Source organism: Mesoplodon densirostris, chromosome 2 (genome assembly GCF_025265405.1).
Source record: "Mesoplodon densirostris isolate mMesDen1 chromosome 2, mMesDen1 primary haplotype, whole genome shotgun sequence".
Classification (NCBI taxonomy): domain Eukaryota; kingdom Metazoa; phylum Chordata; class Mammalia; order Artiodactyla; family Ziphiidae; genus Mesoplodon; species Mesoplodon densirostris.
In genome coordinates, this window is record NC_082662.1 from 145,018,757 (window position 1) to 145,089,498 (window position 70,742).

At 48.4% G+C, this 70,742-nt stretch overlaps 2 protein-coding genes and 1 long non-coding RNA gene across 3 annotated transcripts; 2 read left to right on the forward strand and 1 right to left on the reverse strand.

Annotated features, from left to right (window-relative positions):
* Positions 1–7,460: 7,460 nt before the first annotated feature.
* FMOD (fibromodulin) lies at positions 7,461–17,778 on the forward strand. The gene is made up of 3 exons (XM_060091097.1): positions 7,461–7,666; positions 10,364–11,351; positions 15,860–17,778. The coding sequence occupies exons 2-3, from the start codon at positions 10,373–10,375 to the stop codon at positions 16,009–16,011; spliced, it is 1,131 nt and encodes a 376-aa protein (XP_059947080.1). The 5' UTR covers positions 7,461–7,666; positions 10,364–10,372; the 3' UTR covers positions 16,012–17,778.
* A 20,094-nt stretch (positions 17,779–37,872) lies between these two features.
* Positions 37,873–42,349, reverse strand: BTG2 (BTG anti-proliferation factor 2). Its single transcript, XM_060091098.1, has 2 exons — positions 42,027–42,349; positions 37,873–40,672 (listed from the first exon to the last, which is right to left on the reverse strand). Exons 1-2 carry the CDS (start codon positions 42,178–42,180, stop codon positions 40,338–40,340), a joined length of 489 nt encoding a protein of 162 aa, XP_059947081.1. The 5' UTR covers positions 42,181–42,349; the 3' UTR covers positions 37,873–40,337.
* LOC132484500 (uncharacterized) lies at positions 41,436–46,442 on the forward strand. The gene is made up of 3 exons (XR_009531208.1): positions 41,436–41,664; positions 42,611–42,792; positions 46,343–46,442. It is a non-coding gene; the product is annotated as an uncharacterized LOC132484500 (long non-coding RNA).
* Positions 46,443–70,742: the final 24,300 nt, after the last annotated feature.

Sequence of the window (70,742 nt, forward strand, 5' to 3'; positions counted from 1 at the left end):
GCAGTTTCTCTAGCAAGAAAGTTGTGGAAGAAGCAACAGTGCCCCCTCCTCAGGCTACAGCAACAGACATAGGGATCTGGGCCTGTCAGTTCCTGCTCTGGGTGACCCCACAGCCAGCATGATGCACAGGGGCAACCCCCCGCCCAGCTGTCCCTCCAGTGGCCGAGGAGCTCATCAGCCAAGGTGAATGACCTAAAATTATGCTGTTCAGTTGGGGATTCCTGGGATTCATGATGCCCTGGAGAAACATGGCATATCTGGGGCACCATTTTTACTAAAGGAGATTTTTTTTTTGGGGGGAGGGGTAATTTCTATTGAAATAAACATGAATGCTTTATGGAACAAAATTCAAAATTCAGATGATATTTTTACATCAAATGTGAGATTTCAGTTTGAATGAGCTGCTTTGGATTATGTTCCTTGATCACATTCATTCTCTCCTTTTCTGGGTACTTCATAAAGAAAAGTTTGAAAAGCCCTTCTTTTTGGAGCTAGATGTTAGGATGACCTCTATCTTATAAGTCATCATGATCATCCCCCTGCCTCCGGATAGCACTCTCAAACCTGGTTTCACACTAAAATCATCAATCAGTCCACAAAAAGATGTCAGGCTCCAACTGCAGAAATTCTATTCCACTTGTCTGGAGTGGGGCCTGGGCCTGGGTGTGTTCCAAAGCCACCCCAGTGGCTCCCATGTGCAGCCGGGGCTGAGAACCACTCCTAAATGGAGGGCTGTATTGTCAGACTCCTAGACCCTTTGGGCCTGCTAACCCCCATTTCTGTTTTTTCTTACAAGTGTCAGGTATTTAGTCTGTTCTCTTTCCAGGCTGTCACCAGCTACAGTCCTACTAAAATTGTCTTCCCTCTGGCCTTCCCATAGATTAGGATATAAGGTCCTATTTTTAACCAGTTCCTGGACAAACACGCAAGGTGAGGAAAGGAAATGACATTTTCTAAATGTCTCCCATGTGCCAGGTGCTGTGCTAGATACTTACAATTGTTTTAAAACCACCCAAAGAGCTAGGTGTTAACATCCTCATGCTACAGATAAGGAACCTGAAGGAGAACCAAGGAAATTAAGGAAACCAAGGAAATTAAGGGGCATGCTCTAGATTCTGGGATTCAAAGCCATTCTGTCTGACTCAAAATCCCTGTCCTTTCCAAGACAATGACAATATATTGCCCTTCCTCTTTTTGTTTTTAAGGAATTTTTCTTATTTGTTTTTTTATTTAATTGTTAAACTATTGTTTCATTTCAGGGACCACAGAAGGAACTAGAGTTCTAGATATCTCACACCATACTAAGGATCATTATTCCTGGTCTTTGCAGACCTAACTGAACTAGATCCAAGTCCACAGACCTTTGGATGGGCTCATGGGACCTGTTCCTAATTCTTGCTTTGAGGACTCAGCCTCATCCATCTCCAGGTAGGAGTTAACCACTCTCCTCAGCCTGAGGGTATTCGGAGTGGTGCTACCAGTTAGGTGGTATTCTCTCCCCAGCCCAAACCTGATTCTTACACTCCTGTCTGGGAAGGAGCTGAGGCATCTCCTCTTGTGGGCTGCTCTGTATATGGCTCTTGAATCCTGACCTTTCCATGACCCCCCCAGATAAGTAAGATATTTCCCTATCTATCCCCCAAAGATATTTGTACATGTCTGTGGAGGGTTCTACACTGACCTTATAGTCACCTTTCTTGCCCTTCCTTGGGGCAGTTCGATAATTCTAGCCCTGAAAGTCCCACCTCTACCCTTGGCTAGCTTCTCTCCGATTGGTTTAAGTTACCAAAGTATGTTTACTACCCTTTAGTAAAATCCAGCTTCTTCACCTTTCATTTATTCATAATGCTTAGAAAAGGGCTAATACATGCCAGGCACTTGGCCAAGCATTGTGCTAATGGGAGGCACAACGACATTGCCTCATTCCTCAGGGAGCTGGCAATCTACTAAAATAACCAAAGGATGCTACCATTTATTGAAGGTCCACGTGTGGCAGGCTCCCTACTAGGACCCTATGTCCTTTATGTCATTTAGTCCTCCCAACATCTCATGAGGGTAAGGTTATTGCCCCCATTTTACAAATGAGAACGTTGTCTCACTGATGTTTAAGCAATTAGCCCAAAGTCACAGAGACTACTTTAATAAGTGGTAGAGCTGGAATGTGAACATATATCTGTGTTCCCAATCCATGCTTTTTCCTTTACTCTGGAGATTCTATATAGCATACTGGTTAGGAACTCAGACTCTAGAGGTGGACAGACTTAAGTTTAGAATCCAAGCCCTGCTGCTTTTAATTGCTATATGACCTTGAACAAATTAATTAGTCTTTCTGAACTTCAGTTTCCTCATCTGTAAAAGTAAGATATGAAAATACCTGTCTCATAGGGTTGTGGTGAGAATTCAGAAATGGTACGTGGTATTTTAGAGCTAATATCCAGACCTGGTCTCACCTACAGCCAGGTAACATCCGTGACAGGTACCAGCATCCTGGGAACTGGTCTATCCTACACCTGTTCTCTCCAACAGCCCCAAGCACAGTCTGAGGGGAACCATTAGCTCATTTGCAGAACAAAGAGGGATATCACATACTGAGTCACTGAATGACCAAACCCTCCAGGTTTCAAATTTCAGGTTGTCTCCTCTGCCTCCTTCCTCATTTAGGTATCGCTCCCTGAACCAACAACCTCCCTTTCCTGACTCAGATACACTCATATTTTCCAGAAGGTGATCTCCTGGAATCCATCATATATGTCCTCATCATGTTAATAACAGCAAGCATGCAGTAAATATACAGTAAAAATAAGAGATGCTATCCATTACATAAGAAAGGTTGTTCTCTGTCTTATTTTTAAAGAGCTTATTAAAAGGAAATTCTGAAGCCCTCAATGCATTTCCCAGAACTTGGAACTTGAGGTTCCAAGTTCCTATTCTCCTATTGCATTTGAAAGAAAACAAGTCTTTCTCCCAGCTCCAACATCTTTGTTTCTTCCTCTGGAGAGAGGAGACTATCCATGATGAGGACTTCTAATGCCCACTCAGTGCCAAGGGAATAAGGGGAAACATCTCCCTTGGAAACTCTGAGACACCACTGTTGGGCACCAGTATAGCCAGGACTTGCCATCAAAACCTCAGACTAGTAAACAGTCCCTCTCTGGCATCAAGAGTTTTCAGGATGGGCAAGCAGCAGGGCCTGGATTGTATCACCACGATCATCTTTCTACTGACCTCTTTATATCCAACTCAATAATTCTGTCTGGGTGGATTTCAGGCTTACCCCTCATCTCTTGGTTGTTTGGGATCAGAGGCTGTTTTATAAAAACAGTGGCTTTTGGGTTCTGTGAAGGTTGAAGAGGAAGGGTTTGGCGGCCACAGGTGCATAACTCTCTTTGCGGGTAGGAAGTTGAATCAGAAGGCACTTTGTCTCTTCCAGACAGGGTGGGTCCAAACATCAAAGGCAATCAGCTTTGCCTAGTGGTTGTGGCTTAACCTGTACTTTTCTGGGTGGGAAGGAAATAGCAAAGACATGAACCCCTGGAAAGTCTAACTGGTCTGAAGGCCTAAGGGTTTTCCTGGCCTGGTTGGTGGTGGCTGTTCTACCAAACGTTGGGTTCTGGAGACAGGCCGGCTCTGTAGGGAGCCAAAAATACAGTTCACTTTATAATACTTTACCAATTACCTACTAAACGCCAAGCACTATATGCCCAGCTGGATAGGGGCTACAGAAATGAATAACATAGCCTCTTTCTTTAGTTTGCTTGCAGTCTAGTAACTAGGTAGTGCTGGCTTGACCCCTCTCAGAAAGCACCAGGGTCCCAAATGAACTTTCTTCACGTGCGGATTCCTTTGGCAATCTGAGAGACATCAGGATCCCCTACTTGGTTTCCTACCTTGAAATCAAGCTCTGAGGGCCTAGACCCAGGACCCAGGGAAACCGAGAGGCAGTGGTCAAAGTGGAGGTTAGAATCCATTGACAACGGAATGTTTGAACAGTGAATGGTTCCCTGAAACTCTTCCTCCTGACCTGACCTCAACCATCCCCTACCTCTTTTCTTCCTCCCAAGCTACCTTGAAACAGAATAGATGACTAAAGACCTAGTGCAAATCCACATGGGGATCCTGTGTTTTTTGGTAGATCTTAGTTGGAAAGAATCCCAATCAATGTTTGGCCCCCAGACTCTACTGACTTTCATTGTTACTAAGTGAAGTATTATTCGGTATGCTGGAATTTTAAAAAATTAACATCTGTACCTAATGGATGTATTGGTCCAGGCTATCTAGATCCAGCTAAGGAGTGTCTCTCAGGCCCAGTTGCCAGAACTAGTGTTTTCCATTGAAAAGTGACTGCTTTCTAGACTCAAAAATGATGGGAAAGTTATCTGTGCATTCTTTTTTTTTTTTTTTTTTTTTTTTTGCAGTACGCGGGCCTCTTACTGTTGTGGCCTCTCCCTCCATTGCGGGGCACAGGCTCCGGATGCGCAGGCTCAGCGGCCATGGCTCACGGGCCCAGCTGCTTGCAGCATGTGGGATCTTCCCAGACCGAGGAACGAACCCGTGTCCCCTGCATCAGCAGGTGGACTCTCAACCACTGCACCACCAGGGAAGCCCATCTGTGCATTCTTTATAACCATCTTCACATTAAGGCCACTCTGCCTCCGTCATGAGATCAGAGTTTGCTGCTTATACATCTGCTTTATTTTGAGCAGGTATTCTATCAAAACCTTCTTTGTGTCCCAAACACTTAAGAGCATGCCAGGCCCAGAGTAAATGTTCATATGCATTAAATTGAAATGAAATATGTGTGGGGTCAGGAAGAGAAACCCTGTATCCCAGCCCCCTCTCATCTTTACAATCCCCTGTCCCCAAATTCAAGCAGATTGGGCCACTGTAATTAGCTGCACTCCATATTAATTGAGTTCAGCCCTGACAGCAGGGTGGTCATTACCCCCTACACTCCACCAGTCCTCTGGTCTTGTGTTGTGAGAAAGGTCTCTGGAGTCATGCAGGTCAAGGTTCAAATTCTTGTTTTACCACTATCCAATCACTTTATATCTGTGATCCCCTATTTCCAACACAAAATATCTAGTGTAATTATTAACGAGATAACATAAGTAAACCATCTAGTTTATAGTAGGTAGTCAGCAAAGGCCCATTCATTATATTTAATCTTTTAAAAAACTCTTGGAAGTTCCTGAGGAGACTGGGTCGCTAGTAAGGACGTTTCATATTATGTCAACAGCTCAACCCTATTGGAGCAACCAAAAGTGCCATTCTTTAAAATTCAAATTCTAAATTCTTCAAATTCAAATCTGAGGCTTTCTCAATTGGTACTTTTAAAAAATAAGGAGTGGGCTTCCCTGGTGGCGCAGTGGTTGAGAGTCCACCTGCTGATACAGGGGACACGTGTTCGTGCCCCGGTCCGGGAAGATCCCACATGCTGCGGAGCGGCTAGGCCCGTGAGCCATGGCCACTGAGCCTGCGCATCTGGAGCCTGTGCTCCACAACGGGAGAGGCCACAACAGTGAGAGGCCTGTGTACCACACACACACAAAAAGGAGCGATTCAAATTCACACCCTTGTGCATTGTTGGTGGATATGTAAAATGGTGTATCCACTATGAAAAACAATATGGCAGTTCCTCAAAAAGGCTAAAAATAGATTACCATATGATCCAACAATTCCACTTCTGAACATATAACCAATATAATTAAAAGCAGGATCTCAAAGAGATATTTGTACACCCATGTTCATAGCGGCATTATTCACAATAGCTAAGAAGTGTAAGCAACTCAAATGTCCATTGACAGATAAATGGATAAACAAAATGTGGTATATGCATACAGTAATTACTCAGCCTTTAAAAGGAAGGAAATTCTGACACACACTACAACATGGATGAACCTTGAGAACATTATGCTAAGTGAAATAAGCCAGTCACAAAAAGACAAATACTGTATGATTCCATTTATATGAGTCATGCAGAGTAGTCAAATTCATAGAGGTGGAAAGTAGTTCTTTCTACTCTGGTGGTTGCCAGGGGCTGAGGGAGGGTGAAATGGGGCATTTTTGTTTAATGAATATAAAGTTTCAGCTTTGAAAGATGAAAAAGTTCTAGAGACTGGCTGCACAGCAATACTTAACACTTCTCAACTGCGCACTTAAAATTTGTTAAGATAGTAAATTTTATGTTATGAGTTAGTTACCACAATTTAAAAAAATTTAAAGGGGTGTTTCCTGGATGTTAGCATGAGGCAGTTAGTTGAGGAAAGAGCATTCAGGATGCATGGGTTCATCTGAGCTACTGAGATTCTAGGTAATCCAAATTCTTCTAGTCCCTGAACTTCCGGTTCAGACTCGTATATCTAACTGCCTGCATGCATCTCCACTGGAGTGCCTACCAGGCATCTCTAACTTAGACCCTGTCCCTCCCCATCTTTCTAATGTCAGGAAATGGTGCTACCACCCAACCAGTTGCTCAAACTCAAAATCAAGGACTCATCCTTGACTTCCTCTAACTCCCTATCTGGTCCATTTTCAAGACTCCTTATCTAAAAATACATTGTTCCCTCTTCCATTGCACTAGCCCAATCTGCCATTATCTCTCAACGAAGGTGGGCTAGAGCTCCTGCTTCCACGCTTTCCTGCTTTTTGCCACACAACAGTCTCTCCCATGTGCTTTTAAAAATGTAGCTGAGATCTTTTCACTTCCTCTGCTTAAAACAGGTTGCTTTTTGAACATTCAGAATAAAAGTTAAATCCATTCCATGGCCTAAAAGTCCCTTCATGGTCTAGCTGCTGCCTACTTCTCTGACCTCATCTTCCCCTTGCTCAGGGTCTCTACATCTGTAAAATGGGCACAATAACAATCATGTCTGGGCCAGGGGCCTCACACAAATTACCTCACAGAGTCCTTGCTACAACTCAACAAGGTACTTGTTGCTAACCCCAAGATCATCACGAGACAGGCGAAAGTGCATGAGGCTAGTGAACAGTAAGTGATCAACAAATATGAGAGTCCCTTTCTTCCCTTTTATCACAGTGGGGAGAGAGAAACTCTACAGCCCAGACAGGTCTACACTGGTCAGGGATGGAACTGGAGCCAGAGCCAGCTGTCCTGTGTCCTCTCCTTTGTCCATTAGCCTAACCACCTGCCCGTAGAGGGCGCCGGAGCCCAGAAAGGTGAGCACTAGCTCTCCGGTGGGACCCGTGGGTTGCTGAAAGAGTTAAGATGCCTCTTCCCAAATCCTGGCCCTCCCCATCCCTGCCTCTGCCCTTGTGGGTTTAATGAGAAATCCAGGCGCTTCCTAAGAGACTGTACAAATAACTTCTAGGGCGCCACTAACTCATTCAGCAGAAAGAGACCCTGAGCTGCCAATGCTTTAGGGCAGATGAGTGGAAAGAAGGTGGTTTTTATAGCGTCAGGCGGACAGCAGGATTTTGTGAGGTTGAGTGTGAGCTCCGCCCCCGCAGCAGAGCCGAAAGAGCCAGGATCCGGCCTCCTCAACCCCTCTCTTCACAACATTTGATTAGGAATTTGGGGGCGGGCCCTGGCCTGGCACAGACACACACACTCTCAGTAGACACCCTCACTCCTCTCCCTCTCACACGCTCTCCAACCAAGGAGGCCAGACAGAGAGACGTGGTCATTCTCTGAAAGGTTCAACTCGAGGTAAGTCAGTCATTTTACTTCAGGTTTTGTCCCTGGTAGTTCCATAAAGGAACAAGAGCAAGGAGGCTGGGGAGCGGGGAAAGGGCCGGGCGGAAGGAGTCATTCGTCCTTCTCCCATCTGGGCTGTGGCCCAGGATGCTGGAGCGGGGAAAGGGGAGTAGAAGGAAGGGTTTCCAACATGCTACCTTTGTCCTACAGTTTCTTTCTGTTGTTGGGGGACATCCAATTCTCAGGCATGAAAAAGTGAAGGGCCAGGTATCTAGCATAGCCAGCTCTGCCCTACTCTGCTCAGAAAGCCCACCATCCTAGCCCTGTGTCCCTGCAGTCTCTCTTCAGAAGGGTTGTGGTAACTAAATTCTGTTATGAGAGCGGAGAGGGAGTTTTGCGTGCACACGCGTGCTTGTGTGTTGCTGGGGTGAAAGGGAAAGAATACACAGAAATGTTGAGACTTGACCAGGTCCAAGGAGCTGTGAAATGGGGATCCAATTCAGGTGAGGAAATAGCTCTGGCTTGACCTCCTGGACTCTGACAGAAGGGAGAAATGGTTCTCTAGAATGGAGAAATGAAAGAACAGCAGTAACTCCCGAGTAAGCCTCCCCCAACTCAGAGAGTGCCAGTCCTAGAAACTCTCCACCTTACAAAGCTCTGAGCACAGGAGGGTCTCTATCATTGGGGGTGGGGGGTGAGGATTTAAGAGTATAAACCCTGGAGCAACATTGCTAAGAGATGGGAGTAGGGTAAAGAGAGGAATAAGGTGCCACCAAACCCTTTTAGAGGTCATGATTCCAAAGGAGAGTCAAGTGGGCAGGATGCACAGCCCTGGAAGGCTGGGTCTTGAAGAGGAAGATGGCTCTTGTCTGCCACGGTGCCTAGTCTGGAAGGAGAAATGGAGACAGAGGCTGACTGTGCCAGCCTCCAGACAGCCACCGTGATCCTGCAGCAGCCCAGAGCTGAGCACGGAAAAATGTGCTACTGGTAATGGGCCATTCCGTCCGTCTTCCCCTGGCCAGTGCCAAGGCCCAGCCAGCATGCCCAGGCAGTGGGTGGCTGGGTTGGCCCCTCAGAAACACTGTGGGTTCTTTGTCTGAGGCTGCCTGAGGATGAGCCAGGGGCCTCGCCTCTGCAACCCAGAGGCTAATGGAATAAAGTGGGCCTAAGGGAATTGCTTTCAGGGGACAGAGAGGTCTGACAGAGATGGTGGCCAGAAGGTGACTAGACTGTCACCATTAGGGTCCTTCTCATTGGTTCATTGGATTTGATGTTGGCTTTTAGACTCCTTTCTTTCTCCTGTCCACGGTTGCCAACCACAGCAAGGGCCAATAGCAACGTGAATGGCATACGTGACTATTCCCAGACCAAGAAAGGTTCTAAGGTTTTCTGCCCAAGGGTGACAATCACCCCGCTGGAAGGTACCCATTGCTCACAGGGGTTATGCAGTGCTTTGGCTATAGGTATTCAGAGTAAGACATCCAGCCTGATATGCCACCCCATGACCCCTCATCTTCCAGTCCTTCAGCTTCCCTCTCAGGTGACACCAAACCCACACTTCTCTCTAAGCCTACCCAGCTCTGATCTCGCTAGCATAACAAGCTCGAAGGCAATGGGCTGCCAGGAAATGTGGGGGCCTAGATATGGAGCCTGGTAATCCAGAGGTGGCTTGGGATGGGAGAGGAGGATGCCAGAATCCCATTCTAAAGCCATGTTCCCTTGGGCATACTCAAGAGTCTTCAATTCCTGTTCCATTGTTTGATGTTCCTCATTCATTCTCTTGGTCCCATCTGCCTCTTGCATAATGTCCATGGGGGAGTGTGAGAAGTAGTAACACTTTACTGGACAAGTGCACTAAGACTTGCATGCACTCAGTGCCCACTCTAGAAGACAAGTGCCATACCTGGGTGGCAGTGGCCCCAGTCTGGGGGGAAATCTGTAACTGTTACATGAAGACCCTGTGCCAGCCGAGCTGCATGTGTAGCCACAAACTGCCAACCGGAGAGTTTCCTCACCAGCAGACTGTTATAGGTGCTGGCACTGTTACAGATGCTGGCACCGTTACAGATGCTGGCACCACGAGCCCAAGCCTTGTGGTGGCTGCAGGGGGACCACAACCTTCCCCACAGACTCAAAACAGAAACCCTCTGCCTTGCCAAGTAGTTCAGATCTTCCCCTTTGAGATCTCAAGCCACTTCTGGATGTCTCCCAGAGATATGGAAAGAGCCAGAGGGCTTTTTCCCTGGACTCTTGGGAAACATTATGTCCTCGGGAGTCCAAACTGGATGTGAATTCAGGCCTAAAGAGCACCCACCACTACTGCCACTCCCATGGGAATTGCTGTGGCCTTTCTAGCTCCCCCAACAGTACTTTCAGGTTGCTAGAGGTTCCTATGGACCTGCCCTCCCCAAAAAATGCAGCACCTCCATCCAAGGTCCTTCTAATCTCAAAGGCTATGTTTCTGTGACTCTATGACCAGAGGAAAAGGCACCTAGCTCCCCCCAGACAGCCACGTTTCCGCTGGACCAAGTGTGCAGAGGCGGCGCTGGGAGGGGGCCCAGAGGCAGTGACAGCGAGGCTCCTGCTCACAGCTGTTTGCTGCTCAAGTCAGGTCTGCAGAGCTCCAGGACTAAGGCTCACCTGTTCTGCCTCCCTGCCTCCCTAGTCTCACTCACGCCTGCTTACTCTGTTCTCTCCCCCTTTTTGCAGAGAGACAACATGCAGTGGGCTTCCCTCCTGCTGCTGGCAGGGTTCTGCTCCCTTTCCCGGGCCCAGTATGAGGACGACTCCCACTGGTGGTTCCACTACCTCCGCAACCAGCAGTCCACCTACTACGACCCCTATGACCCTTACCCTTATGAGCCCTATGAGCCTTACCCCTACGGGGGAGAGGAAGGTCCCGCCTACGCCTATGGCTCTCCATCCCCACCAGAGCCCCGCGACTGCCCCCAAGAGTGCGACTGCCCCCCCAACTTCCCCACAGCCATGTACTGTGACAACCGCAACCTCAAGTACCTACCCTTCGTCCCCTCCCGCATGAAGTACGTCTACTTCCAGAACAATCAGATCTCTTCCATCCAGGAGAGCGTTTTCGACAACGCCACTGGGCTGCTCTGGATTGCTCTCCATGGCAACCAGATCACCAGTGATAAGGTGGGCAGGAAGGTCTTCTCCAAGCTGAGGCACCTGGAGAGGCTGTACCTGGACCACAACAACCTGACCCGGATGCCTGGCCCACTGCCTCGATCCCTGAGGGAGCTCCATCTCGAGCACAACCAGATCTCGAGGGTCCCCAACAATGCGCTGGAGGGGCTGGAGAACCTCACGGCCTTGTACCTCCAACACAACGAGATCCAGGAGGTGGGCGGTTCGATGAAAGGCCTCCGGTCACTGATCTTGCTGGACCTGAGTTACAACCACCTTCGGAAGGTGCCTGATGGACTGCCCTCAGCCCTTGAGCAGCTGTACCTAGAGCACAACAATGTCTACTCGGTCCCCGACAGCTACTTCCGGGGGTCGCCCAAGCTGCTGTATGTGCGGCTGTCCCACAACAGTCTCACCAACAGTGGCCTGGCCTCTAACACCTTCAATTCCAGCAGCCTCCTTGAGCTCGACCTCTCCTACAACCAGCTGCAGAAGATTCCCCCAGTGAACACCAACCTGGAGAATCTTTACCTCCAAGGCAATAGGATCAATGGTGAGACTCTGGCAAAGGGGAGTGGGGAGGGCCGTCTGCTGCATTGCAAAGACCCAATTCTGAGTGCTGGGGGCAATACAGAAGAAATAGAAGTAGGGGAACCAAAGAGTACCAATGAAGTAAGCTGAAAACCCTGCCATACCCCTGTACAAAATGGTACATAGTGGCATACTCTTATACTACACAGCAGTGCTAGGAAAAGCCAGTGGGAGAGTGGGTTGGTATGGAAGAAGACTTCTCAGAAGAGGTAAGTCTCAACCTAGGTCTTGAGAGATAAGCGGGCATGGGCTGGAGGAACACAGGACTGAGCCCTTCTGAGAAATGCAATTGCCACAAACAAAGGGACCAGTCATTTAACAGGCCACCTGGACGGGGGCAGCCAGGAAATTCCTGTGTCTAAGAGGAAGGGGTCATGTGTTAAGCAGTGAGAGAGGAGTTTGGAGAGGTTTGGGAGGGGGCAGTTCATAGACAGGGGGATTTAAGTTGAACTTCTATGGTCCGTCTCAGGAGGAAAGTGTGCTGTTAAGAAACCTTGGTATCTGTACTTTCTCACTGACCCAGAAGAGGATGAGCTCTCTGTTTCCACCTGATCTACTCATGCCTCGACAGCCTGGTCTTGTGTTTGGATGTTTATTTGCTTTTTAAACATAACAACTGGTGGACAAGAATTTGTAGCCTCTCAGAGATGAATGCGGCACTTGCTCTGGTTGGTTCTCCCTGGAGTACTAAGAGCTCCTGGTGGCGGGGCAGAGGCCCCCTAGGGTAACATGAGCCTGACCACCGCAAAACCCTGGGGTGGTGGACAAAGACAAGGGCTTCTTGTTTTCCAAGCTCTTCCCAGAAAAGGCCTAAAGTGCTGCCTCTCTGTCTCCAAGAACTCAAATCTTCATTTCAGATTGGATTATCTAGTTGATTTTCAGCTCCCTCTCGGGATCTTGTGTTCACAATGTGCTTACATTACCCCAGGGCCTCTGATACCTTAATCCAGCTGGAAGGTAGAGCCAGATTTTAACCGCTCTTCCTCTGCAGCAAAGTACCCCTCTCCCTGGGGAATGAAGGACTCATTAATGACCATCAGCAAAGGGCTTTGAAGTAGAGCCTGCTGAGAGCAAACAGTACCATCAAAGCATGGATAGGGACTGAGTCCACAACCTCTCCCATCAATACTTTCTCTCCCTGTGCTCAGGGAAAAGATCAGTCGTTTGGCAAGATGTTAACGAGCTAGACAGCCCTCTGAGTGAGAGGCACCAGTCCCAGAGGTTGACTGTGAGGCGGGCAAGGTGAAGAGGTGCCTGGTTCTCTAGTTGGAAGTGCAAGACACCAACCATCAAGCATAGGGCAAACTGTTTTGTATTTAAAGTCTCTCTTTCTTTGGGGGGGGGGGTGGGGGGGTGCGGGTCTTCCTATTCCCAAGGCAGGGTTCTCTGGTCTCTAAGATGTTGCATGCTGCAAAGGGTTTGACATTTGCTTGTAGCTGTCCATCACCCCACCCAGAAGTCACCACTACTTATCTGCCGCCCATTCTAAATACAGGAGGATCGTCACAACAGAAATGTCATAGTGTATACTGTGCTTTATCAGAGTTTGACCTTGAAAATGTGACAACAAAGAGCAGCTGTCATGGGAGAGAAGCCGTTAGATATCGCCTAACTGTACAGTCAGTGAAACTTGGGGTGGGAGAGTCTCCGTTGCAGCATCTTGTTACCCTGCCTTCTTGCAGAACCACATCTGCCGCTCAAATACAAGGCGGTTCACCCCTTCCCTTCCAAAAGCTCTGCCAAAGATAAAATCACTTTAGTCGAGTGTCTCAAGGTCTTGCAAGAAAGTTGTCCCTTAAGTCAAACCTAAAAATGTCCAGTGTCTACCCCAAATCCCTTCTTGTGCAATTTAAGCCAAAGCCCCTTTGTCTGGTTATCTCCCTCTTAGTCTTCTTTTGGCAAAATAACACCAACTCCTTACTTTTCTTAATTAGTGGATTAATACATGTAAAGTGCTCGGTTCGCCTGGCACATAATTGAAAAAGCGATACATAGTAACTATATTATAAGCTTTTCTTCTCACTGCCACTTTGAAATTGCCAGGTACAGTTTTGTTCTGTTTTATTTTTTTCATCGCAAAGATGGGGAAACTGAGACACAGAGAAGGAAAGACAATCTCTTTAGGTCACCTAGATCTTGTAGCATAGCCTCTACCGTCAACATCAAAGGACTGAAAGCCAGGCTTCTCTAGCTGAGAATGGAAGGAGTATCTCTCTGATTCAGACCACCAGCAGGAAAGACAGTTCTCCAAGCTCAGACCCTCGCCTGGGCAGATGTGAAGGAGGTCACCCTGCACAGCTGGTCAGGGACCCAGAGCAGGGGTGGGTGGTGAAGGTGGGATATTGAAGCAACCCTCTGAGAGGGGAGCTAAAAGGACAGGAGCTGAAGGGTGTGCAGTAGAATTAGGCCCAGCCCTCTCCCTCCCCCTTCCTTCTTCCATTAGCATCTCCCTCAGTTTTTCCAGCCTGGCAATAGCAGGAAACACAGCTCAGAATGTTATTCAGTAGCTCTGAGATCCAGGGATCAGGGCGGGTATACCAGGAGGAATTTGGAAAGACTTTTGTCAGAATTTAATCTGGGATGGAAAGTGTCCTCCAGAGTCTCCAAGCAGAAGCCCCTGTCCTATTCATGAGCTTAGGGAAGATCCACAGGGGGGCTCACGGTGCTCAGCCTGTGGATAGAATCTATACACGCTGTGTGTTGAGCAGCCCCTAAGTGCTCAACAGTTGGGATCCAGGACTTTAGCAGGCAGTCTGAAGGCCCCAGGATGGTGTAGAGAGTCTCTGGAGGGACCTCTAAGTGCAGTCCCCCGACAGGGTTGGAGGTGATATTTAAGCTGGGCCACTTTACTTCTCCCCAGCCCAACTCACTCCACCTGTTCCACACAGACACCATAGACCTGGCCCCTGGCCTTGGCTCTGCCCCCAACCTGTCCACCTGGAGGCCACTTGATCTATTCCCTGGGACCAGAAAGGAAACATCCAAAAGCATTCCAGGTCTCCACCCCCTCCTCTGAGTGCTCTCCAAAGAAGGGCATTCCCTGTTCTTCTCATTATTCTTTGGGGCTGGGTTTTCTATCTTATATTTGCAGTACAAGTTAACTGGCTGCATGCAGCCTCACCCCATCTCCTCTCTGTCAGTCTTGACAGAGACTGAAAACAATTGCTAGTGCTAATTTAAAAAACAACTTCTTCATCTATCTAAGCTCTCCATACTGTCTTCCTTGCAACCTTCACGTTCATACCCATAATCTCTCCATCCACAATGCCCTCGAAGGTCACCTCTAGGAAGAGAGTCAGGAAAGCCTTCCTCCCATTCCTCCTGCCCAGCTCCAGGCTGACACACAGCTCCTGACCACTGTGGCAAGCAGAGGAATGCCTCTGGTTGAAGCGAAAGCAAGCCCAGCTCTGGGTCTGCCTAAGTGTTACAGCCTACGGAGACCCGACAGGTAACCTCACCCAAAGCCCCTTGGACGTGAGCCGCCTTCCTGACGCTCTCACACACCACGTTGAAGGCAGCCTCTAGGGGCTTCAGCAGCTTCTCAGTGGTGACTCTGGCTGTCCTTGCTGGAGTTTTAGCTGAGTTCTTGGTTTTTATCCTTCAAGTTCCTGACCCAGTAGGCTAGAGACAGAGGTGGTTGATTTGTCCAAGACGACAACCAGAGGGAGAACAAGGTGAATGGTAGCAGAAGGATTTGCGTTTAAATCAAACAGAACTACTGTATCAATTAGGATTGCGTGGTTGGGAGGGAAAATCTTCAAAAAAGGGTACTTCTTTTGAGATTACAAAAAAGGAGGCTAAACCACATCATATTAAATGCGGGATGCAAGGGAATTATTTATTTGACTTTTGAGCTCCATAGAAGCCCTGTTCATCTCTCAGTTTGCATCTCCTTAAACCTCAGGGCCTTGCTCACTCCTTTGCCTTTACTCAGAATGTACACGGACAACGCCCTCAAAGCTCTGCACGCACAGACACTTGTCTCTCAGTCTAGATTTTCTCTCTTTAATTTTCTGCCACTTTCTCTATCTGCAAAGTGTTAGGAAATATTCCAGATTTAAGTCCCTGCATTTCCCCAGTCTTCCTTCTCAAAGCTATTCGGAAACACCCTCCTCTCCAAAAGCAATCAAACCTGCTAGGGTTCGTCTTTGACTGCCTTCTGCTGCCACCTGCTGCCCACAGATGGGAAAAGATCAAGGCCTGGCTGGAAGGACATTCCCGGACATTCCAGGGTCTACAGAGAGGGATGGGTATGAGGTGGAGCTACGCAGGCAGAGACCCCACTCTGTCTCTGGTTCTGCCCACTAACTGGTGCAAGTATGACTCCGATCCTGGAAAGTGCCTGCCCCACCCAGCCGAGTTCCACCTCTCACATTAGAAAAGCTTCACAGAGGCTGTCTGGCCTCACTGTGGACCCAGGTCCCTGATCTGGGCTTCTCCGACCCACCCCCGCCCCTCTTGTTCCCACAGAGTTCTCCATCAGCAGCTTCTGCACCGTGGTGGACGTCATGAATTTCTCCAAGCTGCAGGTGCTGCGCCTGGACGGGAACGAGATCAAGCGCAGCGCCATGCCGCCCGATGCGCCCCTCTGCCTGCGCCTCGCCAGCCTCATCGAGATCTGAGCGGCCCACACACTGGGCACAGGGCCAGAGCCCCCATGCCCCTTTGCATTTGGCTTGATGGTTTGGTTTGGCTTTTGCTGGAAGGTCTGGGACAGACCATGTGACAGAAGTCCACGGGCTCCCTCTACAGTCTTCTTCCCTGTAGGCAAGTTTAGGTGGAATCAGGGGACAGGCAGCCTTCTTCTGAGGGACGTGAAACTCTCCTTTCCAGGACAGAAGTGGTGGCAGAGGGAGTAACCCCTGAAGTCCCAACCCCAGAAATCTCATTATCCATTCTTCACAATGATCTGGTGCCGTGAACCCTAAAATTCGCTTGAGCAATAGTACATAACCTTACTTTTTAAACAATCACTGATTCTGTCTGTGAGCAGCGCTTGACAGCTCTCCCATGCGCTGGGCTAGTTGTGCAGATACTCTGGGCTCCCACTCGCTGCTTCTCAGTATATATCTCTCTGGCCAACTGCCTCCTCCTACGTCCACCTCATCCACTCAACACTGCCCCACAGACACCTCTTCTCTGCCTTGGGCAGAGGCAGGAGACCCCAAGGCATATGCTCATCTGCCCAGTGCCTGTGCAGAGAACTCACACTCGTGTCTGAGGTTGGAAGGACACCAAGAGTCACCTCTACACCAGAGGTCACCAGTATGATGACCATGTTCTTGGCTTGATGTGGGAGGAGAAAACCAACCTCAGGCTTAGCTAAATGTATGGGGCTATACTTTAGCAGCTAAGCAATTCTTTGAAGGTGGATCAGACTTCAAAAGAGGAAAGGCCGTGGACTCAGCTGGAGACAAGTTTGGGCCTGACCAGAAAAAAAAAAAAAAAAAAAAAAAGAGGAAAGGCCAGATTCTGCTTATCATCAGCATCCATAATGGAGGCAAACACACCTCGAATTGGCTGAATTGAGGAAGCAGCTCCAGTAGTTTCATTCTTAGCCAGCACTCTCTGCATTCCCAGCAGGTCCCTACTTGGGTCTTTATCTTCAAAGGCAGAGTCCATGCGGATCTCAAAGCATGAGAGAGGTAATTTGTCCTCTCCTTTTATGCAAGCAGAAAGGTCTATATCCTGATGGGAGAGACAGACTCCAACCGGCCCTGGATTTGCCAAAGGAGGAGGCTGTGGTATTGATTGTTTTGGTGTCTGAACTAATTGTTTTGTCCTAAGGCCACAGTTAATAGTACCAGCTCTGGCTGGAGATGCTCATTGGGTCAGTGAAGCCCAGGCCAGGCAGCCAAATCTTGCCTGTACTGAGCACAGAACCCTCTGCTTTCACATCTCTGAGCTACACTCTCATTACTGAAGATGGCTGTTGCTTTATAGCTTGGATGGAGAGCAATTAATTCTTCCCATTTCTGAAAGTAGTGTTGTCTGGGGACCTAACCCTCCTGCTCTTTGGGGTACCACTGGGATGGAGCCATCCAGGCAGCCATGGCCAGGGACTGCTTGAGGACAGCTAGCCCTAATCTGCTCCTTGCCCAGATGCCATTGTGTCCCTGATACAGTGTATGCTTTGAAGCAGTTTCCCTGAAAAGGGAAGGGGGGGATACTTGGACTGCTTCTTGACTCCAGACCCTGAAATCCACAAAAGCCAAACCAGCTCATTTCAACAAAGGAGCTCTGAGGTGAGGGGCAAGGCTGCCCCTTGCCCCAGGGCTCTTCAGGAAGTATCTGCATGTGAACACCATCATGCCTCTATAAAGGATCCTTATTACAGGAAAAGCATGAGTGGTGGCTAACCCAACTAATAAAGTTATTTTACAATTGCATCTGCAAGAATGGAGTCAATTAAGGCAGACACAGAAGGGTTACTTTAAGGGGGGGGGGTCACATAAGCCTCAGACTGGAGGAGCCCACTTTCTCATCTATTCTGCTTGGGTAGATACAGCTAAGAGGTTTTTAAGAAGTCACCTGTATAAAATCTCTAGTTAGCAAACTCTGTGCTCTGGAATTTCTTCTTTAAGTCTAACTTCAATCTCACTAGCTCCATATTTCCTTCCATTTGGCCCCCAAGAGATAAAGAAAAAAAAATTTTTTTTCAATCATTCTATCATTTTTCTCCTTCAACCATCCTCCCTTGTTTACCCAGTAATTATGGCGCTGGTGGGTCCAGAGTATTGTTGTCTTAACCGCGCCTGCCCTCTAGTGGCAACTATGTAGAACTGAGGGCAGTCAAGTACTGCAAAGCCAAGTTGGGCCTGGAAGAGGAAAATAAGCATTCAGTAGCCCATCTGCTCTTTCATTCAACTTCTCAATGCACATTTCTTGAAAGCCTTTAAGAGCTAGGCTTGTGCTTTTAGGACAATTCACTATTTTCTAATAGAGAAATAACCACAACTGATATTTACTGAGCTGAATATATTATTTACTGAAGATATTCACTAATATATTCCATGAAATTGTTTCTAAATCCAGTGCTTCTCAAGAGGGTAGCAGGAGTGGATTATCCATCAGGCTCTGATGGATAAAAGTTGTCTGTTTTCCTTTAAGCTACCATTTGATCAGTACTTATGTGTTAGGTGTTTTATTTATGTGGCTTCATTAGCATTCCTAAACATTCTGTGCCAGAGGTCCTATTATTTTCACTATTTTATATAGATGGAGAGACTGAGGCACAAAGAGGCCGAGGTCACCCAGGAAGGAAGCATCAAGGCCAGGATCTGACCCCAGGCCATCTCTCTCTCCAGCCTGTCAGTTTTGCTATACTGTTTCTACTGTGCTAGCCTGAAGATCTCTGTGTTACTGGTGTATGCAGAACTGCTAGGAGTGTGGGGGACGCTTGGTGGTAGATGGGGTCTCACAAGTCGGGGGAGGCCATCCGACTTTATTTTTTGTGGACCTAAATCCATTCTGCTAGCATTCACAGTCCCTTTATGAATTTTCCAATTAAAATTCACTCTTCATCAATAAATATTTACCACAAGCCCTTGGTCAGGCACTGGGGATACTGCAGACAATAAAAGCAAGCCTTCCTTGCCATTGGGGGATTTATAATCTGGTGCAGTGACAAGCAGTGAACTAAAGAGTCACCCCAAGGACCACATAGTTACAAACTGAGAAAGGGCTGTGAAGGAGATGAGGATGGGTCTACGTGAGGATTATCAAGGAGCCTGACCTAGTCTGGAGGATCAGGGGCAGATAATCAGATACGGAGGGAAAGTGTACTTACCTAGATGAAGAGATGGGAGGAGAGTCCAGCAAAGATAACACCATGTATAGACCTCCTAATACAGGAGGAAGCTTCCTGGACACTGAAAGACAGCAAACATGGCTGGGGGCACAGTGGCAAGGAGCAACGAGGCTGGAGCTGTAGGCAGGGGTAAAATCATCTACTGCCTTTATTCTCTTATTTCAGACACAAGTACCAAAAAACTTTACCAACATTCCAAAGCCCCGGCTCCATCTCACAGTTCTGTCTTCCAGCAACTAGTGGGCAGATCTCACTTCGCACCATCAGAGCCTTTTCTGAAACTTTTGAAGGCAGCAATCCATGCCCACTTTCTCCCATTCGGCTCTGATCAGTACCGAGCCCCAATGGACACTTAACCAATAATCAAAGCATCAGAAGGTATGGTGTAACCAGGGAGTCTTGACATTTGTGGACCCCTTTGGCAGCCTGCCAAAGCCTATGGACCTCTTCTCAAGTGTTTTTGAAGGTATAAAATAAAATCCATTGGATTCCAAAGGAAACCAATTACAATGAAGTACAGTTATCAAAATGTATATTTTAGATCATATATATATAAATGTTTGTTTATTAATGTCATAAATAACGAGATCCAGCAACAAGTCTAAATAACTACAGTCATTTCAAAGTGCTAATGAGCATGAATGTATGTATTTTCAATAACTGTAATGTGATACGAAAATATCTGTAATTTCAGTTGGTGACAAAGCTTCAGGTTGCTAATACTGCAGTGACTTGTTACCTTCATAATTGAAGGGAATGCTAAATTTCAGTTAGCAGTGTGAAAAATGAAGATTCAGTGTTTTCTCATCCAAGTTCTGGGACCTTCTCTAAATTAAGCCATGCAAAGACAGGCAGAAAGGCAGATCATAGAGGAAAGGCAAGAGGAGAAGGCAAATCATGGTCTTGTCTCTCTATGAGCACAGCTCAATCATTCAACAAATTTTTTTCTGTATGCAAAATCCTGAGCCAGATAATGTCAATAGTTGGTGCATTTAGTGTATGAAAGAATGAATGTAAAGGTCTCCAGGTACTTGCCATGGAACTTGGTGGAGACAAAAATAACTAACTTGCATTACATCCACAGGGGAAGTAGAGAGTTGTTTGTGTCTTTAAACTTTACAGAGTAGCACTTTCTGTATTACTCTGCTTCTTTCAGTGAACATTAGGTATTCAAGATTTATCCATATTGATTCTTGTAGTTCCAGTTCATTCATTCTAACCATTGTATGAAAACACCTAAATTCATTTCTCTATTCTCCTTTTGAGGGACATTTAGATTACTTTCAATACTATAATGTTAGAAACAAATAATGCAGTGAACATCCTTTTATCTGTCTTTTTTTTTTTTTTTTTTTTTTTTTTTGCGGTACGCAGGCCTCTCACTGCTGCGGCGTCTCCCGTTGCGGAGCACAGGCTCCATGGCCATGGCTCACGGGCCCAGCCGCTCTGCGGCATGTGGGATCCTCCCGGACCGGGGCACGAACCCGTGTCCCCTGCATCGGCAGGCGGACTCCCAACCACTGCGCCACCAGGGAAGCCCCTTTTATCTGTCTCTTTGAGATTGCATTTGAGAGTCTCTCTAGAGTTTACATCAGGATTTCTTAACAGTGCACTACTGGCATCTGGCTCTGGATAATTCTTTGTTGGGCAAGAGATGGGGGGACAGAGTGGACTGCCTGTAGGATGTTTAGCAGCATCCCTGGCCTCTATCCACTAGATGCCATTAGCATCTGTCCCCTCCCCAGTCCAAATCAAAAATATCTCCAAAGTTGCCAAATGTTCCCTGGGGGGGTCAAAACCACCACCAGTTAAAAACTACTGGTATATATGCCCAGGAGGGAACTGCTAAGTCGTGAAATATGAACAATTTACCTCTACTAGATTCTGTCAAACTGCTCTCCAAAGGGGTTGTACCAATGTGCACTCACACCAGTTGTACCTGAGCCTCCATTTCCCCACATCCCCGTGACGCCAAATACTGCTTCAGACTTTAGTAATTTGGACAGTCTGATGGATGAGACTTGGTATTGATATTTATTTTAATTTGCATGCCCATCTTTTTTTTTCAGAGATGATAGCAATTACACTGATCTATTCCTTCTTAGAAGCTATGCTGAGCCTTTGTTGACAGTCTCCAAAAAGGAAAGGAGCTAAATCTGCTGGTCCAGCACAGAGAATCTGGAGCTGGAATCTGCCTGCTGAGCATGCAGCAACAGAACTGGTCCTCCACCCCATCCCAGACTAGCTCCCAACACCAAGAAGGCTGGGGGGAGCCCCAAATGGGACACAGCCCTCTGTGCTGTGGGGAAATGTGAGCAACTTGCATCTTTTCTAGTCTACCTGGCCATGGGAGCAAATACAGAGATTCGAAGGGATAGGGAGGTGGTCTCTCTTGCCGGGTACAGGGGGCTGGGAATAATAGTACCCTCAGTGTCCCACCCAAAGCCCACCCCACAGGAGCTGCTGTAGCTACAATGGCTGGGATGGCATCTGTAAGCATTGGCAGTGGGCAGGTGCAGATGAGAAAGCGTCAGGAACAGGTAACTACATGAACGGAGAGTGAAGGGCAGCATCAAAGGTGAGCATCTCCCCAAGCTCAGGTCACAAGGCATCAGGCCATGACTCATGAGCACTGGCAAAGGCAGCAGTGAGGATGGCTTGTAAGACCCCACACCCCACCAAGGATAGAAGAGAGAGGTAAGAGGCAAGCCGTTGTGCTAGCTGCAGTAAGGCACGTCCACCTATTGGCTCCATTGTCACCCCATCAGATCATCCTTTACTTGTAAGATAGAAGAGGATATGTGGGGGGCCCACAGTCAATACGACACATCATTTCATGTGTTAGTTGAGCAACCTGGTTAGACTGTAAATTCTTTAAAGGTAGAGATCGTGTCATATGATCCCTCCATATACCTCACAACAGTTAGCACAAAGCTGGGTTCATAAGTTTTTAATAACAACTGTTGGATCGTATTTCTGGGAGCCAAATGGAAATAGGAGCATAAAATGGATTTAATAGCCTGTTGCACACACCCACACCCACACAAACACACCCCTTTTAATTTCCAAAAAATATGAAGTGCTTTCAACAGTATGACCCCAGTTATTTTCCCAAAATATCTATAAAGTAAGGAGACAGGTCTGATTCACCCACTTTACAGATAGGGTAATTGAGACCTAACACTTTTTATTGACTTGCCCCTAATGGCATATACTCAACACTGAAACCCAGGTCTGCTGGCTTCCCATTGAACTACACCCCAGTGCTGGGTGCCCCTTGCATCCTCCCTGTCCCCGGCATCTGGCACCACTGAGGTGCCCCAGACACATCATTGCTTTTGTTCTTAATAATGCAAAACATCAACAAAGGCCACTTCTGATATCAACAGGGTATGGCAGGTGATAGAACATGGCAGGATGACCACTAGGGGTCTGTGAGCACTGAATTGCCAGCCTCCGTGTTTACTGAAGAAAATCTATGGACCAGTGTGTAGCATTTGGGGGAGAGGCAAAGACTGCAGAAAAGATGAGTCTCTGAGCAACAAGAAAGGACTTCAGTGAAGAGTTTTGGGAAAAACTTAACAATCACACCTTGGTGTTAATATAAGTATATGGAGAGGTCAGGTAGGGCACTCCATGAGTCCGTGAAAAAAAAAAGGAGAATGTTAAATCCTATTAAAATGGGATTATTGTAAATCCTCAGATGCTGCTGTTCTAAAATTTTTGAGAGGGAGGAATTTGAAGAAAAGTCCTTGACTCTGAGCTTCCACTGCAGGGGCACAGGTTCGATTCCTGGTTGGGGAATCCCGCATGCTGAATGCAGTCAAAAAAAAAAAAAAAACCTTGTTAAGAGAAGTCCTTGAGGAAAAAAGAATCCTATCTTGCCAACAGATCTCTCCCTTCGTAAAATCTATGAGCTAAAACAGGACCTATGTGAAGGCTGGGGGCTGTGAGACTGTGCTAAGTTTTATTCTGAGTCCTAAATTGCTTTACTGATAGTAATTTTAAATGTCCCTAGAATCTAGTTGTTATCCCTAGCACCTAAACCAAGAATGGGGGGCTGAGATTAACTGTGGGGAAGTAATACTCATTCCTTCTTTATTAATATCTAAAATAATATTATTTATTAGGCATTATTTGTCAGGCATTTTGTCATAATAATGCAAGGACGTAGGTGCTATTATCATTAGCATTTTTCATTGGTAAAAACTGAGGTTCAGAGAGGTGAAGTATCTGCTCAAGGTCACACAGCCAGTAGCAGTGGCAGAGCTGGAATTGTACCCTGTCACGGTCTCTAGAGTCTTAATCTTGATGCTACTGTGCTAGGTTCTTTGAATATGTATGTGTGTATGTTTGTGTGCATTGAGGTGGGGGAACAAAGTTATTCAAAATGCTTTCTCTTACAAAGCTTACAATGTATGTCCTCAGAAATGTATACTGTACTAAGTCTAGGAGGTTGGTGCCAATAGGTACAGTGTAATAAAGCGGATGATTAATTTGGTTTTAGAGGATGGGTGACTGGTAACACGGCCCTAGGAGGGCTTGCGCACACACAGATATACAAGAAGAAAACGAAGAGGGCCCGAGTAACAAACTTGGGAAAATAAACGCCCCAATAGAGAGGGACTTTGGAGAGAGGACCGAGGAGGTTTCAGAAACCCGGAACCTCCAAAACTGCTCAAGAAAGGCTGCACCAGCCCTGCAGTCGGTCAGACTGTGAGGAAGGCCTGAGAAATGGGGGAAAGACCTAAGCTTTAGGGACTCGAGACGCTCTAGCAGCAGGTGGCGGGAGGGAGGGGGTCCCGGCACAGAGGCCGCCACTCCTCGGCCCCTCCCCCGCCTGCCCTTTCCTGGTGAAAGGCCCGATTCTCCGCTACCTACCCGCGTAGCACCTCCATTCCGAAAACGCGTAGTGTCCCGCCTCCCCCACCCCCCGCCCCTTTTAACTCCTCTCTGCCAAACCTCGACATCAAGGAGGGCTTTGACTGGTCCGCTGTGCCCCACGGCCAGCCAATCAGCAGCTTGTTACCAAGGTGGGGGCTTCCCAGAGGGGGCGGAGGCTGCGGCACCACCCAGTAGCCAAACTAGGAAAACCAACTAGCTAGCGCGTTTGGTCGCGTTTCAAGGTCCCAGCCAGCTTCTCCGTAGGGACTGAGGGACGTGGATGATTGGCCGGGGGCTCCTCCCTCTGCCCACATCCGGGAGGGAGGGAGCCAAACACCTGCTTGCCCTCACGCCCCCAGCCTCCCCGCAGCACCACCCTTGCTGTGCACGTCTGAGTCCGGGCGGCCCGCGCGGGATCATCCTCGGCTGTCCCCGACTGAAAGCCGTCGCCGTTGCCCCCCAGGCGTGTTGAGGACGGGAGAACTGCCTCGCTGGAAGGTGCAGAAAACAAGCCCACCTCACACGTTTGAGGCCGACCAGACTGAGAAGTTCAGACAGGCTGAGATGCTGTATTGCACTGTGTGCCCCACAGTGACCAAGTGACCAATTCATTCCACATGACCTTGTGGCCTGGGCGGGGCTAGAGTAGGGAAAGCCCCAAGAAGCAGAAGAATCAAATCTCAAGTCCCCTAACCCCTTTGAATTGGTCCTCCCATCAGTAAAATAGGGCTAACAATAATGCCTAAACTGCCACAAAGCAAGGGTCTGGACCAGAGGCTTTCAGAGCCCCAGGTCCTGGAGCTGTTTGCTCGCCCCGGTGAAGGTGGAAGAGGGATGCAGGTGGGAAAGGGGGGCTACCCGAACAGGACTACTATTTTTGGAACAGCAAAGACCACATTTCCAACCGTAGCTCATTACAAATGGGAGAAAGGATGGAGGCAAATCTACACCCTTACCAAATTCCCCTTTGGCCTTGTACCCAATTCCCAAATTCCCTCTTTCTCTCAGTTTCCATTGTATAGCCTATATAAAGGCCTCCTGATCTGGTAATGGTAATGACAATAATATTTAATAACATTTATTGTGTCCTTACAAAGAGCCAGACACTCTTCTAAGTGCTTCACCTATATTAATCTCCTCAAGAATACTGAATGGGAGCAATTTTTCATCCTCATTTTAAAGATGAGAAAATTGAGGCATTGAACAATTAAATAACTTACCTGTGGTCGCAGAGCTAGTACATGGCAGAGCTGAATTCAAATTGAATCTGACTAGTATGTTTCTACCTAGGGACCTAGGGCCCCTGTGCTCTTGGGGGCACAGACTGCCTTTTGAAGCATCCTGTGCCCCAAGAGCAGGACCTCCAATTATTTGCTTTCTCAGTATTTCCACAGACTCAGTGTATGGTCTCGCCTTATAAAATGAAGCTAGATAAAATGGTGAATTTTATGTTGCAGAAGTTTTACCACAAGTAGAAAGAAAGAAAGAAAGAAAGAAAGAAAAGAAAGAGGAAGGGAGGGATGGAGGAAGAGAAAATCCTCCTATCCATCTGCCCAGTTCAGGTCACCATTGAACCAATCTGGAACATCCCTAAGTGCCAGAAGAGAAGGGGTAATCCCCTAAACTTCACAGTTTTGTTGTGTGTTTCCAAAATGGTTCTCTCTTAGGGCAGATACGAATTTCAAAGTTGGGGAGTGGTGGGCAGGAGTACAGAAAGGAGAGGCTGAGAGCCTGCCCCCAGCTGGTGTAGGCAAAGACTATCCACAGGGCCTGCTTGGGTCTAGAGGGCAATCTCTGTTTCACTTCCCCTCCCCCATTCTCTTACTCCCTGAACCCTGACCTCTAGCTCAATCCTCCCTACCTCCCCCACCCCCACCCTCACCCATCCTGCACCCAGTTTCCAGGTTCCCAGCAACTTGGGCACACCATCTGCCTATCCTCCCCCTTCCCCAGGGTCTTAGCTCCTTTTAGTGAGCCCTTTAAATAATTAAATGCCCCAAAGCCTCCCACACACTGATCCCAGCTCCTGGCCTGGGGTGTTATTCAAAGACCAGGAGCTGGGCTGGAGGGCTGCCAACCCTGTCATCTCTATTCAGCTCCTTTTTTTTCCTGCTCAGCTGCTGGGTGGTTAATGGGCCTTTCCTCCTGCTTTGGCCCCTCTGCCTGCCAGCCTAGTACGCAGAAACCAAACAAAAAGAAAAAAGCTGTAAGGGACTGATGGGGGTGGGGAGGGAGGAAGACACCAGACCCACCTCCAACTGGGAAAGGGATGGGGACAGAGGGTGGACAGAGAGGGCCAGAGCAGCTTTTCCTGCTCCTCATCCCTGCAGAGGAGCTGGGGCCACTCCCTCTAACCCTGGGGAGCTGTTGGGCCGAAGGGGGAGGGGGAGGGGGATGTGACCAGGGGAGAGGGCTGGAGGTTGTCAATCACTTGGGTGTTTTGGGGCTTAGGCAGCTTCCTCATGCAAATCACCCTAGTGAATCACTCAAAGTTTGGTCCAGACACAAAGAAGCTGCTTCTCTCACCCGCCGCCTCTCTCCACTGCACTACAGCAACCCCACCCCTAGCCAACCAAACAAAAGGCCCGAGCCCAGCAGTGCGTGAAGGAGTGAATGGGCGAGATCATCCCTGGTGACGTCCCACCAGACAGATGGCAACAGTTGCCCCACACCAGTTTCAAGCCTCCTTTCATCCTTCTGCCAGTCATAAAGGAGAACAGCCTCCATCCCTCCAAAGTCCATCAGCTACTCAGAGCCCACCCAAAGACAGAATGGGGGTAGGGGGAGGCTGCCTGGGAGCTGGAGGTGAGAGGGGAATGACGTTGGACGTTTGGCTGGAAAAGAAAAGGGTTGTTCAAAGTGCTGGCACTGGGGCCAGCCTGCCCATCTGTTTCCCTCTGGGGAGGCTCTGCCCCCACACTCCTCCTCGGCTTCTGTCCAGCTCTGTGCAGAGCCAGGATCCCTGGGAAGGGAGACCTCAATTTGGGGCAACAATGCTACACTGTGGTAGCTTGGGGTTTTGTGCTTTGAAGGCTTTCGTTCTGTAAAACTCCCTTGGCTGGGCATTGTTTTGCCTCTCAAAACATAGGGTTAAATTGAAAAATCCAAGACCCAACAGGTGGAGAACAGTGGGATCTGGCACTCTGCCATTAAATAATGAATTTTGAGTTGTTCTAGAATAGGATTCTATCAAAATAACCCATGTGTGCTTTCAAACATTAAGAGGCTAGGTGGAAAGAAATGGACCAGGAATCAGGAGACTTGGCTTCCATGCTCAGCTTACCATCTGCCTGCTGTATAATTCTGAGCAAGTCATCTAGCCTGTCCGAGCCTCAGTTTCCTCTCCATCAATGGTAAAATCACCCGCCACCTCTACCTCCCAGAATAGTGGAGAGTAAGCTGGTGTGCAATCCAGTGCTCTATAAACAGGACAGGCTGTGAAAATAGGAGGTTTTCTTTTCTTTTCTTTTCTTTTTTGGTGGGATCTTAGTTCTCCAACCAGGGATCAAACCCGTGCCCCCAGCAGTGGAAGCACGGAGTCTTAACCACTGGTCCCCCAGGGAAGTCCCCCATGGAGGCTTTACTTTCAGCTTCCCCACAGTCATAACTCCCAGGAGGTGGAGTGTTGAAACATTTTTTCAAAGTGCTTCACATCTGTTATTTCATGAGGCAATTGAGACCAGAAAGGTCTAGGGCAATGCAAAGATCTTTTTTAAAGAGTAGAGGTGAAGGCTCCCCTGGCCCCCCTAATCTCCTGAATCTCCGATTTCTGTCTCCTTCTCCCTCCACCCTCCAACATCAGTCCAGTCTGTTTTGGAAGGATTAATGGGAACTCTAGGTTAAGGTGCTAAGACATCTCGACAAATCCAGAACAAAAGGGAATCATTCCCTATGTCTTAAAACAGTGAAAAGGTATAGCATATGCAAAGTTATGATTCTGAGGCCACAGGTCTGCATTCTTCGGGGCTGAAGGCCCCCGGTTGTTCTTTCTGCAGAAGAACTGAGCTGTGGTGCTGGGGGTGAGGGGTGAGGGGTGAGGGGTGGGAGTGGGCATAGTCGCTCAGAGCTTAGGGAACAGAGCTCACCACTCTCCTCCTACCTGGCTCCATGCCCTGCTCCTCCACCCACCCACCGGACCTCCTGTTGTTTGAGTTGGCCAAGGTGCCTGTGCTCAGAGCTGTTTGGGCACAAGATAATAAAGGCATTTCTCAAAACATCTGTCTTTCCCGATCCTTGCTTGAGCTAACCTCACCCATCTCTAATCATTTCCATTTGTCTAGCAACTGTCTAAGCACTTATTTATGTAGAATGTATCATTCTATGTAGTTCCATTAATTTGTATTTAATCACATATCAGGCTTTTTTTAAAGGAATTTTGCCTTTTTTAAAATTTTTATTTATTTATTTATGGCTGTGTTGGCTCTTCGTTTCTGTGTGAGGGCTTTCTCTAGTTGTGGCAAGTGGGGGCCACTCCTCATCGCGGTACGCGGGCCTCTCACTATTGCGGCCTCTCGTTGCGGAGCACAGGCTCCAGACGCGCAGGCTCAGTAACTGTGGCTCACGGGGCTAGTTGCTCCGGGGCATGTGGGATCTTCCCGGACTGGGGCACGAACCCGTGTCCCCTGCATTGGCAGGCAGATTCCCAACCACTGCGCCACCAGGGAAGCCCCACATGTCATTGTTTTATGTACTGGCATTTATGATTATCCCATCAACATCTTTGGATTGACAACACACTGAGGACAAAAACTCTCACCTCTGCCCCCCCCCACACACTGTGCTTCTCACAAGGACCCATCTCTGGACATAAGAGAGGCCTTACTCCAGGACACATTGCCTGCCTGCCAAACTGAAAACTCAAAACCATAAATATGTCCTTCAAGCTGCACGTGCAGCTGGCTCTGTGCTAGAGCCCAGATACAGACCCTGGACTCCAAGACCTGCGTTGACCCACTTCAATTCCTCCTATTCAAATAACACTGTAATCTTAACAAGTGGTTTTACATCGTGTTTCGCCCTCCTGGGTATCTTTGAAGCTCATCTCAGGACACAGTCAGTGTTCCTTTCTCTTCTCTCCCACCTGGGAGGTGCCATGGGAAAAGTCATGGGAAAAGCCTATTGGCGACTATGACAGGGAGATTATTTTCCTTTTGCAAAAACAAGAAAGCCACTGAGACCTAAGCCTCTACCCTGAGCAGGTCCTAGTAAGAAAGGAAGTGGGTCACAATGAGCACAAGGAGTTCCTGTGTTTTGCACAAGAGCTGGGAAGTCAGCAGCTGAGGATGAAGCAATCCATCTGGCTGATTGGTCTCTATTGGATCAGGATTTCTCCATCTGGAAAGAGGCAAAGGGCAAAGGAGAGAGAGAGAGAGAGAGCCCTATGGGGTTGGGGGGAGTCCACTGAAGTGTATAGACTAGACTGCTTGGTTCCCCAGCCCTTCTTGCTCTCAGTTTCATACCCAGGTACTGCATTAAACCCAGAAGCTACAGTGGGTATTGAGAAATACCAGAGGTGATCTCTAGAACCTTCAAATTGCAATATGACACATAAACAAAAAAGAAATTCAAGGAAGACATACACAAATAAAAGATCATATACATGAATAAGCGAGGGAAGAGCAACTTCTTCCTATAAAAGTTTAGAGGGTTGTTATAAAATCAATCGAGGCTAGGATAAGTGGCAGGATTTCAGAGGACAGGCAAGCTGAGTTTGGACATAAAATATACGTAAGATTGAGATTCCAGACTTCTTACCTTTTGTTGACTATCTGCATTGTGAACTGTGGCTTGGTGTAAAAGTTCCTGGAATCCAGAAGACCAGAGGGCTAAGGGTGACAGGGGGAATTAGAAGAAACCCTGGATCCAGTTTTGCCTTAGTTTTTATTTATTTTTTTTCCCCCTGTTTATTCAGCCAGTCCTGGATTTGACCCAGCCCTGTCACTTACTAGCAGTACGCCTGTAGGTAATTTGCTTCACCTTCCCTGAGTCTTAGTCTCTTCATCTATAGTCTAAGGGTAATAATATCAACCCATGGAGTTACTCTGAGAATTTAATGATATTATACACATGGTGAATACTCACTAGTGCCATTGATTATTGTGTTATTCTGTTAGCCCATTGCAAACACAAAGACAGAAAAGGATTAAGGAGGTAACATTCCCATTCATTCATTTACAATATTGTTGAGAACCTACTGTATGCCAGGCCCTATGCAAGCACTGGAGATACAATGTAGCATCAAGATACGCAGCCCAGCTCCCAGAGCCAACAGCCTCCCAGGGAGACATAAATAAAATAATCATCCAGATGAGTGGATCACTTCAACTAAAATGGAGAAACTTGAACCGCAAATACTACCCTACCTTCCTGGGAAGAGTGGCCAGGGAGAAACCCAAGACAGCGTTTGTCTTTGCACCAACTGTCTGGGGTTGGGGAGGTTTGGTGAAGATGGGGTGTATAGTCGCTTCAGCTCTGAGGTAAGAAAACGGAGGCTTTGTCAAGACGGCCCCTTCCACTCTCAGCCTTTGCCTTGAGAAGCAATGCACTCCACTTTATGGCAGGTGAATGGTGGAGGGTGACCCAGCACCACCAGCCCTTGTCATGTCGGCGTTAGAGTCCAGGGCAACCAGGCCTTTGTGCTGAGGTCCCTGTGGTGACTCACACTTTAGACCTTGACCCTCTCCCCTGGGGAAAGGGGAATTAAGGTAGGAAGCTTCTAGACATTTCACTTGCGAAATGACCCTCTGTTCTGACCCAACTGAAGCCCCTGCCCTGCTCTGCTCAGAGAGCCTTCTTCCTCTTTGGGCCCAGTACTGTTTATACACTCTCAGAAAGGCAGGTACCAGGAGGCAGCTGCTGTTTGTGGTCAGTTCTCCCCAGATACCGGAGCTCCAGACCTACCCCCACACTGGCTGTCATTGGTGAACAGGAAGCCAAAACAGACTCCCACTCGCTGCCCTCAGCCACCCAGCCAGCAAACAAAGAGCTACAGGAAACACCTGGAGGAATGGGCAGCTGGCAAGGGGATGCTCTGCCCAGGAGAAGAAAGGGCTTTCAGGATTAGTTAGGCCAGTGAGGAGCTGGGGGAGGGGCTCGGCTGCTTAATTGCACTTTTCTGGGTACCCACCAGCAGCGAGAACTAACAGCTGAGTTGTTCAAATGCACTGTCACTCCCCCACCACCCAATCACACACACACAGAGGAAAGGGATCATCCCCCTCCAGCACCAGCTTTCCTAGAGCCAGGACAAGAATACTCATAAAGGAAAGCCTCCTGAGAAGGCTTGTGCCTCTGCCCCTCTCCGTCCTTCCGTGGCCTCCTCACCCTCAGCCAGAAAGTTAACTCCTCTTCAGACCGTGTAAATTTAAACCCATGGTATAAGTATGAAGACAGAATCCTTAAATGATGCATCAGCCTATGTTATGTGAAAGCATTTTTCCAACAATAAGTCTCCATTTATTTCCAAACTTATTTATCTAGATCTGCATCCATATCTGCCTACTCATTGCTTATTATTTCAAGTTGTTGTGGTTCCAGTTGTGTGGAACAGATTTAACTGAAAAGATCAAATGAAGTCCTACCATCAGCATCCACCTAAGAACACATTTTGCTGGTGTGTAGACCATGTGCTGGGAACTGTGATATCTGCAGGGGGACTCAGCTCACAGGGCTCCCTCACCCCCTCTTAGGAAACTCCCAAAGTGGGCAATTTCCCTTTTAGGTCCTGAATGGGAGGGAGGATTAGAAGAGGGCAGTGAGGAGAGGGCACTTGCCCCCCAGTCACCTGTGGGCACATCCTATCATTCAACTGCCAGTGTACTCAGTGTACTAAGACTGTCTCATGCCAAGTTGTGGATGGCACATGGGGTATAAAAAGAAATAGAACACAATGATTCCTCCTATGGAGGTGTATACGGTAACAGCTGGAGAGGGGATGCAAGCTTGCAAAGCCACCAGACCTCAACCAAAAGCAAAACATGAAGATGTGCTGACTCTTTGTTATGAAAGTGTAAACAGTAATAAATGACATGTATGTACATCATGAAGAGGCTCTGGAGTAAGAAATGTGTTATAAAAGTGCAAGCAGTTTTAAACCATATGTACAAACGTTGAAAAGCCTTGAGGTAAGAATGTTTTTAAAGAGGACTAGCAGGATTATTCAGGAAAAGTATCCTGAAGAGGCAACAGGTGAAGGAAAAAACTCTAGAGTCACATAGGTTTTTTTGGTGGGTTTTTTTTTTTTTTTAAGCTTTATTTATTTATTTATTGGCTGCGTCAGGTCTTAGTTGCAGCACAAGGGATCTTTCGTTGTAGCGCATGGGTTCTTCATTGCGGCACACGGGCTTCTCTCGAGCTGTGGCATGCATAATCCAGAGCGCAGTAGTTGCAGCGCGTGGGCTTAGTTGCCCCGCAGCACATGGGATCTTAGTCCCCTGACCAGGGATCGAACCCGTGTCCCCTGCATTGCAAGATGGATTCCCAACCATTGGACCACCAGGGAAGTCCCAAGAGTCACATAGATTTTAAACTTGTTTCCACTACCTCCCCCTCTAGTCACTGGTGCTTTGCTTTCTTCATCTGTGAACTTGAGGTAACAATATCTCACAGTGCGCTGTGGACATTACTAGAGACATTCTGTGTGTAAGGCACCAGGCAGAGTATCTGGCAATTGTCGGTGCTCAGCACATGGTTAAGTGCTCATATCCTAGAAGAAAGTGTGTCAAAGTCTTTTACAAGCAGTTTTGGGCCGTGATAATTGTCAGAGTAGAGAAACTTGCAAATGTGGACTTGGCTGCAAGGGAAGGTGAGCAGGTAAGAATTGACAAGGTGAGGGGTCCTGGTGCAGATAGGCCATTGCAAAGAGTATTTGGGGTTGGAAAGACTGGGAGAGCCTTATATTCCCATCCTAGGGATTCAGAATGACAAAGAAAGGCAGCAGGAAGGGAATGGCACGATAAAAATAGTTTGCACTTGCCCCGGGCTGCTGGCCAGGCCAGGTAGTAGAGCAGGTAGAAGGCTGTTGTTTTATTTCACGTGTGACAGGGGCCCAACTAGGACTCTGTGCTGGCCTAAATGGGACAGAAGAATCAGAGATTTTCCTGTTCCATCTGGAAATGGAAATAGAATGGTGAGAGGTGATTTAGCATAAGTGACTCATTTTACGGATGAGAAAACCAAGACTCAGAAGGCGGAAGTGACCAGTCTAAGTTGTCAAAGACATCTATTACTAGCTATTTTCAGACCTGAAGCTAGGGCCCCTATTTCCCAACTCCTAAACCTGGAGTTATTTCCACCACCCCACAGCTGGCTTCACAAGTAGACATTGGGAAGAGAATTTCTGTAGACAGCCTTAGCGTTCAGGAGGTGTGGACTCTATTCTCTCTTCTGCCACCTTGGAATTCCTTCCTGATGGCAGCCCAGGCTTTTCTTCTCCAGGTGATTACCTTCTGGGTAAACCCATTTAGGGAGTTAATTGTTAACTAAGGCTCTCCCTTATTATGACTTAAAGTGTGTGCACCCCTCTTTAAGTGACACTTACATTTCAATGGCAGGCGCTTAAAGACCTAAGAGCCTGCTAAAGTCAAAGGATTGTTGTTGTTTTTTTTTAAGAAGGTGCAATCACAGGTTGGTATTTTGAGCTGGGACCCCTCATGGCAGACCCTGAATGGACTTGAGTTTTTCCTCCCATCCCTGATCTAAATCTCTTTCATCTACTAGCCTCTACTCTTGGCCACTTTGACATTCATTCATTCAACCAATATTCACTAACACCCACTAAGCGCCAAACACTACTCAGATAAGGTCCCTGGCCTACATTCTAGCTGTAAACTCAGGGTTATAAGGACTAGGGTAGAGGAAAGAACTGAGTAACATGGGAACACATGTCCCAGACTGGGAAGGGGAAATGTCACAGAAAAGTTGCCTGGAAGAGATGGTCTAAATCTTGAGAGGCAAGAGTTAACCAGGTGAAGTGGGTGGGTAGGAGAGGGGCAGAGCATCCCTGAGTAAAGGTCCAGAGGCCACAGTCCCAGGCACAGGTTAATGGACACCAGTTGAGGGAAGGGAGAGCTGCTTCTAGTCCAGTCCTTGGAGGGGGAAGAGGCCCCAGGTGTGCCCTTTGTTCTATTAGGGGTGGTCCTTCCTAAAGATCATGGCCATGGTGACAGCCAGCCACTGATGTCCTCAAGGGAGAGCCTCACTCTTAGTATGGCGGATGGGGTCAGAAACCTCTACATCCCCACCCCTAGGGGCATCACAGGTCACAAACTGGCAGCCTAGGCTGATATCCACTTAAAAAAAAATAGCTTAACACTTTAAAAAAAATAGTTGCCATCATTAGAATTTAGGGAGATGTCAAATAGAAGTCTACATTTCAGGTTTCTCTTGAAAAATTACAATATCTGGTATAGAGCTAATGAGTGGGGTCCTTTTCAGACAAGGCTTGAGCTGGCTATCCTCATTCATTGACTGTCTGGCCTTACCCTCACCTCTGCTACCCTCCCTGCTGGTATATAAAGTAGCCCTTGGTCCAACCTGCCCAGCTATAACCTCCTCTTATCTGATGTGTTCTGGGCAGCCTGTCAGGTTTACTGAACCAGGGTTGAATTAAGGCCGCCCTTGTTTATGGCAATGAGGGTGGGGACTGGAAGAGCCTGACTTCAGCTGGGAACAAAATGTCTTGGAGCGGGTGGGAGCTCAGAGAACCAGGCTTCTCTCAATACAAGGGAAAGGACTGGCTGCACATCTGGGGTACACTTGTTTTATAAGATCATTGTTATCCAGGGCCCTGGTAGCCTTTTAGACTAAGCTCAAACGGGTTTTCTTTTTTCTTTTTCTTTTTTTTTTTTTTTTTTTGCCAGCTCTGCAAAGAAATGGTGCAGAGAGAAAGCCAGAACTCTTCAGAACTCATCACCCTTCCCCCTTCTCAATCTCCCCATTTCTCTCTCTTCTGGGAAGGGAGAGCAGATGGGTGTGATTCCACAGATGGGCAGGATGGAGGTAAGCAAAGTTGTTATTGGAAAATCCCTTTCCCCACCCACTTGCTGTGTGAATGAGCACGTAGCCAGTTTGGTTAATCTCCACAAGCAGAACATGAAGCCAACAGGTCAAAACTGCTCGGTGGTCAATGAGATCAGATGTCTGGAAAGGACACTGTCCATTTCAGCAAGAATGACAAGAGTCAGACATCATTCATTCATTTATCAGCTACTTATAGAGGCTTCTTGGTGTTAACTGTAGCTGCTCTTGGAGGCCCTAGTAGGAACTTTAATAATGGTTTCCTTCCAGTTATCAGAATGTCAGAGTGTCCTTATTCGCCTCAGGACCAGTTCAGAGCCCATGAAGAGATGAGGCTAATTTCTACTAAAAACTGCAATTCTCATTTATTTAGTACTTAAATGTGCAAAGCACTATTCTAAGTAGAATATGGATCTCATTTAATCCTCATCTCATTTTGAGATAGGTTCTATTCTTAATCCCATTTTACAAATGGGGAAATGGAGGCCTGGTGAAGTAATCTGCCCCAGGTTTCACAGCCAGTAGGTAGGTGGTAGAGCTGAGATTAGACCTCCAGGCAGCCTGACACCAGGGCCTGAGCTCCTGACCTCTTTGCAGCACGGTCTCACTAGATCTGGAAATTGAAACCTTATCAGGCCGGAGTCTGATCCGAACAAGGGAAGATTATTACTGACTTCACTTCCCAGCCCAAATGAACTTTTAGTTCAACTAATTGAAAATATGATAATAATTGTGCTAATTTGCCCTCCAGTAATTGCTAGGATGATGGAGATGATTTAGAACCACAAGCTGAAGAAAGGAACAGAGTTCATCTAATCCACCCCCTAATTTCTGAGACAGGAAACTTTAGGGGTTTATACGAACTCACATAGCTAGTTAGGAAGAAGAAGCTGGACCGCAGCCCACAGATTCTACCCCCCGCACCCCCCGCCACAAGAACTCTATTGCACCACTCTTTGTTGGGCCAGGTTCCAGCACTGGCCCGGAAGCCAGGAGTCCTCACTATCTTTCCGGACCACAGGTTACTCGAGGAGCAGATGTCAGCCTCACAGAAGTGGGTTTCTTCCCCCTGGGGCTCGTTTGTTGCAGCATCAAGGACTTCCCCACCCAAACCTCCTTATCAGGAGCCAGGATGGGCTCTTAATCTGCAGCTCCCAGGGCCTTGTCTACACTCTTTGGGGTGGTGCTTATCATCCAGAAACAGCTGACCAAGCACAGGTCTCCCAGGCTTGGCACTGTTTACCAAGTGGGGAAGCTGGGAGCAGAATGGACCAACCAACGCCTGGTCCTTGAACACATAAAAGCCACCAACTACAGTACCTCAAGCAATTCCTGTCTACAGCCCCTGTTCCCTCACCTGGCTAAGGGGTACTCTCCACTCCTATTGACATTGGTCAGATCTAAAGTAAATAACAAACTGCTTGATCACAGAACTCTCTTATTTAAATTGAGGGACTATTAGTTCTACCTAGAGCCATGAGCAACCTCAAGATCAATCTGCCATTCTGTGGTTTACCGGGCTTGGAAACAGAAGTGGGTGATGGTGTCCCCTTGGCCTCCAGACAACCCTCCCTGAATTTCAGACCTTCGACTAAACAATGAAATATCCTTCATGAGAGAAGCCCGTTAGGAAACAAGAAGTTAGATGCTGATTTTGTACTGAATAAGAGAAGAGTACACCAGGATGTCAAAAATTCGACCCTAACCTCATTTGTTAAGGACCTAGGTAGTTCCTTAACAAATGAGTACCTAGGACATTTGTGTTAGAAGCTGGACATGAAAATGTGACCATTCCTTTTTTTTTTTTTTTTCTGCGGTACGGAGCACAGGCTCCGGACACGCAGGCTCAGCGGCCATGGCTCACGGGCCCAGCCACTCCGCGGCATGTGGGATCTTCCCGGACCGGGGCACAAACCCGTGTCCCCTGCATCGGCAGGCGGACTCTCAACCACTGCACCACCAGGGAAGCCCTGGGACAATTCTTTTAAACAACTCCTTGACACAAGTGGGTCCCTAACCAAGTCTATTTGTGACACAGATGAGCTAGCTTCCCTGACCCCCATCTCCTAGCTCACCTACCCTCCCAGTATATCATACACAGCCTCCCAGGCCTACCTCCCACCTAGGACACCTAGGTCAAACTGCATGTTTGTTGATGAGGGTCATGGAGGTATGAAATGAAGTGTGTGTGTGGGGGGATGGTGCCACTGCTCATGAGACAACATGTTTAAATTTTAGTTTAAGTATAGCCCACTTACAGCCAAGAAAAAAGATAGCCCAGGTCAAAAATGTACTTGTGACCTTAGTGCAAACTGCGGAGCTAGCAAGTGAAGTGGGGGTGGAAGACTGTTTCAAAACCTCATGGGTAGAACCCAAGAGTCAGGGATGAGAAAGGCTGTTTCTATGTCCTTGCATAGATCCTACCTACATAGCCAGAGTTACAAATGGGTAAGAAACCTATGCTCTTGGTGTTTGCTGTCAGAAGTAGCTCCTTTTTAGCTAACTGGTAACATTGGCCTTCTGTCACATGTTTAGCTCCAGTGCCTGTATCCTGAGGCCCAAATGCTCTTGTATAATAAGAATGGTGGGTGCCAAATGGGAGCCCCAAAGATGACAAGAGAGCTTGACCAAATTTCAAAACCTTCTGCCCCAACCTGGAAAGGGGTTCAGTGTCCTGTTTACCATCCCAGTCTGTGAGCAGGCTGTGAGTCTTAATCATTTTTAATAATTTTTGTACCTAGCACATACAATAAATGCTTGCAGAATGAACTAATGAGTAAGGTGGAGCAAGAACAGGATGCATAAGATGAGCCCTGGCTAGCCTGAGGAATGCTCAGACTAGAACACTGGCCCATCTAGCATTTTCACAGGGAAGTTAGAATATGCATTAAAGAAGGGAAGTAAGAAGCTATCTCCCAGGAAAGAGGGGATGCTTGGAAATGTCCCTACCACCTATGCGATAGGTCTTCTGAATCCAACTGAAGAGAAATACCATGAGACACAAAGGATTTGCTTCTGAGGGAAATGCAAATTAGTGATGTGGGAATTTTATCTTCTCTATACCACACAACTTCATCTGCTACATTTTTATTAAAGAAACCAAAAAAAAGTGAACATTTGTCCATAAAGCTGTACACTCTTCCATATAAAAACACTATTATACAATTAGTAACCTTTGTCTTTTCTGTCAGAGTGAGTAGCTTACAAATGTACTATTTATTTTTACTTAATGGGAGAGACAGGACTGCTCAACAGTCCAGCTCTGGGTGTTTTGTTGTTTCTAAAGTGAACGTGAAAAAGAAGAGAGAAAAGATTAAGAATGAGACCATGAGGCTGCTTATAAAAAGGCAGGGACCTGTTTGCAGACAAGATGCAACGACAATCTGCAGTGATTCACAGCTTTGTTTCAACCCACAGACCAGAAAATGAGCTCTTGGGTCTACTGGCCTGAAGTTAACTTTAAAGCAATAAGGACTGGACAAAGGATCTGGGAAGGTAGCTCGGGATCCGGAAAGTTGAAGAGGCAGTACTGGCAGGAATGGGTAGGGGAGTGTTTGGTAACCAGCACCCTTGAGTCAGAATTGAGTATTCAAGAAATCCAGGAACGGGGACTGGCAGTGGGGAGAACGTTTCCTCACTAAAGGCAACAGCAGGAGGGTAGCCAGGTTGACCAGATGTTCTAGCTACAACCTTCTGAAGGTGATTCGGGTTTGGGAAACTCAAGGCCTTCTGAGGATCCCCCACTAATGTCACCGAGAAACTGAAGGAAGGAGATTTCTTCCCTGTGTAATTTTCCATTTTTCTCCAACCCAGAACAGTAAATATTGCACAAGTCTATAGACAAATTTGGATTGTACTGAGAGAGTCAGTAGCCTCTCCCACAGGTGCTCTGAGCACCAGGGAGAAAAAACAATGCCCAAGGTTTGGCTTTTAGTGTCAGCCCTACAAGAATACCAAGTAGTCCTGCAGAACTTGGGGCATTCTCCCATTCAGCCAAGGAATATCTACAAGGCTAAGCATCCAGCCATAGTCCTGAGGACAGAGGGAGAAATGGTTCCTTAAGCCCATCAGGGCACCAGGAGGTTGTGAGAGCCAGTTCTCCTCCAGATCCTCCTGGGACCCAGGAGGCCATATTGCACAGTGACTGAGAACTCTTGTTCTAGAAAATAGGGTAGCTCCATGACCCAACCAGAAGGGGAGAGGAGCGGCGGGGAGGCCGGAGGGGGGGGAGCAGTTAGAGAGGAGTGTTGTGCTTTTAAAAAGAAGGCAGTATTCAAGGACCTGAAGTTCACTGTAGCTTTTGAGCCACCTCTCAAAGGGATAATGGCAGCCTCATGAGGACTTCCGTCTGGTTACAAAAAGAAGGGTTTTGGCCAAAAAACATCCCAGTGGATACTCTTTGGGTCCCAAAATTCCATTGCAAATCAACCCCAAGGTATTTGCCACACATACTCACACACAGAGCAGCTCATAGCAAGGCGAAGGTTTTGTGCGGAGTGCCCTTGTGTCCCAACTCCAATAACCCTCAACCGCTGCCACACTCCCCTGACTCCCAAAACAAAAAGCTTTATATTCTTGGTGGGAGGCAACATCTACAGCCCCCTGAGAAGAGAATTAGAAACAAGTCGTGATTTCAAGAAAAGCTGCTCAGGACAGAAGGAATCAGGGGAGGCCTTTTCACTCTCTGCCTAGGATCTCATCAAAAATTGAAAGAGAAGATTAGGCAATATAGTATGATTTGAGTCCGGGCTTGAATGCCCCTGAGTAAGAGTAAGAGAGGGGCCAGGGATGCAGGTGTCCTGGGTGAGAGGTTGGAACTCAGCCTCTCTCCTCTCCCCAGGGCAGATCCTGACCTCTCTCATTCACAGTTACTAACCTTGCTTGCTCCCTCTCACATCTTCCTGGGTTGCTAGCGAAGCTTCTCCCACCTCACCTTGGCCAGACCCATGCCCTCCCTGACCATTCCCCCCTCCCATTCCAGACACTGCCTCTCAGACTCAAGCACACAACAATTCTCTCCAAAGGCACCTGGGGAGGCCACTTCCAAGCAGCTCCCTTTAAGGATTTTTTTCTTAAAAAAATCTTTTGGTTTTTTTTCCCCCTTTTCTTAAAAAAAATAATATACGTATATATAAATAACTCTTCACTTAAAATACAATTCCCCAGGTAGAGGTATGCAGTGGCCTGTTGTCACAGCAGAATGAGTACAGCAGAGTGCCGGGTGGGGCGGCGGGGGATCTAACTGGAGACTGCCATGATGTAGTTCTTTGAGGGGCTGCTCCTGCCCAGCATCATTTGATTCTTGCAGGTGAGGAGCCCATAGGAGGTGGCCACCGGGGCCTCCTCGTACAGGATGCAGATGGAGCCATCCTCCCCAATGCGGTAGGACACCTCGTAGGGGTCCACCCACAGGGTCAGCTCACTGGGCAGCAGCTGGTGCAGCTGAGGCTGGCTGAGTCCAATCTGGCTAGCCACTTTACTGATGATGGGATCCATTTTGTGGTTGATTCGGATGCAGCGGTAGCCAGAGCCCTTGGATGGTTTTTCAGGAAACCAGTGGTGTTTGTAGTGCTCTGTGGAGACAGTACAAGGGGGGATATGTACTGGTTAGAGCAGTTGGGCCATGGATGCTACCACAAGGGGGGTGGGGGTGATGGGATAGGAGAGGAAGGGACCTAGTGATTTTAAGTAAGCAACATGGTTTCTCATGAGTTTCAGGACCCTCCTGAAACCCTCCTGACACTGTAGCAGAAAAAAAAATTATGGGATCTGGACAAACCCCTCCTTATAGGACAAGGGTTTGTGTGTATCGGGAGGGTGTCCCAGAGCTCTGGGTTAATCCTTTGTAGCCAGTAGATTGCCTCTGGCACATCCCCAGTTTAAGGAGGAGGGGTGTGACTGGGGCTGGCATGTCCAGGCAGGGCCTCTGGGGACCTATGAGCTGAAGTTTCAAGGCCAAGAAGGCTGCCATCATTGTCGGACCCATGTCTCCCACCCTGTGCCTCAGTGGTTCCCTCTGCCTTGAAAAGTCAGAGGCCTGTCTCAGCGGGTAACGGAGGCAAAACCGGGATGTTTGGATGAAACATACGTTGTTCCTCAGAAGGCACGATCTGTGTGGGCACGTTCAGAGATGGCTGTTGCTGCCCAAGACCGCCGGCCAATCCGCTAGAAACAGCTGGGAGATGGGTCTCTCCCCAGCCAGCGGCTGCTTGTATCTTGTCAACCTCCTCCGTCTCACATCGCACCGCCCCCAACCCCGACACACGCCCGCAGAGCGCAGTTACTACGTACAAGGCTCTCTCTGTACCATAATAGGTGGCAGATGGCTAAGGGGGTGGGCAGAAAATACAAAGGGGGCCCGGATTCCAACTTCGACTGAGTCAACAGCAGACGCAGGCTCAGCGCAGCCCCGTGCGGCTGGAAGAACCACGGCTGGGACTCCAACTTGTTGAGAAGGTTCAGTCGCGCCTTCTTGTTCCATAGGGACCCCCCGGCCGGTCGGGCTTTGTTGCCTTCAGGGTCTCAGGGTCCAGTGAGGGAGATGAGCTCGCACTCAGACCCGCAGGTACCCCCCCCCCCCCGCCTTCCGGGACATAAGCCGGGGACTCGGGATCGCACTCAGGACTAGTGTTTGCGCCCGCGACAGCTTGGAGGGGAGCGCCCAACCAGAACAACCGCGGACCGACACCCGAGAGCAGGGCCGAGGAGGAGAGACAGGACCCAGAGGAATGGACGGAAGGTGGGGATGTGGGGGTGGGGGGAGGAGACTGCTGGCCACCCCGGGAGCTGGAAGGAAACCGAGTCCCGGAGCTGCTCAAGTGGGGAGCCCTGCCCTAAGAGGAGAGGAAAGACGCCTCAGGCAGGGAGGGGGGCCGAGCCCCGGTGGCAGGGTTCGACGGGCGCCAGGACCCTCCGCAATGTGCTCACCCGTCAGGGCTTCCTGGAGAGCCCCGCTGAAAACCTGAAGTCGCTGCTCGTTCACGCAGCCCCGGGTCCTCAGAAGGCTGGAGAGGAAACCCACAGCGGCGGCGATCTCCGGGAGCATGTCTGTTCTCTTCCCGGTCCAGCTGGCCTGGCTCATGTCGTGTGCAGCTCAGGGAGCGGTGGCGGAGGCGGGGGTCAGAGAGAGGTCTCTGATGGAACGTGCCTAACCGTTAGCCTCTGCTCGCTCGCCGGTCGCAAGGGCTTTGCTCGGACTTTACCTGCTACGCGCCTTTCATACTGTTGCGAGACCCGGAGGAGCCGATGGCGGAGTCCATTGGTCGCAGCCAGCGGATAGGGGCGTAGCCTGGCGTCCTCCCCGCCCCGCACGCCATCGGTCTCAGTCCCACCTACCGCCGCCCCCTCTGCGCTGAGGTCATCGCCCGCTGACGTCAGTGCTAGGAACCGTAGCTGAGCTTGCAGGCTGAGGGAGGCGGGAGGAGAAGGGGGGTGGTGGCGCGAAGGCTCTCTGGAAAGGAGAGCGGCACTTCAAGCTGGGGATTCTCTGACCTCTCCTCTCATTCTTCCAGACAGGTTAAAGAACACCTCCAAGAAGAAGCCTTCGTTGACACCACCTCTACCAGGAGGTCGCCTTTTCTGACTCCCCCCACTTTCAACCACACCCTGTCAGAACTCACCCATTTTACCGCTTTGCCGCGTTTCCTAACTAGTCGGAATGGGTTCCTCTTGGCTCTCCGGAAATAGAGACTAAGTATTCTATTTACTTCCACAATAATACCAACTTCCCCAACAAGTTATGCTCTTCTACAACAATGCCTTTTCTCTTGCCTAGAACCATCCGAGTCTTACCTACTGCTGGGTGGGTAGGGGTGGAGGGAGTGTTGCAAAACTTTTCAGTCTTCCTCTTCCACACGGGGAACCAGGCTCAGAACCTGGCGGCATCACAGGCACTCCTAGAGGTCTGTTGAATGGGGGTAACTCCTAATCAATATCCCAGGGTCCAGCACACATAGGTGCCTCATACCTATATGTTAAATGAATCAAAGCCAGTGGCCTCTGTAAATTCTTATTTTCCTTGACCACCTTTTCCTGGAGGCAGTCTCCCCTCTTCTTCCTTGACCCCAGGTTTCTCTGCCTCCTTCCCCGGCTGTGTCTCCCCTGGATCTCTTCCTGTCCCCGTTCCCTCACTATGTCCACTCACTCTTCCTTTTCTCTTCACTTTCTTTCCTTAGAGAGAGTCTATTCATGTTGTCCATTTTGATGTTTACTTTTTTACTATTGACTTTCTTATCTGCATAGTCTGTCCACATCTTCTCTCATCCCGCCCCTCCTACCCGCTCTGTCTCTCCCCTTGGATGTCCAGCCACCACATCAATGTCAGTCTAAGCCCACTGTCTTCTCCAAGGCCAGCTTCCTTCCTGATCTCCATTTCTATCAGCTACCATCGGTTCCCAGTCACTCTACCCAGAAAACTCAGACTCACTTTTGGCTTCACCTTGTACTTTGCTCCTTAGATCCAGTCTCAAGACCTGTTGCTTCTTCATATCTAGATGATTGCAGTAGACTCTGTCAAATCCAATCCCCAAATCACCCTTCCCACTGTTGGTAGACTTACCTTCCTAAAGTTCTGCATTCACTTGCTCTTCTTTTGCTCAGATCATTCTGAGACACCCTCCATTTGTCTCTGCATTAAGTATGGACTCCTTTGCCTAATAGTTAAGACCTTTCATAATTTGGCCCCATCTATCTTTTTAGGTTTCTGCCCCTTTGTGCTCCAAGGTGACTCTCCTCACTGTTCTCTAAGCATCAGAGCAGCTCTGCATCTCAGAACCCTCAATATTTGCCTATGATCCCTATCCCTGCCCTGTAATATGGTCCCCATTCTATGTATGCCTATATGTGCCTGGCATTGCTGCACCGTGGCTCATGCCATTATCTCTTGGATACCTCACTGCCTCCTTCCCATCTTTCCTAATCCCTCACACTCCTGAACGCACAGCTTAAGCTTGGTCCTCCATCTTGAAAACCTGTGCTGACCATTCTCTCACTACAGAATTAATAGTATCCATACCATTCATTTGGCATTTATAATCTGTTGTTTGATATTCTTAGTGATATTTTTAGAGGTTGACATCTTGTTTGCAGACTGCTTGAAAACAGGTTACTATGCTCATATGTCCTACATTTCCAGGACAGTTCAGGTTTCAAATATTCTGCTCCATTGCTTCATATAGCTCATTAAAATGCCCTGGAATTCTAGTATTTTGGCATTGAACACATCTCTTAGATGGCCTCTTCACTGGCTCCTCCCCAAAGCTGGATCAGGCCAGATGAGACCTCTGCTCATTGAGGGGGAAACAATTGTTACTGGAAACAGGGCTAGGACTGGAAACAAGATAACCTGGAGTGCATCAAACAAAAAGATCAGGTGTCAGCAAGACCAGAATTGACCAAGGTCAACCACCAAGGAGGCCAGGGAAACAGGTCAAGGTATAGACAGGTTTACAGGATGGTTTAGCACCAAAATCTGAAAATACTTAACATCTTCCTGGCTATGCTGTTGACTGGGGTCTGGTGTTCTGGGCCTTGCTTTAGTCCATAATTGATGGGAAAAATGTCTTGTGACAGATCATCACCTGTTTTTTGCCTTAGGAAATAGAACTCTGTCCTTATGTAGGTTCTCGTATCACTCGCCAGGTCACACAGCTAGTTCTTAATAGAGCCAGGACTGGCACCAGATCTGCTGACTTCAAATATGCCCTTTTCATTAGACCATGGAGTCCCTGTGCTATTACAATGGCTGCTGGTCCCACCTCATCCCACAGAGCTGTTCTAGATGATGATGCAATGAACTGGAGGGAAACAGTCTTCTTTTTGGGACAGTAGCAAGGTCTTATCCCCCACATTCCCCCATTACCTAGGAAGTGTCTTATTCTCATCATTGGTGATTAGTTCCTGAACTTTGTAGAGGGCAGTGATAATAAGAACCAGAAAGCACTTCACCTACTTTCTCATCCTCTCTTCTTTCTACACACAAGCCTAGGGAGAGGGAGTTTAATGTATCCAACATTCATAGTTTCCAAGTTACTCTACAGTGTAGTTGTACCCAACTCAGGATTTAGATTCTCAGTCAGTTTCTTTTAAGACCAAATATTGGGTTGGCCAAAAAGTTCAGTCGGGTTTTTCTGTACCATCTTATGGAAAAACCAGAAGAAACTTTTTGGCCAACCCAATACATTATAATAATCCAAATTACTTTTGGAATTTGCTGAAACTGCCCTTAAACTGCTAGGACCATGGTCCTTAGAAGCTCTAAAGTCCAGATTTCACTTCTTCTGTTGCCCGCTGCCTCCCTTTCTTTGGTATAGCCAAGGTATAGTTCAAGCATCAGGATAAGGACAGTGTGTCTCTCCCTCCCTCTTCTCTTCTTCCTGCTCCTCTTCCTCCTCACTCATCTCTTCCCCTCCCCCGAAGGGCCTTGAGTTGAATTTTGAACATTAAATGTCCTAACACTGTGCTGACCTGTGGCTCTACCTACTGCCAAGTGGGCAGGTAGTGGTGGAGGTGGGGGTGGATGCCATTTTATGCCTCAACTGGATCAGAAACTTCTTCTGTACCATGTGACCCCTACCCACTGGCTCCCTTGGTCCTGGTTGCCCATCTCACCCATTTGCACAGCCTACCTGTGTGGCCCCTCTAGAGTGACCCACAGCATCCCAAACTGCCCTCTTCAGACCAAATCCCCACCAGAACTGGGTCCCTCTCCTCAGGTCTCAGCCCTGGCCTTGTCTGTGGAGTCATCACACATGCCTTGCTCTCTACGACACAGTCAGGAGCAACCAGAACATTGTACGCGACTGTCTTGCTCAGCATCCTGCTGGGCCTGCAGGGTCTTGGCTTGGTTCTCAAGGCTACCTCCCAGTTTCCTGACCACATGTTGAAACCTGAGGTTGAGTAAAGTTGATCTGCAGGCAGAGTCTGGGCTGCGATATTCTAGGAAGATGGCATCAGCTCACTCCTACACTGTGCAGTGCATAGTTTTACTAGGTCTGTGTGTGAGTGTGCATGTGTATGTGTGTGTGTATCAGTGTGGGTAGGAGGGCAATATATATATATTTGAGTGTACATACTGAAATGTGTATGATGTTTGTGGATATATGTTTGCAGATGTTAACATGTACTTAGTATATGTTGAAGAACATCCTTTTGTGATGTGTGGGTGTTTTGGTGGAGTCTGTATGTTGGCAGGCATGTCTGAGTGTGGCTGGTATAGTTGCTAATTTGATCTTTCCTCTTTTCAGGCCTCATCGGTGACAACCTTGCTCTGCGCCCAGAGCTGATAAGAAACATCACCCAGGGAGGACAGGTGCCTCTTCTTCACTTTCTAATCAGAGTGGAAATACCGCTAAATATATTCATAATTCTTTGCAAGCATCATTGAGTAATATCCAGAACACCTTTCTGAGTTCCCTATCACCTTCTCACAAAGTTGTACCCTTCAAGATCAGCTCTAGGCCAGTCAGTCTGGGGGTTACTCTTTAGAATCAGGAACAGGAATCAAGGACAAAAAAAAGATGACATTGTCCCCAGAAACTGTTAACAAAGACTAAGAAAATGGGGATGTTAGCTATTTTTAAGTTTCTGTCTTTAAATCCCTCCCCCCCAACCCCAAAGTGAACTGAGAACAGGGACAGAAACAGATGATGCGAAGATGATTAGGGTAGAATGGAAAATACCCATCTGGACTGAAGGAAGGCTTGGTAGAATATAAATATGAAAAGGGCTTTCTAATCCCCAGGTCACAACAATTTTCAAGTCCCTAAGGACCATTTCTAAGAATGCGTTGAGGGCTGGAGAAGAGTCATAAAGCTAAAAAGTAACCCATTTCTCCACTTGCTCTGAAGATGGATGCAAAAAGAAGATTCCATTGTATAAAAAGCACCTAAATTAAGCAACAGAAGAACTTCCTTATAGGAAAGTGAGCAACTAGGATATGCTAAACAAGGTGTCTGCTCCAGTCAGGACTCAGACACTGAGATACAGGGCATCTTTATAGTGAAGGATGAAAATAGCCACAGAGGGTGGTGGAGTGAAGTCTGCTGGCCCCAAGCAGCATCTAACCTGCAAAGTATCAGAACCTCAGCCGTTGCCCACACAGTTTCCAGGTGATGAATAGAAATAGCCATGGCAGATGCAGGCTCCACCTGCTACCACCAACCTGGGAGCCCATCAGACACCTGGTGGCTAAAAACATCAGGGCCTCTCTAAGCTTTACTGGGCTCACCCATAGGCAAACTTGGGAGCCTGGGTGGGTCATGGTTCTCCACAGCACACAGTCTCTGGATTTCCTCTCAGTGTGCTCAACTCTCTTTCCCAAATACGGTCGGTGTAGCTCAGAAGTCACAAGTTGGAAGCCTGTGATGCAGACCTGACTCAGCCACAGATATCTAGTGCTTGGTCTCTATAGTGTTTAAGCGTTTAAAAAATTAGTTGTCAGCATTTAATGATTAGGAAGTGTCATATCAAAATAAAACCCTAGAATTAACATTTCTCTTTAAAAATCAGAATATCTGTTTACACTGCTTCCACATTCTTATTTAGCAATGTCTGTTACTTAGGACAGGAAGCATGTCCTTCAGTTCACTCCGGTCCCCACCAACTCTTTATCGCATCCCTGCTGAGACCAAGTGGTGGTTATCATTTACCATGGCTGGATGCTGGGATTTGTTATTATTATTATACTTAATCCTCATTTGTATAACCTACCTTGATCCTGGAGGTATTTGAATTAGCATTGCCTGATATAGAGCAAATGTCAAAGCATCATCTCTAACCCTAACTTTCCTGCTGAACTCCCAACTACTTTTTTTTTTTCAGTTGAGAACTGGACATTTTTGAAATATTTTTTCTGGTGTTTTTCTCTCAACAGGTAGGAATCAAGATACTTTTCTCCCTTCTTCTCTACTTCTGATTTCGTTCTCTCTCTCAATAATAACATTACCATTCTTTGTCTAGTCACCAGGCTCACAGTCTGGCAGACAACTTTAACTGTACCCCTGCTAATCAGTTGCCAAGGCCTAGAGAGTCTACATTTGCAACATCTCTCCTGTTTTTGCCTCTTGCCATGGGCAGTGTCCTCCCTCCCCCAGTCTTTCTGCTCTATCTAGACTATTGCCACAGCCTGCTGGTTATTCTGCCCTCCAGTCTCTCCTCACTTCAATCCACACTGAAGACTGCTTGCTAGAGTAATTTTCTTTGAACAATATCCTAATCGTGTCACTTTTCAGCTTTAAAAAACTTCAATGGCTTCCCATGCCTACAGCATTAGTTAAAAATCTCTTATCCAGCATTCAAATCCCTACACCCTGGGACTTCTTAGGACAGTAACTCAGATCACTGGGGGGGTTGGTAAAAATTCAGATTAAGCAGCCTCTCCCTTGATATTCTGATTGGTAGTTTGAGATGGGACATGGGCCTGTTTGTAATGAGAACCCAGGCCATTCTGATGCAGTGGTCCATGGTCCCCACTCAGCACACCTTGTCTCAGAGGCACTCTTAGAGCTCCAAACCCACCTGACACATCTGCCCAGACACCACCATCTGCGTCAACCCCTCCCCCTGCTGCAGCACCTGGCTCATAACTGTTGGCTGAACTGGTGGTGGTCAGGCACATGCAAAGGGTGGCCTGTACCCGCAGCCAGCGTTCTGAAGGCAGCCCCCCTGCCAGTTCAGACAGACCTTCACTCTGGGAAGCCTAGTTTATCCTTCTTATTTATTTATTTATATATATTTCTGGCCTCACCACGCAGCAGGTGGGAGCTTGGTTCCCCGACCAGGGATCAAATCCATGCCCCCTGCAGTGGAAGTGCAGATTTCACTGGACCGCCAGGGAAATCTCCCACGGAAGCCTAGTTTAGAAGAGCAAACAGCAGTCCCTCTAAAGGGGAGGCTTCTTCCATCTCGAGACACATTCAGACAATTTTTCTCATCTTTATAGTGAGGACAATGTGTTCTTCACAGACTTATTGGGTAGATAAGTAGTAATATATAGAAAGAGCTTAGCGCAAAGCCTAAATATTATAGGTAAGTATAAGTAAACCACAGCTTGGTATTGCCAACAGTCAGAAGCAGGGTTTTCAGAAATCATCTACACAAAATTTTTAATTTTGCAGATGAAGAAAAGGAGGCCGTGAGATGGGAAAAGATGCCCCAAATCACACAGCTGTTTAGTGGCAGGATTAGGACTAGAGCCTCCGTCTCCCACCCCATCTAGTGCCCTTTCCATTTTTCCACATCCCGTCTTGTGACACATACTTCATTCACTCCCTCATTCCTTTTTTCACTTACTCAGGGACTATGTATTGAGTACCCTTGGTGCCAGGCTCTGGAGGAACAGTGGTGGGTTTTGGAGTGGCAGGTGTTGGAAGCTGAGGGCAGGATACGGTCAGGTGGAGTAGGAGGCTGAAAGCCCAGGAGGCAGAATGAATTCAGCTGCTCACACACATGGTGATGTTTCCTCAGGTGGAGGCAGGAGTTTGGGACAGAAAGAAAAAAGACTGTGAGCCCTGCAGGGGCAAGATCTTGGGTCAGTGCGAAAGAGTGACCAGGAGGGTCAAAGACGATGGTACAGCAGGACAAAATGAACTTCAGAGAAGGTGATACGGAGCGACAGTCAGAAGAGGTAACGCAGAGCACGGAAGATGCTGCCCCGCCACGTGAGCCTGAGGGGTGTGGGGTGTGACAGAGGGACAAGCTCCCTTTGACACGGCCCCATTTCTGTTAGGGTCAGGAGGCACAGAAAATGCTTGGATGGGGTGGAAGGTACAAGGGACTTTGCTGGACGTAAGAGGGCTTGAAAGGGAGGTGGCGGGAGCTGGATTAGCAGAGAGCACTTACACAGAGGGTGGGGATGAGAGTGTTTGTCCTTTGGACGGCGACCAGTGTGAGGAGGATGAGGACTTAGACCTGACCGGGCCTTGGGAGACAACTGAATCCAGGGTCTCAGGGCAAAGAGCCACGAAGACATGAGACACGGAGTGTTGGACAGGACAGGGGACTGCCACTTTTGCTCTCAGAGGTCAGCCAGGGGACCACCGGTGACCTCTGTGGCTTGGAGGGTTGAGGCCTCCAGGTTCCTGGCATTGGGCTCTAAGGGCCCGCTTCGTGCTCTCCAAAGTCACCTCCTCATCCCCTTACATCATCCTGCACCACATTGGCTCATACAGGTTCACTCTCCTTCTGCTGGGAGGGAGCGCTGGAAAGTGTTATTAATTCATCAGACTTGTGACATATGCTGACAGTATGTCAGTTCCTATCTAGGGAGGAGACCTGCTCCCCAAAGATAGCTATTCCCTTGAGGGTTGCTTCTCAGCTGCTGTGCCCTACTGACCCACTAGAGGAATGCTCCGGTTTCCTTCCCTCCTTTACCGGCACGGGCCTGTGGTGAGGGCAGAGCAAAGGAAGGCAGGATGGCTGAGGGTGTATGAGAGAGAGAGTGAATAAGGTGGGAGCTGGGGGAGAGGAGGCATGTGGACAGATGGCTAGACCAGTATTTGGCTGGAAAGGTCCCCAGGGATGTGTTTTTGTTTCTGTGACTCCCTAGGTGTATCATAGGAGCAAAAGGATGGAGACTATCTGTTAAAAGTCTATTATCCTGGAGGCCCCCCCCAGGAATGTGACCTCCCACACCTTCACCCTCTGGGCCTTCTCCAATAGTACTCGAAGGTGTGACTGAAAGTGCCGGAAACTCAATGGGGGAACACATGGACTTGGGGACAGGGGCAGATCTGAAGCTGAATTTATTGCCTCTTCCCCAAACTTAGAGGACAGACACATTGCAAACGCTCCTCATCCTCACTCCCAGGGGCCCAGCATAAACCCCCTTCATCTCCAGACAGAAAACAAGAGAAGAGGCCCTGAGACTGTTGGAGCTGCCCCAGATGTTGTTTTGGCAGAGCCTTAATGGGGCTGGGCCTCCTGGGGCTGGGTGTCTGGGGCAGGCAGGAAGCTGGCATCACAGCTGTGATAGCCAGAAACCCCCCTGGGTAGGGGGCTAATGTGTGGAGAAAGACAGACTCAAGAAAAAGGGACATGAGGAAGAATCTAAAGAGGTACTGCAGCTGCCCCCTCTGGCCTCCTGGCTCTGGGCCCCAGGTATTTCTCAACTGCACCATGGCTCAGAGCCAGGGGAGGCCGAGCCTTTGATACCTGTGGTTCAGAAGAGGGAGCCTGGTGGCCGGATTGGGAGTCACCTCCCTGAGTCACACTCTGCTTATCTATAACAAGAGTGTGGGCCAGGAGACCCACCCTGTCTCTTCCTTAATCTGTGTGAATCCCTATGTTGTAATATCGGAGCTGAGGAATCTGAAGTTATTCTCAGTGGCATTTAGTATCATCTTCAGTTGAACTTTAATGAGAGCCCATAATGACAATGGGAGTAATCAGGTCAGGATAGTGGCTGGGAAAATAATAATCAACATCCTTTCCATATTCCCTTCTATGCTCAGCTCAGGGCTTCCTTCCTTTCCTCTTGGCTCAGGAAACTCCCTTGAGGTCAGGGGTTGAGTCCTACTGAGTCAAAGAGTCAGGTGGCCCCAGTTATTTTCAGCTGCTTTTCTCTAGCATTAGACATGTGTGGATGCAAGTGGGTCCCATGGCGAAAGCTCCTGAGGGGAGTGGAGAGAGGAATATTATAAGATATGTCTAAGAGGGATTTGAGAAGGTTGAGCCCCCAAATTTGAGCAGAATGAATGATGGTCGTAGTGGGGATGGGTAAGCTCCTAGAAAGAGAACAATTCCCTGCCCCCCAGGTTTTGAATTTAAAGAAGAATCTATTGTAAGTAAGCATCCCTATTTAAAAATGTATGTAAGTCCAGGAAGACTACCAACCACCCCACTCCAGCCTGGCCTGGCTTAGGAGGAGGGACTCTGCCTAAGAATTTAAACACACAGAAGCTTTGGGCCCATCTCACTGAATTTGTAGAGAGGCACAGAAGTGTGGGTAGGGGTTAGAAAGAGCTGACTTACTCTGCAAAAGAAAACAGGAAGAATCTGAAAGGAAAAGGGCTGAAATCCACTGCTCACATAGCAAGAGCACTTATAGATTGGCAAGATGATTCCTAAACTGATTTGACTTAAGAAAAATAGGAGCTCAAAGCTAGAGACATCCCCACTCCCAGAGGAATCTGGAATATTTTGAGGAGGGGCATTGGATTTCCCATAGTTCTTAGAATGAGCTTTTTTTTTTTTTTTTTTTTTTTGCGGTATGCGGGCCTCTCACTGTTGTGGCCTCTCCCGTTGTGGAGCACAGGCTCTGGACGCGCAGGTTCAGTGGCCATGGCTCACGGGCCCAGCCGCTCCACGGCATGTGGGATCTTCCCGGACTGGGGCACGAACCCGTGTCCCCTGCATCGGCAGGTGGACTCTCAACCACTGCGCCACCAGGGAAGCCCTAGAATGAAGCTTTGCACCAATCTTAGCCAGCACCTAAGGAGCAGTGGACCTCAGCTGACAGTTTACCAATTGGGAACATGGCCTTAGGTATCACCCTCAAGTGTCTTACCTTTAATGAGAACAACCACCTCCAAAAGGAGGGTACCTGCCTCCTACCAGGGTACCTTCCCTGGTAGCACAGTGGTTAAGAATCTGCCTGCCAATGCAGGGGACGTGGGTTCGAGCCCTGGTCTGGGAAGACCCCATATGCCACAGAGCAGCTAATCACATGCGCCACAACTGCTGAGCCTGCACTTTAGAGCCCGTGAGCCACAACTACTGAGCCCACGTGCCACAACTACTGAAGCCCACGTGCCTAGAGCCTGTGCTCTGCAACAAGAGAAGCCACCACAATGAGAAGCCCGTGCACTGCAAAGAAGAGTAGCATCTGCTCGCCGCAACTAGAGAAAGCACAAGTGCAGCAATGGAGACCCAATGCAGCCAAAATAAATTAATTAATTAAAAAAACACACAAAAAAACTCCATACGTCTAATTAAAAAAAAAAGTACATTAGAAGAAACTGTATTTTCCCTCTATTGCATTAGTAAATACACAGAAGAGCACTGAAATAAATGGATTACTTCACACTACTGGTTCTTACACCCGGGAACATGTATCAGAATTACTTGTGGAGGTTTTAAAAAATATTTAAGTCTAGGCCTCACTCAGCAGTTACAATGGGGGTCAGGACCCAGGTATTTTTTACAAGCTCTTTGGATAGCTCTGATGAGTTTCCTGCTGGTTGAGTCTCTGATTTTAGGTTGACTGGGGTACTTTGAGTTTTTTGGGCCACTCTTTGGGGGTACGGGGAGCTTTTTTCTCAGATTTACTAGCAGTAGTGAAGAACTTGGCCTCAGGCTTTTTAGGAGTCTGTCTTGGGTCTTTTTTCCCCAGCGAAGAGGTTCTTTCTTTCCCCAACTCTTCTTTGATTCTTGCCTTCTTCCCTGGGCCTTTACCTGGGGTCTTGGGCTCCACATCTGTTGGGGTCTCCAAAGCTGGGGAGGCCTTTCTCTTCTTCCCATGAGGTATGTACCAGGACTCTTCTTTGGAGACTTCTTTCTCTACTAGAAAAAAGTAGAAGTAGATTGCCAGGGCACACTGTGCAATCTACTTCTCAACAACTCAACACAGTTCTCCCTGGCAGGGAGTGGATTCTGTGGGGATCACTGAGACAGGAAGCGGAGAAAGAGGGGGAGGTGAATACTGCAGAGATTCGCCTTGTCTGACCCTCCCATGCCTCACCGCCATTTATATATGGGTCATAAATCAGTCACTTGACCCCAGGAGCTGAACACCTTTTGTCCTCCTTGTTTTATAGTGATCAAAGGAAGGAGACTTGGTGCCTGTCCTCAAGCGTGGAGGGTGGAGGCTCTCCAGTCTAGTTTGAGAGAAATTGTTCCTGCCCTCAGGAAACTCCAAGTTGGGGACGGGGAGGAAGCATGCACACAGAGGACACACATGCAAAGCTGCCAGCAGACAGAGAAATGTGGGCAGATGAGCACTGAGAAAACACAGTCCAAAATTAATGAAGAGGGTTGGAATGGAAGCACCAGCAGTTAGCTGGTGTCCAGTATGAAATAGCTTTTTGGGGCTGGGAGTTCTGAGCTGGATTTGGAGGTCTTATTAGCAGGGGGCGGAAGACAGTCCAGTACTGTATGAGGTATTCACACAACTGCTCACCCGCTGTCTTTTGGCAATGCTGGTTTCCTTCCCTGGTTTAACTGGAAAGGCCATCTCAAGCATACTCACCACTTGTGTATTAGAAGCGGCCCAAAACAGCCCATTGCAGCCTTGGAAGCACAGACACAGACATCAGATGACTTTGTGTACACAGCTTAAGCTTTTCCACAGGGCCAAGGGCATTCCCAGAGTGGTTGGGCAAGGCCCCAGAGACAGGCTCTGGAAGCCAAGTCAGCATCTGGGCCTCTGCTGCTCCCTTCCTCAGAAAGGGACCTGAACAAGGCTCCTCCAGGGTACAAAGTGACCACCGTAATTTTGCACAGCATTTCACAGCTTACAAAGCGGCTTTACACGAACAAGTTGAACACCCATCTGATCCTCGCAACCACTCCATCAGGCAAGAATCTTCTACACTTCACGGATAAGGTAAAGGAGGCTGGGAGAGACTAAAAGACTTGTTTAAGTTTGCCCAGCAGAGGCAAGGCTGTCCTTTCCACTACTCCACACTGGCCTCTGCATCACAGCCTTCTGGCCTTGGACATTAGGGATCCAGAGCATTAAGGGACCATTTGAGTGAATCTATTGAAGGCCAATTGTCATCTGCATTTCAGTCTAGCTCTGAACATTTCAAGAGAAACACAGAGAGGGAGGATGCCCGGAGAGAATGTCTTGGAAGGCTGCCCACCTGGGCTCTCCAGCTCTCTGGAGGAGATGAGAAAGCCACATCCTTATCTCCAAACTGGTTCACCTTTGCCCGGGCCTGGGAATCTTTTTGGAAGTTGAGAGACTGGCCAGGAACAGCGGGTAGCTGTCGCCCTGCCTCCCGCCCCCGCGGTCCCCTCCGGAGTCTAAGCCCATATAAGGGCAGCGCTTCCCGTCGGCCGGGTAGTGACGCGCCGCGGGCCACGTCAGAGGCCGGCGGGGAGGGGCGGCCCCGCGACCAGAAACCCAGTGACGCCGGCGGGGAGGGAGGAGGAGAGGCAGAGAGGAAAGGAGGAGGGGAGGGCGGGGTTAACCCCTGCCGGGGCTGTCACCTCCGAGCCTCGTCCTTACGCTATGTGTAGAAACGTGGGTGCAACAGGGGGTTAGCGTGCGTGATCACTTTCTGTCCCCGTGTGGTAGCAGGTATTTGTATTCTGGGCGATCTTATCTTTGGGCGCCCAAGTGTGTTTGCAGTCTATTTTGTCTCAAGGTGTCAAGGATGCGTATTTCACGTTACAGCCATGGTGTGTATTTTTACTTTGGAGACAGACGAGGAACTTTGCTGGGGGATGCTTGAAGACAATCACATCTCTCCACTGTTTTCCTTGTTAAACAAACAAAAAGACTCTTGGCACTTGTGCTTCCGGAGACCCCCAGAAAGTCTCACTAGAGGCGCTGCTGTAAGGGACTCTCTTCCCTTCTGTTAAGCTGCCTCTCACCGCTGCCCTAGCCAAGTCATAATAAAAAGGGTTCGGCCCTAGGGGCTGAAGGGGAAGAAGCCTAAAAAAGGAGGGTTTCAAGATGCCTAGCGCCCTGTAGAGGCCAGGAAACAGAAAAGGAAGAGAAATTGCAACAAGAGAAGCTCAGGGCTCACATTTCAACCGGGCTTCTTCATGGAGTCTCCATTGGGCGGGGGTGTAGGGGGGGGTTGTCTCATTTCTGAGTCCAGCTGTGCTGGGGTAAAGCCTGTTGGAGTGCGCCTCCCCAGGCCTACCTTGTCTCACCTGAAGTTGGGAGGGAAGGATGGGTGAGGGGAACAATGGGTAGTAAACAAATTCTAAGATGAAGGGAGAGGGGGTATACTGCAGAGGGTGGGAGAGAAATAGGACATGGATGGGAAGAGTCAGAAACCCAGCCAGAGGCTCACAGCCTGTGGGGTGTTGGGGCACTTGGCTGCCCTGTCTGGGGGAGGAGTTCAGGCATAGGGGAAAGTCCCCAGGGCCTCCCAAACTGTCCCTTTGCACCCGCAGTGCTCACCCACCCACTCTCCCTACCCTACTTAAGACCCACTTCCTCTCTCTAGTTCTCCTGGTAGAGAATTGTCTGGGTGAAAACCCTACCTCACACCAGGCTCTGGGCCCAGTCAAAGAGTGGGAATCACAGGCATGGGGAGAGAGAGTGACCTACCTTGTCAGGGGATCTGCCCAGGATGTGGCCCCTTTGCCTTGTCTGCAGACATCTCCCCACCCCTGAGGCCTAGGCTTGTGGGGGAGGGGTGATGGTGGTGGGGAGTAAAAATGGTTTTAAGCCTGAGAATTTAAGAGGATGCAGAACAGAGGCCTTCCTTTTTCAGGGACCAGCGTTCTGGGGCTGGATGATGCCAAAGGTGTTGAGGAATAAAAATAACGGGGCAGCATTTGTGTCCCACCTTGGCCGTACTGCACAGTGGGTATGAGCGTGGCCCCTGCCACCCACTATGAGGTCTCAGGAAAGTCCCCAACCTCTCCGAACCTTAATCTCCTTGTCTGAAAAATAGAAACAAAAGTATTTATCTTATTGGTTCTTCTGAGGGTTAAAAGAGATCGCTTCTAAAGCATTTTGTACATTAATCCCTTCCACAATATTTATGTATTTGGCACAAGGTAAACAGTAAATAGTAACTGTTATTACTATTAGAAGTAGTGACAGTAATAGAAGTCCTCTCCAGGACACCACATGGAAAGTTAGCCAGCATCATCAGGTGTTCCAGGGTTGCCTTTGGGGGACCCCTATCCCTCAGTTTTCTTCTCCCTCTGGTACCTCATCACCTCCACCACTTCCTCTTCCATCCTGATCCCAACCTGGCCTCGAAGAAAGGGCAGCGAGCACAGAAGCACAAGATAGGTGTTTCTGTCCTGGCTACGCCCTTACTGGGGCCTCAAACTTCTTATCACTAAAATGGGGAGAATCCTTTCTGGCTGGCTTCCCTTTTTGTGAAAGTTAAGGGAATAAAAAGTTTGTGGAAAAACTGAAAACTGTCTCAGCCTCAGCTCCTATGCCTACCCCCACCCCCCGCCCCGCCCCACCACCTTTGCTTACAGCTCTGTTGCTGGCTTTCCTTTAATTTAGTAATTCTCCTTTTCCCCTCAGGGAGGAAAATATGTCCTTTTTCATTTCATTTCATGACTGCAGTGCCAAGCCCAGGACAGGGCATGCAGTTGGAGCTCAATAAAAGCTAGTTCCCTTTTGTCTATCTTAGTGGTGGGACCAGAAGGAGGTGGCCCCAGTAGAATTTGGGGAAGCAGTCTCCATCCTCTGGGAGGTTGAGAAAGAGAGGAGGGCAGAAGGAGTGAAGGAGGGGAACCAAGTCCTGGCACTGCTCAGACTCAAGGATTCCTGCTGTTCCCATCACAGAAAGCCCAAGATCACCCCCATCTCCTCAGGGTGACATTGTGCTGACTGGTTTTGCTCTAGGTTCCCAGGGGTGGGAGAAACCTCTGCAAGCCTCTAGCCCCTACTGCTCCATTCCTCCCAGGAGGAGAGCAAGTGTTCTGGCTAACAGGGAAGTCCTTTGGTAACTAGTTCCACTTCCTCACAGCTAGAGCTCTAAACCATCCCCCATCCCCCTGCCCCCAACACCCACACATAACGCATTTCCTCTCCTGCTGATTTGTGGAAACAAAGAACCCCTGTCCTCTCTTTGGTTTAAAAATAAGACACTTGTTTATCTTACCCTTACCTCTGGCCACAAAAGACCTGGGCTCAGTCAGGCTTCCCTCGGGCTAGGCCCCCACTCCTGGGCACAGGGCAGCAGCCCCTAGGCCAGCCATAGCCCCACCCCTCTCTCTGGGGCGTTGAGCCACACCCACCCTGGGTGGGCAGCCTGGTCCCAGCGCTGCCCCTATGTACCCCTGGCTGCTCCTGCTGCTGTCCAGGCAGCAGCCCTCATCCGTGTGGCCCCCCTGCACACTCACTTTTTACCACTATGACTCTGCATCTGCAGTGGGCCTTGCCCAAGGTTGGGAGGAAGCTGCCTCTGTAGAAGTCAAGGTTTCCTGCTCCGTGAGATTTTGCACGACTTCCCCAGGCAAACTGCCACGTAAGGGAAAGAGCTTGAGTCAGAAGCCACTTGAGTTCCCGGCCACTCAGGAACATCTCTGAGCCTCAGTTTCCTCATCTGAGAAGTGGGGGTGGGGGAGCCTGCTTACAGAGTGGTCATCAGGATCAGGTGAGATGTGGCTGTGAAGGTGCACTGTAAACAGTGCGACCGTGCGCGCCGTTACTTCTACCTACCACCGCACAGAGCCCAGGTCACCACCAGCAGCCATCCCCACAAGGCAGATGCCTTCCTCAGGCATCACATCAAGCCTCCCCTCCTTGGGCAGCTGAGTGCATCCCACTGTGTCCTCAGGGCTTACTTACCCAAATTGTACCACAGAGAGCAGCACCTGTTGCTTGCGGGTGTGGGAAATACCCACAAGTTTTTTTTCCATGGTTTCTGTGCTTGTCTTATCTGCTTCTGCCCCCTTCTCAGCATCATGAGAACTTAAGCTCATTCCCTCTTGATCCACAGCCGGTACCTCTTTGTTCCCCCACAGCATAGAGTAACAAGTATACTGAATGGAAGTGTAGATTTGGGAGAGGGCACACAGCCAGATGGCTTCTTAGGGTAAAACTTTATTTCTAACACGTAAGTCTTCATAGACAGCTCACTCTCTGGCTGTAGAGGGGTTTTGTGTATTTTCCTCTTATGAATCAAGCTAATTTGGGATCCACTGGGCATTCAAAAAGGCAGCTGCTTGCAGGAGGAGCCCAGAAAATCGAGCAGGGCCAAGCCCTGATGAGAGGGAACGGGGGAGTCCCTTTACTTTAGAGGATAAAGGTCTCATGGTTCCAGCTCTGCAGACTGTCCCTCCCAGCCCTTCTCACCTCTCACAGGTGTGGCAGAGGGAAAGTACACCCAGGAGCTTCCTGTCTGAAAGCTGGCTGGCACTGCCATCAGTGAGCTACCCCTAGTTGCTGAGGCAGATGAGCCTCTGAGGTGTGAATCCCTGGCCAAATAAATTCCCTGCCGCCCCAGGGAGCAGAAGGTTCTGGAAGGCAACAGGATAGCGTTATTCCTGGCTTATCAAGCAGACCTAGACTGGGATGGAGAGGGGTTTTGAATCTCCCTCCAAAGGTCCAGAGAAATTTCCCTGGGGTCAATCATTGTAACAAGGGTTCCTCCTCACCCAACAAGCTCCCCAAGGTGGTGTTCTCTAATAGAGTCAGAACTGTGTAAGGAGGGGTCAGGGTTCAGGCTGCTGTGTCAAACTGCTTGGGTTCAAACCTTAGCTTGAGCAAGTAACCTAATATTCTCTGTGCCTCAACTTCCTCATCTGTAAAGTGGGAATTACAAGAGTTTCTATCATATAGGATTGTTTGTGACTAATGAGATAATGGGTACATAACACTTGGGGCTCAATAAATACTGTTATTATGAGAAAGGACCTTACTTAAGAAGCCTTCTAATCTATTTCTCTGCTATTATGAAATGAAGTTCTCCAAACAACAATTACATGCCAGACATTGAGCTGGGTACTGGAAAATCAGTGGTGCCTGAGAGAGCTGTTTACAAGATGCTTCCAGACTGGTGGGGTAAGACAGACAAGCAAACTGTGATGAGACCAGGGTTTCTGGGTCAGGGAAAATATCCCACCAGGCCAGAGAGGGTGTCCCTGGGAGACTTCTTACCTGGGAAGAAACTCACCTACCTCCAGGAGGAAGGGGAAGGAGGATTAACCTTTAGTAATGACCTCTTCTGGCCAAACTCTGTGCTAGATATCTTCTATATGCTATTTCATTTCACCCTTATAACAATCTTTAGAGTAAGTATTAAGCCCATTTTATAGATGAACAGGTTAAAACTCAGGGTGCTTAAGCCACACTAGGGGGTCAAACTGAGACTTAAATTCAAGTCTGCCTGACCCTAGAGCCCACGTTCTTTCTGTCCAACTGACAGAACGCGAAGGGTAGGAGTAGTTGCGACTCTGAAAACTGCTCAGTTTGAGCCCGGCTGGCTTTTGCTAAGTCCTCCCGGTCCCTCCCTCTGGCCAACAGGAGAACTGCCACTTTGAGAGACACAGCTCTTTCTTCAGTGGGTTGGTTTCCATCCATTTTTAATGGCCCACTGCTGTGGTCTCCCTGTCTCCCTGCAGACTAGCCAGGGAGTTTCACTGCAACCGAGTACCATGCTGTGACCTGTCAATGTTTAATGGCAGCAAGAATCTTATCTCAGTTACCCAAGTTGTTTAGATTACCCTGGCACAGGGACCTGGGCATCGGGGGAGGTAGCAGATGGCAGATCCTTCAGTCACCCCTCTGCGATGCAGAGGGAAGAGAGATTATTGGAGTGAAAGGTATGAGAGGGCGGGAGACATGGAGAGTGGCATGGGAGACACACTATAGTGGGGACAGACCACCCAAGTGCGTGTTTGTATAGCTCTGACCTCATTCTCCTCCACTCCGCCTCTTCTCAGCCATCTCCAGCCGTGAGCACGCGGGGTCTTTCCACTGCCCTTTTACAGAGCCTTCCTGGGAGACCCAAGACATGGGGGAGGGGGGGTGAGTGGATGAATTTCTGTAGGGTTTAAACATAGATTTCTTTTGAGCCCGTTCTGGTGTCTCCCTGGACATCTGAATCTCTGTTTATTTTCAGGGGGGAAACACAGCAATATTTGTCATTGTTATGAACGGTTGGAAAACAGGGACATAAGCATGTTGCAAAGGTCACACTAACCATATTTCAGCAGAACACTGCCATTAACCTATGAGCCCTGAGTCCTGGCTCTAGAGTACCCTGAGAGGGAGGGACAAGTTCCAGTCTCTCCCCCAGAGCCTTGGAATGACTGGAGCAGATAGTCAAGGTCTATTTGGGGAGTAGAAAGTCATGGTTCAAACACAGCACCAGAGACCACTCAGGGGTTTACAGACCTTGTCTAACAACCCAGCCTCCAAGCTGGGAGGGAGAGGAATGGACTTGCTGCCTTCTCCAGTTTCCTCTGCTCTCTGTCACTTTCTCACACCCTGTCACCATTCCTTGCCTTCCCATCTTCTTTCTACCCAGTAGCATCGTGCCCCTGTATCCGATGTGTCACTCACAGCTGGGAGCCTGGAGAGCATATTCTCAGGACAGAGGGAGGTGCTTGGGGGTGGGGCTGAGGGCTCACCATTAGTAGCAGAGGATCAAGAGAGGTTCCTAGTCCTGGGATTGGTGGGGCAGGGAGGGGCAGAGAGGTTCCACAGAGTTGGATTGACATGGCCCTGCCCTAGAGGGGCTCCCTGTTTGGTGGGAGCTAAAGAGGGCAGGATGCTTTCTTAGGAAGACTTCTGTGGGAGGCAAGTAGAAACAAGGACGGGGAAGGGTGGTTTCATACTTATTTCACTCCTAATTCAAATGGGAAGAAAGCCGGTTGAATGGATCAAAAATGGCCAGCATATCAGACAAATGTTCACAAAGCCTGGACCCTTGATTCCTAGGTTGGATTTTTGAAGGTTAAACTTCTAGAGGCTGGGAAATTCTGAATGACATTCCTGAGACTTGGTGGTATCAAGACTGAAGACATGACAGAGATGGAACTGAGTCTCTCTGCTCTGAAAAACTCATGCTACCTCATGTGTACCTGGGGTTTCCACACTGATGAAGCCTCTCTTCCTGATCTCTTCATTGACCTCTCAGCATACATGCTTGGCCTCCCCACCAACACTTCACAGCCTTTATCCCCAGAATAGCTCTGATCCTGCAATGCACGTGACATGTATAGTAATGGTCCCTATCTTGAAATGTTATGAGAATTAAATGAGATAATCCCTGTGGAATGCTTAGAACAGCACTTAGCACACAGTAAACCGTGCAGAAATGTGAGCTATTATTACTGGAGGTAGTAGTAAGAGGAGATAGGTGAGCAATTTAGTTCCAACATCAAGGCATGTTGCTGTATAGTCCCTCGTCCATAGTTAATCCCTGTATGATAGAGCTTCACAGTAAAGAAAACTCCACAGGGCTTCCCTGGTGGCACAGTGGTTGAGAATCTGCCTGCTAATGCTAGGGGACACGGGTTCGAGCCCTGGTCTGGGAAGATCCCACATGCCGCGGAGCAACTAGGCCCGTGAGCCACAACTACTGAGCCTGCGTGTCTGGAGCCTGTGGTCCGCAACAAGAGAGGCCACGACCGTGAGAGGCCCGCGCACCGCGATGAAGAGTGGCCCCTGCTTGCCACAACTAGAGAAAGTGCTCGCACAGAAACGAAGACCCAACACAGCCAAAGATAAAAATAAATAAATTAAAAGAAGGCTCAACATTTAAAAAAAAAAAGAAAACTCCACTGTTCAGTCCCCTCTAGGCCCTAGCATATGCCAAGCCCTGAATATAACTGCATTCCATGTACTTTTCTTTCATACAGCCACAGACTCACGACTCATTGGGCACCTACTATGCTCTAGATACTGGCAGATCGAGGTAACTAAGACAGAGTCTGTACTGTCAGCAAACTCAGAGTCTACTTAGGGAGGAAAGAAGGATGTCTGTGTAGGGCCCACTGACAGTGCAGCATCCCACCTGGCCACTGAGGGCTCAGATTATGGGAGTGGCCCCTGGTGCTCCTTAGAGCTCAGAGGAGGAGGAGAAGGGAGGGCCTGCTGGGTGGAAAGGGGCCCATAGTATGGGTGGGAATTATAAAGGCAAAAGGGAGGAGGTCTTGGGAGGGAGGAAAATGTGCTGCGTGTCTTAGGCCCCATCACAATGTATCCCTACTCTGTGCAAAGTGATCCAACATTTAGGTCAGCAGGTGAAATGTGCATACGCAGCTCAGGTGGAATTCTCAGGGCTGGCTCTGCCTGTGGCCTCTGGGAGTCTCCTGAGGGCAGGGGTAATCTTACTGTAAGAGGATTACTATCTCTGCCCTCCCCTCCCTCACTAACAAGCTCTTATCATGGAGGGCTTTGGATAAGGATTTACTCATTCAGCAACTATTTATGAAGCACTTACTATGTGTCAGGTGTTTTTCTACACATTGGGGATACAACAATGAATAAAACAGAAAAAAGTCCATTCCTGGTGTGGGCAAGGGGGTGGTGGAGGTCAGATAATAAACAGGATAAATAAGTGGACTATGTACATTCTGTGTTGGATTGCACTGTGGTAAGTGCTAAGGAGGAAAATAAAGCAGGGGAGGGGGTGAAATTTGAGACCAAGTGGCTGGGCTGTGAGAAGGCCACAATCCCACCTCGAGGAGGTCACTCTCTGATGGGTGGCTCTCATTTGAGTATAAAGAAGAATTTCTTGGTAGACCTGCAGCTTGCAGATGCCTAGGTCCAACCTCAGAGAGTCTGATAGCAGGTCTGGGGCCAGGCCCAGAAAGGTGATGCCATGGACCCACTCTGAGGGGTGTTGCTTTCTTGGGAAACCAAGTCCAAGGAGGATGGCACTGATATTTTTCACTGAGGAAGTTCCTGTGGGAACCCCAAGAAAACTGGGCAAAAGGCAGCTTCAGCAGTGTCACCCAGCCCTCAAGCTATGGGCCATCTTCTCATGCCACTCCTTCTTCCTGAGGCCTAGACGCCATCCCTGTCTCTCCAGAGAAAAGGAGGAGCTTGGAGTTCCCAGCCAAACCCTCTACTGGGCAGGGCACACCTGGGTTGGGCTGAAAAAGGTGGAAATCCAGTCTGAGGACAGAAGCATGTTTTGGGCTTCTGCCTCCTGTGTCAGTCCTAACTGCCCAAGGCCAGTGAGCAGTGGCCCAAGCTCAGCCCAGATGCTGCCAGTCCCAGTATTTTACAGCAATCTAAATTCTCATCTTTGCAGTCTCAGGGCACCCAGCTCTTGCAACACAAGGGAAATAGCATAGCAAAACTTCTTGGAATGATCTATTTATTCAACAAAGTACTTACTGAGCACATACTTTGTGCCAGACATAGTTCTAGATGCTGGCGGTACAGCAGTGAGCAGAACAGACAAAATCTCTGCCCTCTTAGAGCTTATATTCTACTGGAGGCAACAGATGGTGAACAGATAATAAAAAATATATTTCTATTAATGATAAAGGCTAATAAAGAGGGAAGCGGGATAGAAAGAGTCAACAGCAAGCATAATGTTGAAAATTTAGATAGACTGGCTAGTGGAGGTCTCCTGGAGAAGGTGACTTTTGAATGAAGACTTTAAGTAAACCAGGGAGGCATGAGGCTTTCTGGAGAAATAGAATTTCAGGCCAAGGAAAAGGAAAGTGCAAAGGCACTGGGGCAGGGTGGTATGTGGCAGGTTTGAGTTATAGCACGTTGGCCAGTGTGGCTGAAGCTGGGAAAGCAAGGGGGAAAGTGAGGAGATCGAATCAGAGGTAGCAGCAACCTTGTTGGCCACAATGGGCACTTGGGCTTTTACTCTCAGTGAGGTAGGGAAGCCAGAGGGGAATTGTGGCAGAGGAGTGACCTGATTTGACTTATATTTTTAAGGGATCGCTTCTGGCAGCTGTGTTGAAAATAGATAAGTGGGACAAGGATGGAGGCAGGGAGACCAGGGAAGAGGCCACCAAAATATGTCTGTGGGAAATGATGGTAGTTTGAATTCGGCTCGAAAGGTAAGTCAAAAGGTAAGAAGTGGCTGGATGTTTTAAAGGAAGAGCCTGCAGGGTTTGCTGATAGACAAAACATGGGTTGTGAGAAAAAAAGTATGTGCTTATGCCAGGTACTATAGGAAATCCCTTGTATGCAATATCATTAAAATTTCACAGTAATCATATAAATGAGGTTCTATTGTTATATTCTACCTTACAGATTAGGAAACTGCAGAGAGTCTAAGCGACTTGAAAAATCCTGTGGCTAGCAAGTGGTGGAGCTGGTATTTAAATCCAACCTTCCACCAAAAGCAGACCCTGAGCTCTTAGCAGCCACAATGTAAACATCTCATCCATTCATTCAACAGCTCTCCATTGCACATCTACTCTGCAGCAGGCACTGGCCTAGATGCTGGGGAGGCAGAAATGAGTAAGAGACAGTTCTTGACCTTGGAAAGCATATAGTTTGGAGGAAGAGACAGATATGAATACAAATACAACAGTGAGATAAGAGGGCAGAGTCTTAAGCCCTCAGAGGAATGGGTAACTGTGCCCACTGGGGACAGGTGAGAAAAGACACCCCAGAGGAGGTGATGTGTGGGCTGGATCTGGATACCAAGTATGACTCTGCCAGAAGAATAGGGGGTGGAAAAGCACTCCTGGCTGGGGGAACAGCATGCGCCAAGGAGGGAAGTATAATGGAGTCTGGGACACTCATAGGACTGGACGTAGAGTGCTTTGCTTTGGGAGGAGTTCAGGCAGGCCTGGGAGGCAGGAGAGGAGCTGGAGTAGTTAGCTGGGCAGTCAGGCGTGCAGGAAAAAGCTTACCCTGAGGACAAGGGGAAATCCCTGCAATCTTCCAAAGGGGAGAGAAGGGCTCAGATCTGTTTTCCAAAGATCCCACTTCATGTCTCAGGTGGATGCCAGGGAGAAAAGGACATATTTTTCCCTGTTTCAGGATGACACGACCTGGGAAATCGGGTAAGAATGTGAGAACGGGCACATGTTTCCAGGAAACAAACAATACTTTCCCATGCGTGTGTGTTTCTATAAATATACCCAGTACTTGACTGGAATCTCACACAGGGTCATGACAGCATCCTGCCACACTCCCTGACATGCCTCTGCTGCTTTCTTTCCTCCTCCTGGCAAGGCTTATAAAGCACCAAATTTCACTACCCAGCAGGCAGGGCCAGGATCTGACCTCTGTCTTATCACTATTCCCCTAGGACACTAAAGTGAGTGTCCAGACTGCAGCACACAGGATGCAAGTTTGGCCAAAGGAGGAAATATGGAAACTGTCAGACCCAAGCTCAGTGTGGACTGACTCCCTAGGGGTGAGAAGTGGGAGTTTATTTGAAAACCTGACCCACATCCAATGGTTCAAGGACCATTCCGGTAGTGAATGTATAAGAAGACTCTTGTCCCATCCACCTTGTGATCCTTCAAGTCAGATTAGTGGTTAGAGCCAGAGACAGAGAAAAGCATTATATATATGTATATACATATGTGTGTGTGTGTATATATATATATACACACACACGTATATATGTATAGATACACATATATGTGTATTTATATATATGAGAAGAGACAAAGACAGACATAAGAAACGGGGCAGAGACAGAGAGATGGGGCAACCAAGTGTTCTCAACCATGACAATCTTCAAGGCCCCAGCTAGGGCAGACCTGTTAAATTGGTACACAGAATTTTTTTTTTTTTTCTTTGCGGTACGCGGACCTCTAGCTGTTGTGGCCTCTCCCGTTGTGGAGCACAGGCTCCAGACGCGCAGGCTCAGCAACCATGGCTCACGGGCCCAGCCACTCCGTGGCATGTGGGATCTTCCCGGACCGGGGCACGAACCCGTGTCCCCTGCATCGGCAGGCGGACTCTCAACCACTGCGCCACCAGGGAAGCCCTGGTACACAGAATTAATATTGATATGCATTGGAGTCCAGCCCAGGTCCCCTTCCACATCCCCAGCTCAGAAATTTGTATCAGCTTCTCCCCCTTCTTGTCAGCTCTGGAGAAAAACAAAAAATAGAGGGACAGTGAAACAAGGAAAACTCAAACTCACAGGGATTCTCAGAGTGAAGGTCCCTTCCCAAGAGCCTTCAAACCCCTTCTGTTCCAGGCCAAGGGGGAACCCAGGTTTCTGTCAGCTCTTCTCGAGGCTGAGCCCTGTCCCAGTGTCGGGGCCTGGGTCGGGGAGGGCTGGCCACCTACCTGCCCTCTGGAGCACTAGGGCTTGGCATGTCTCACTGGGCAGCTAAGCTGAGCCACATGTCAGTCAAGCGGCCTTCCTTGTCCATCCGGCTCATCAGAAGCCAGCAGAGACTGTGCCTGCCTTGGGAGACAGCTGAGTCCCATTCTCCACATGACTTTAGAGTGAGGGATATGGTCCCTTCCCTTTGGGCCCCAATCTCCTGATCTATAAAATGGGAATAAAAACATCTGCCTCTGTGTGATCTCACTTATATGTGGAATCTAAAAAAACAAAAACAAGAACAAAGAACCAAGCTCAAAGACACAGAGAACCAGTTGGTGGTTGTCAGAGGCTGGAGGTGGGGGGTGAAGTGGGTGGAGGGGGTCAAAGGTTATAAAATTAATAAGTCATGGGGATTAATGTGCAGCATGGAGACTACAGTTAATAACACTGCATTGCATATATGAAAATTGCTGACAGAGTAGATCTTAAGTGTTCCCATCACAAGAAAGAAATTTTTTGGAACTATGTATGGTGATGGATGTGGTAATCATTTCACAGTCTATACAAATACCAAATCATTATGTTGTATACCTAAAACTAAAATGTTATATGTCAATTATACCTCAATAAAAATTTAAAATTAGAATAAAAAAACCTGCTCCCCATTTTACAGATGATAAATCCAAGACGCAGAGAGGTTAGGTAACTGACCCAAGTCACTCTCCTACCCAGGATTTGGACCTAGGAGTGTGGCTCTAACCACACTTTTCTGCCTCTCTGCATTCCCAGCATCAATGAAGGGCTGCTGCAGTGTAATGAAAGCTTTTGATCAATGATGTGAGACTTTAATATCTGAATAAGGCCATCACTTTAACACTAAGCTTAAATTCCAATTCCTTCATTTGTATTGACTTTGGGTTGGAAGACAGTTGCCTCCATGTGGAGGCTGGTATAGGGCAAATCTATTTTTTTTTTATTTTAAAGATTTATTTATTATTTTTAGTTAGTTATTTTAGTTTATTTTAGTTAGTTGCGGCACGTGGGCTCTTCGTTGCGGTGCTCAGGCACCTCTCTAGTTGTGGCGCGGGCTCCAGGGTGCGTGGGCTCTGTAGTTTGCGCTCTCTAGTTGAGGCTCCAAGCTCAGTAGTTGTGGCACGCGGGCTTAGTTGCCCTGTGGCATGTGGGATCTTAGTTCCCCGACAAGGGATCGACCCCGCATCCCCTGCATTGTAAGGCGGATTCTTTATCACTGGACCACCAGGGAAGTCCCAGGGCAAATCTTTGTGTTACCCAAACGTTCAAGTACAAAGTCTATACCACAGTATAGACTGCCCTTCCCCCAAGCAAGAGCACTGCACCTGTGAAAACGAAGAAGGCAGTAAAACTCACAGCGTTAGGAAGTTGAGATGGTTGAACGCGGTCTAGAATCTGGTAGAATTTTAATTAAATGCTCAAGATATGTCATTATATGTTTAGTACTTTAAAAAAAAACCCTTTTGACTCTTGTGGTTTAGGGACTACTAATAAAAGTTTCTGAAATGAGACAAAACCCAAACAACTCCCCCCACCCCAAACATATGCTCTGCCTGCCCCACAGGACTGCTCTTGTCAGATGAGTGCTACCCAAGCACAGGGGCCATCATTGTCCAATCTGATCCATCCCCCCACAGGCTCCAAACCGCAGCAGGATGGGGAGCAGGCGTGAGTGTGCTTTCGTGCAGGGCGTGCCTAAATCGGTGTCCCTGAGAAGACCTGTTTTGGGACCGCCTGCCTCCCCCAGGGGTTTGTGTACAGAAAGTGTGGAGTGGGGGTAGAGGCAGGGAGGGGGCCATCGGGGAGAAGAAAAGCTCTTCAGAAAGGCCTCAGTCTCCCTGCCCAAGCCTCTTTTCCACCCACCTGACCCCAAATCTCCAGACTCCTGGAGAGCCCTCAGGTCTCCAGGCTAGAAACACTCTGGGGTGGGGTGGTGGTCAGGGAGCGGACCACTCTGCAGGGTGCCCTCCACCCGGTCCCCTTTCCTCAGATCCCACTGTGTGCCGAGTGGATGCTCTGAAAGGGGGACGAGCAGGATCCTGGACACTGATGCGGGGAGGACATATGAGGGGAGGGGCCTGAGCAGACCTGGTTCAAATGCCCACAGGAAACCTCCCCTATCATCCTGCTTGTGAAGTTCACCTTTTCCACCCATGGGCTCTAACAGCAATTCACTTGTAAGGTCTTGTCATTAGTACACTCCAGTTACACCATGGTTACCTAGACAAGATCTCTGAACTCGAAGCTTGTAAAACCCGCATCACTATCAAAATGACAAAGCAGTTACCATTTATTAAGATCCCCCACATGCTGGACAAGGTGTCACATACATTTCAAGTTTAGTCCCCCTGACGACTCTGTTGGGGGGTGTGCCCCAACTGACAGGTGAGGAAACGGGTCCCACAAGGGGAAGCTCACACAAGGTAGCATCAACCAGGGCTTGGGCTTGGAAGCCTGTCTTCTTGGATAATGACCCTGTAAGGGAGGATGTAGGTTGAGGGAAGTGAACTACAGTGTCTTCAGATCTCAAAGAATAGAGAATGTTTCCATCAAGCTGCGTGGTTGGCATCCTCAGGAGAAGAGGGCCACGAGATAAAGTTGTAACCCAGCAACTTGCTCAGCCTCCTAACTGAAGAGACACTGTAAAAGAAGGGCTCGGTGAGAGAGCAAGACTTTGAGTGGATCCAGCACTGACTGGGGTGAGGACCATCTGCTTCTAAAGGGAAACTGTTGTGATTATACCTTCTGCAGGGACAGGGAAGTCGCCAGCCACCCTGAATAACAATTAATAAATAACTTTTATTTTGCATCATCATACACATATCATCTCTGTCACTTCTCCCAGCAATTCTGGGTTGTTCTATGATGATCTCCATCTAGCAGATGAAGAAGCTGAGGCTTAAGTAACCTGCCAGGGACACACAGAGACTGGTAGAGCTGAGATTCCAGTTCAGGTCGTTCCAGAGCCACCTTTCCTCACGCTTCCCGGAACGTCCTGCATCTCTCTCACCTGTTCTGATGGGTGAGAAGTCCTTCAAGACGGGCTGGCTCCCTTTGCTCAGGCTCTGCATTTGTGGGCATCACCAGGGGGGAATGGATGGCTCCAGCAAATTCCCAGCACCAGCCTTAATGACAAACCCACACTCCCTGTAAATGAACATATTGGTTTTCTGTTTGCCCATCCACCTCCTGTGTGTTTGGTTGGCATGAGCTGGGCCTCCAGATGTGAACCACCTCTGGTGACCTGAAAAAAACAAAAGACCAAGTTCTAGACCTGTCAAGCTAAGACAGGCCCTGTTGTTTTCAACAAGGGTCTGCCTCTGGGAGTTGGAGTGGTGGTGGGACAGAGGCTACCTAAAGAACTAGTTAAGGCTTGGAATGTGGAATCAGAGCTCCTTGCTCTGTGTCCTGGGGTTAGTTATTTAATTTCTCTGAACTTCATTTTCTGATCTACCTCACAGAATAAAGGTATGTGAAATAACTCAGTGAACTAAAGTGCTTTGTGGTCTTCCCTGAGTTATCACTGCCAGCTGTGTGTGCCTGCCTGGCCACTGGCCCCGGGACCCTTCAGGGCGGGAATTGCAGTGGGCCATGCTCTACCTAGATTATTTTTCCGCCTCCTTACGACTCAGTGTGAATGTCACTTCCTTCGGGCTCTGGGAGGGCAGGCTCGACACCTCTCCCTAGGCAGAGACTCCTTCAGGGCTTGTCACTGCGTGGGGATTGTCCAGCACCCATCCTGCTCTGCAAGCTCCTTGGCTATACCCTCATCAACTTGGAAAGGATGGGCCCCGGTGGT

Coding starts and splice junctions, on each gene's coding strand:
- BTG2 (XM_060091098.1), bottom strand. CDS start 42,180: ATGAGCCAGGCCAGCTGGACCGGGAAGAGAACAGACATGCTCCCGGAG. Junction 40,673..42,026: donor TCTCCAGGAAGCCCTGACGG/GTGAGCACATTG, acceptor CTGTCTCCACAG/AGCACTACAAACACCACTGG.
- FMOD (XM_060091097.1), top strand. CDS start 10,373: ATGCAGTGGGCTTCCCTCCTGCTGCTGGCAGGGTTCTGCTCCCTTTCC. Junction 11,352..15,859: donor CCAAGGCAATAGGATCAATG/GTGAGACTCTGG, acceptor TTGTTCCCACAG/AGTTCTCCATCAGCAGCTTC.